Source organism: Hyposmocoma kahamanoa, unplaced genomic scaffold, assembly GCF_003589595.1.
Source record: "Hyposmocoma kahamanoa isolate Upper Pololo Valley unplaced genomic scaffold, ASM358959v1 220, whole genome shotgun sequence".
Lineage (NCBI taxonomy): Eukaryota > Metazoa > Arthropoda > Insecta > Lepidoptera > Cosmopterigidae > Hyposmocoma > Hyposmocoma kahamanoa.
The window spans coordinates 200,936-273,024 of record NW_020653740.1 but is presented as its reverse complement, the minus strand read 5'-3'; the positions used below and the strand labels follow the sequence as shown (position 1 = coordinate 273,024).

The window sequence follows — 72,089 nt, the reverse complement described above, 5'->3', positions numbered from 1 at the left end:
CTTTTTCTAAAGCCACATCCCTTAATGCTGCAGCGTCGCATTTTTATTAATACCTAATTATTCTCACTGTCAATATTTTTGTCCAATTTAATTATAATTCATGCGAATAATTCAATAGTACATTTGGAAAACATTTGTTTTGACATTTGATGTACTTCCCTTTGACAACGGTATCATGTACCTCATGTACTGCGAAATGGACACGGTTGGCATTTAAGATGACGTTACGTATTTTCGATTCCCGTGTTTGACACAGACCACTGTAATGCTATCTCTTTCGGCTTAAGACGGCACGTAATAGTTAAACGAAGACAATAGCATGTTTATGTTTTCGACGTCGAAATGCTTCATATACATATAACGTCTGATTTATATATATCAACGTAACATGTCCTTTAGTTTCCATAGTCTAACACCGCGTTTACACTATAATGTTTCGTCGAAACAATCGACGAAACATTCGTGTCGAGTGGTTGAAACGCGTTCACGCATTCGTGCGATAGGCGATGCGATGCACGTCACGCATGTGTAAACGGTCACTTCGCTATTCGCGTCGTGCATCGCATCGCCACTCGTGCGATCGCCTCGTGAGCGGTGTTTCGAGCACGAGTCAAAGAACACGAGTTTTTTTAAAGGTGTGCTTTTTTTTCATGGCATGTATTATTTTTATTATTTTATTATTTTCGTAAATATTTATACAATGCATTTTCTTTAAAATGTATGCAACAAAAGGTTATTGTAAATTCTCGGACAACACTCAAACAGGGTAATTATCACGGCCTTGCATATTAAACTGGACCGCGCACTAAGTTAATAAAACGAGACAAGTGAGAGACTTCAAAATAGTAATGCGTCTCTTTCATTCATGTTTCAGCCAGCCACATTGTTTTTAACTTTTTAATTTTTACAGAAAATGTATTATGCTTCTTATGCATTACCAACACTACTAATATTATATCATAATTCAAATTAGTATACTTATTTGAAATGCTACTTCATAATAGAAGGTTTCATTGTTGATATATATTTTTTGTATTATTACAGTAAAAGCATATTACCTTTAAGCTAATTTAATTAATACAGTGAATAGCGACATCTCTCGCCAGGACTGGTAGCTGTAAAGGTACTAACTGGGTGATAAATCTGCAATAGATTTCTCATAGATGGCGCTACGACTAAAAAGTCGTTAAAAGACCAAGTACAAAGACACGACGCAAGCACATAGAAAAAATCGTGAGGTCCGTTGATTCGTTCCGTGGCTTAGTTGGTATAGCGTCTAACACGGTATGCAAAATGACGTCGGTTCGAATCCGATCGGATCGAAGGAAATTTTTTCTGAGTGTTTTTTCTGAGTGTTCGATCTTTGTATTAATAATTATAATTTTATTTAACCAAAATTTAAAAAAGTTAATACACTAGACACTACCGATCATGATTTTATTTAGCCTTGGCAACTTGTTACACAAGGACAGACCACTACTTCGAGCTATCTCACGTAACTCGGTTTTTACTTTTGTTTAAAATAAACCTTAACATAACCCAATAAGGTGTAAGTTTGTAATATTGGTATATCGAAGTGCGCGATCCAGTTTATGAAATATATAAACCCGTGGTAATTATATTTGGTGTCAATTTCAATAGTAAAATATAATGACTAAAATCTAATAAATTCCGTAGTTTTAAAAGTGGTTACATAATAATGATAAAATCATAAACATTATTTTAAAAAAAAGCAAATGCTTTGTAATAATTTTTACGAAAATTATATGGATAAATACTTAGAATAATAACGCATAGAATGATAGTTTCATATCAAACGAACTGTCACAAGTGAGGCAAAAATCAAATTCATGTAGGCTAATTTTAGTAGTAGGTTAATTTTCGGTTTTAGTGAATATTTATATAAAAATACAAGTTGAAACGCGTTACTTCCTTGTGGAATGTGATGTTAGTATCTATTTATGTTTGTCTGACGTATTTATACACTCATTTACCGCACATTTCGTCATTTTTAGCTAAAATTCTGGATTTGTTCGCGGTGCAAGTGACCTTGAGCACTGAAGGCCCGCCCGCTCGTGTAGGCCATTTGGGAGCGCTTCAATTTGCCTCACTTAGCGTGTGCGGGGTAGGACACGCATAGAAATATGCGTTATTTTATTATCTAAGGATAAATATTATAAAACACAGAGTGTATTTTTATTACTTGTTGTTTACTTTTTCTGAAATAAAGTAAATGTTAAAAAAAATCCATGACAGTCATGATTACTTACTACATATTTTTGAACACAACACAAAGTAGGTACTTGTTATTACATATATTCGATTGTATATTACATATATTCGAAAATTAACAAACGTTTACATTTCATTGCACGCGACACCTACGTATATACAATGGTATACAAATACTTACATTATCTTCAGTGTCTATTGTGCGTTCGCAGCCATACACTGATCCCAAGAAATTTTCCATGGCGGTATATATACGAACCATATAGGTTCATATATATCTTCCACCCCCATACCCGAAATTATAGATTGTTTTTTCTTACGAAGATACGCACGAAAATTTGCCATTAACTTCTTCGCTTTCAACTCATTGATTGGTAATTTTATAATATTAATACGGTTCCATGCATCGTTAACTTTGTGTTTAATTTTGTGGTTTGGATGTTTTGGGTTTCAAATGAGTTCTTCGGTTTCATACATATAGTTCTAGAAAATACAAGACCCGCGCATTACTCTAATCCATTTTGTACTTACGTATTATCGCTTTGGAAGCTAGCAGTTTATGTATATATAAAGTACTCTGTGGTTTATCTGAAGCGGGACGAATAAGGAAATGGCAGGCTTTTGAAGTTACAACTACAGTCTTTACAAAGATCATTAATTTTATTTTAAGTATATTATGAAGAAAAAAACGAAAAAAGAAATAGCAAAGAAGGAAGCTAGAACTATATTCCTTAACTGAAACCAAATTAGAAAAGACTTTATCCTGAAAATTCCACTAATTACGAATTCAAAGTTTTTGTTCAAAGTGATAGAAGATAATGTGATCTATGTGAAAGTGAGAACATAAATATTGAATACCGCCGCTTAAAAAATTATGTAAAAAAACCGAATAAATGAACTAAGTTATTTTAGAGAAATTGAAAATGAATCTATTAGAACTACAATGGAATATTACTGAGTATCCGATAATTAAATGAAGACATGACTCAAAGGACTTGTATCTAAGTCAAAACCATTAATAAAAAATGGAACTTTTTTTATTGGTTTTCACAGTTCTGGGTACTTTGACCTTTTAAGCCAATCGTCAAAATAATCACTTCCATAATGAAAATATAGCACTAGGGTCATAATCCAGAACTCTACTCAATGCTCAAGTCAGGATTGCACTGGCAACACAAGTACTGGAAATACGACCCTAATGGCAGGGACTTGAGTATGATTTCGAGTGCTTTAAGTCATACTCAAATCCTGACTTGAGCATTGAATAGAGTTCTAGAAAACGGCCCTTAGAAAGTAAAACGAAAACGCTTTAAATTTCGTTCACCGTGTTAGATATAAAGTTACATATTGGTTTAAATAAGTTTTTTCTTGAGAGTAACGATTGAACGTTTTTGGGAATATCACTGTCATCTACACAAAGGTCCTTTATTTCTGCCACAAGTATTAGACGATGAAAATGCTATTGAACACAGGTGAAATTTATATATTGTAAGTCGGTTGTTTCTTCGGTACAATGAGGACATTTATTATTTTGAAGGATTCCCAATCTCTTTAGGGGAGCAGGAATTCTGCAGTGGCCAAATCTCATTATATTGATGGCAGTTATCTGTTTCCGTGAATCTAGATTCGTTTTATTCCACCAAGGTTGGGCGGGCGGGCTCATTTCTATACTGGTGTACCACTTTGCTTTTATTTCAGTCGCTTTCCTCCGATATTCCATCCATAAGGACTTCAGTGACAACATGAACTTGAAGTTTTGAACTGGAAGTCAGTGTAAGGTACTTTCAAACAAGAGGAATGGTCTTCATCTTCTTCATGCAACTCCATTCAAATTCAAATTCAAATTCAAATTCAAAATAATCTTTATTTCATAGATAAGCATTATTACACTTGAAATCGTCACAAACTCTACCGCTCTACCGCTCATTCGTAAGGCAGATTCCCCTGAGAAGAATGAGCAAGAAACTCTAGGGGTTGCTCTTTGTAAATAACGTTTACAATATTTTTTTATTTGAAACATCAGATTGAGACTACCTCCATGAGCTAAACGGGTTACTACCACGGATTTTTGTCATCCAAGTACGCAGAAGTTGTATAATAACCTTTAGTATAAAGTTTTTGTTTCACTATAGTTTTAAACCTCGTGAAAGGCAAATTTTGTATATCAACCGGAATCTTGTTATAGAAGCGTATACATTGCCCCTTAAATGATTGTTTGACTTTGTGAAGACGACTATCAAGAAAAGCTAGTTTATTTTTATTCCTCGTATTAATGTTATGTCTGTCACTATTTTTCATAAAGAAATTACTATTCCTTTTAACATAAATTATATTTTCATAAATGTATTGTGAGGCTAGTGTAAGAATGTTAATTTCCTTAAACTTATCTCTCAAAGATACTTTGGGGCCCAGATTGTAAATTGCCCTAACTGCACGTTTCTGCAGGACAAAGATTCTATTGATATCGGCGGCATTACCCCAAAGCAAAATGCCGTATGTCATTAGACTGTGAAAGTAGCTGAAGTAAACCAATCTAGCGGTTTCGACGTCTGAAAGTTTCCTTATTTTTTTAATCGCGTACACTGCAGAGCTGAGCCGTTTTGACAACTTACTTATATGGGGACCCCATTGCAATTTAGCATCTAACGTTATACCTAGAAATACAACTGTATCCACAAGATTCAATTTTTCGTTTCTAACTACAATGTTTGTAACCGTCTCTCTAACATTGGGTAATGTAAATTTCACACAATTTGTTTTTTTCTAATTAAGAAGTAGGTTATTAACAGCAAACCAATCAACTACTTTAGATATAGCATTGTTCACATCGTCATAGGAACATTGGTGCCTTTTAACTTTAAATAACAAGGAAGTATCATCAGCAAACAATACTATCTCATGTTTTATACCCTCCATAAGGCTAGGTAAATCATTAATATAAACTAAAAACAAAAATGGGCCTAGAATTGAACCTTGAGGGACACCCATGCTAATTACAGGACGATCTCGTACCGTTAACATCGACCCTCTGTACCCTACCACGCAAATACGATTTAAGAAGGTCGAGATCACGTCCCGCCACACCATAATGGCGAAGTTTCCTGACCAGTGTATCATGGTGCACACAATCAAAAGCCTTGGAAAGGTCACAGAATACACCAATAGCATCATGTGAGACTTCCCATGCATCAAATATATGATTAATCAACTCTACACCAGCGTCGGTTGTAGAGCGACCCCGAGTGAAACCAAATTGTTTAGGAGACATTAAATTATTACTATAAAAATGTGCACACATCTGATTTAGAATAATTTTTTCAAATATTTTACTGAGAGTTGGTAGTATTGATATAGGTCTGAAATTGGTGGGGTCAGAAATACTACCAGATTTGAAAAGTGGAATAACTTTACTTTGCTTCATGAGGTCAGGAAAGACACCATCATCAACACATTTATTAAAGACACAGGCTAAGTAAGGCGCAATACAATCAACTATAGAACTAATTACTCTGACTGAAAGACCATCAAGATCAGCAGTATTTTTTATATTTATAGACTTAAAGGCTTTAACAATATCGTTTGGAAATACATGACGGAACCTTAAATTAGTGATACTAACTGCATTATTTTCTTTTAGTAAGGATTCAGCGGCCGTGGGAGATGAATTTAACGAATTAGTAGTCAAAATTGGAATGTCGGTAAAAAAATTTTCAAATATTTTAGCAACTTCTGCGTCTGTGTTTACAATTTTGTCATTAAATCTTAGTTGAAAATCTAAGTTACGAGGTTTGACCCTTCCAGTTTCGCTATTTATAATATTCCAAGTCGTTTTTACTACATTCGCGCTGCTTTTTATTTTATTATAAACATTGCTTTGGCTGCCACACAAACACGTTTAAACATTTTCGAATATTTCCTAACAAAATCATTAAAACTGTTACTAGTGTTATAAGTTCTTTCATCGTAAAGATCATATAGCCTTTGTCTACTTTTGTGTATTCCCACAGTCGCCCATTCACTAAATTTCAATGAATTATTAATAGTCATGATTTTGGACTTAAAAACATTATCACGTTCACTTTTCACTATGTTGAAAACTGAATTATACAATTTATTGGGATCGTTAACGTACGGAATGTCAGTTAGTTTAAGCATTACTATTTTTTATTACCATTAGCTTCTTCATTGCCAGTAATACCAGAATGTGAAGGTACCCACCTTATATGTTATATTTTTACCTCTACTATACATGTCATGTAGCAATTGTTTTATATTATATACTATACATATAACACAAATGATATTTATATTTTTTGTTATTGAGTGCAGCCAATACACTTTGAGAATCAGTAAAGATAATTATATTAACAACTTCGAGAATATTTACATAAAGTAATGCTTGGATAATAGCATAACACTCCGCTGTGAAGATACTACAATAGTTGGTAATCTTGAAGCATTTAGATAATTTAACCTGTGGCTCATAAAATGCCGAAGTTTCAGTATCTTTAGTCTTTGAGCCATCTGTATACAAAGTGTATAGAGACTTGTTTTCAAGAAATTGTAGTAGCTCACGTTGGTTGTCAACGTTTTGAATAAGTAGTGTTGCCATGTTGCCCAATGAGGAAGTAGTTATACTTTAAGTAAAAAGGTTGCTAGATTCCAAGAAATTAATTCTGGGTAAAATTGCCTAAAGTGGCTGAACAAAGACATAATTATGGGATTGCGGTTTTAAATACATTTTTTTTCTTAATTTTACAAAATATAAATCGAAAAAATAATTAATTGAAAAAAAATTATCATCAATATCAATCAAATCATTATCATCTTGTGATAGTGAAGGTTAAGCTTTATTTTCGTTTTTTTCCAATTTTTTACTTTTTTCACTAAAATAGCTAAAAGATTTGACTATCAAATATTTTGTTTTGTACCTAATAATTTCGTAAATCTGAATAAATCTATATAGCTAAAAACTGGCTACAGTGGCAACACTGCGAACAACTGTTTATAATGCATTGGCTCAGTTCATAAGGAACAATGTTATTAAAATTTACATTATTATTTATCCACTTAACATTATTTTCAGCTATTACCATCTCATTTCCATTTCATAATTTCCATCCTTTTTTGTTTAGATTTACCTATAATATAGTACCTACCCTATCTTGTTAATCACCGTACCAAAATTCCGTTTGCTTTTATTTTTATTACGCGATTTCCTTTCCCCGTTTTTAAATTCCTATTAATATCCAAAACCCCACATCAACGTTCCACAACAGCAACAACTGCGACGACAATGATATCCTGAAGTCTCAAGAAGGAAGAAAGTATTGGAAGAATTATCAAAAATTGGCAACTCAATCGAAATTGTATATGGCCAAAGGCTGGACGCCATAGTGCCAGGACATAAGAAAAAAAAGTAACTTCGCGTCGCTACTCGTATCTAATTTCGCGACGCTACTCGTGCCTAACTTCGCGATAGCGAAGTGACCGTTTACACATGCGTGTCGTGCATCGCATCGCCTATCGCACGAATGTGAGAACGCGGCATAGAGAATGGGTAGTCTGCTGTAACATGAGGCCAGTGTTGGGCGTTAATCAATAAATTTCAGTCAGAAATTCAATCAGATTAAAAAATTAACTCAATTGAATTCAACCGCTATTAAATCAATTGCGACGTGTCGTAATTGATTTAATTAGGGGGGTCGATAGGGGGGCCAGTTGGGGGGCCGGTTGGGGGTCGGTTGGGGACCGGTTTGGGGCCAGTTGGGAGGTCGGTTGGGGGTTCGGTTGGGGGGCCGGTTGATGTGCCGGTTGGGGGGCCGGTAGGGGAACCGGTCGGGGGCCGGTTGGGAGGTCGGTTAGGGGTCGGTTAGGGGGTCGGTTAGAGGGTCGGTTAGGGGGTAGGTGAGGGGTGTGTTAGGCGGTAGGTTGGGGGTTGGGTTAAGCGGTGACTGAGGGGGTGGGTTGCGAGAACCGCAATTAACAATTAATTAATTGTTAATTGCGGTTCTCGCAACGAACAATTGATCAATCGTTAATTGCTGTTTCGCAATTGACAATTAATTAATTGTCAATCTTTAATTGCCAGAACAATTAAATTTTGCCCAACACTGCATGAGGCTATGACATGAGGTCTTAGAGAAAGGGTTCCCAAACTTATTTTGTCTATTGCACACTTTGAGAATAAAATATTTTTAGCGCTCCCATTTTTTCACCTACTTAAAAACAACTATAAATTCAAATTAAATTAATTATTGTGAGCGGAGATTAAACATTCATTCTAAACGAGACTTTTACTATAACCCGCAAGAGTTAACTTGAGATCTGAGCGCAGTAGGTAGTACACAACGGCGCTCAGGTCTCAAGTTAACTCTTACGGGCTACACCTGCCAATGAGAATGATTATTGAAACGCAACTTTATAGTATTCAGACAAAGTATCTTTTATTCAAAATAAAACAAACATAATCGATTCTAATATAAAGCTAATGCGAAGGATGAATCTGATGCTGTTTAATAAGTTTGTTGATATCAGGTTCCAATTTACTCCAGAACAGCCGCAAGTCACCACGGTTCGGTAACATGCAAACGATTTCTGTCTTTAGTAAGCAGCGTTGTCACAGCACTAAAACCACGTTCACACAAATATGACGATGGGAATGCTATCAAGAATTGTTGAACGATTGACCACAATCCAGGGTATAATTGTGGGATCGGTTTTTGTAGCCAAAATACTTGGTAGCCATTTTTGAACTTGATTTTTATTTCCTCGTTCGTTGTCCATTCTATAAGTTCTTCTACCAGCTGAGGTGATATCGCTGTGTTGACATTTGAAAACGGATCCAACACCCAGTCTGGTATTTCCAAGTTCAAAATGTCCTGGTATCGTTCGGTGAAGTCAATGGAGGTTTTCCAAATGTTGGTAGTAGGCAAACAAGTCGTCGTTACTGCAGGATACTGATAATTCGGAAAATTGTGAAACTCACGTCTGCCCATATTCTTTTTGTGTAGAAGCAGTTTGGCTGCGAAAGTAGCAACGACATTTTTTTGTTTTAATTAAATTTAGTTCATAGCCTTGCAGTTGGAGGTTATGTCGTTGAACAATTTATACAGGTCTGTCATGTAAGCTATATCATTATTTGATGTAATGAGCTTGTTGCGCAATTATGTATCTTTAGTTTACAAGAACTCTATCACAGACTCAAACAGGTTGTAAAATCGAGTCAGATAATTGCCTCTTGATAGCCAACGAACTTAAGTATGAAACAACAAACGGTTGAAATCTTCGTCATTGGTAACACAAAGCTGATGAAATAATGTATCATTCAAAGAGCTGTTACGGATTTTATTGACTGCTTTGATGACATATTGGAGTGATTGAAATAGTCGTTCACTTAAATTTCTAGCAACCAAATGTTGTGTATGAATAACGCAATGTACAGCAAGGACATCTGGAATTTTACTTTTTAAGTACGCCATGAACCCTTTATGGCACCCTGCCGTAGCCGGAGCGCCATCCGTAGCAACTTATATAATATTTTTTCAAGTGAATCTCTTTCTCATCACAAAACTTTTCCAATGTATTGAATATGGTTTCGCCTTTCGCATCGGTCTCTAAATTTCTAGCAACAATAGTTCTTCACATATTTTCTCATCTTTAATAAACCTCACGTAAGACAGCAACAATGCTTAATTAGTTGATAAAGTGGACTCATCGAGCTGAATTGAGAATTGTCTAGTTCTCAGATGATTGCACAATGATTCTTCAATGTTTTCAGCCATTTCATCAATTCGTCTTTGCACAGAATTATTACTCAAAGGAATTTTTCGGATAATATCTGCGGCCAGTTTATGAAGCACAGTAGTTATTACTTCTTTCATTGCCTGCAAAATTAACTCTTCTCCGATGTTGTGTGGTTTGCCTTTTTGAGCAATTAACAAAGAGATTTCGTACGAAGCTCGAAGTCCGTCGTTATCTTGCTTAGCAGCCGCCGAAAAGAGTTTTGCTACATTTGGCTGAGTATTATGCTTCTTCTCTTGGTCTTGAAAATATGCTACATTCTTATCTGGATACATTTTATTCAAATGATCTTGCAGTCTTGAAGGCTTCATTGCTTCATTCGAAAATGTTTTTAGACATAGAAGACACAAAGGCGGCGATGGGTTTGTGGGATTTTCAATGAATCCGAATTTAATACATTCCGCACAGTATTGCCGTCTCTTCTTTTTTACTTCCGACATTGTCTTGTTTTGAGAAATACGTAAGTAAGTGTTGAACTTAAGTACTGCTTATCTATTATAAAAAAAAAAAATATTACGTTGTTTATATAGAATTGCATAAGCAGCACGCACCGACAAAATAACACAAACATGCATAAACTCATTTATCTCATTCGACGGTCAATCATACTCAACAAGTAAGACCAAGTATTCTATGAACCAGCCGATTGATACAGGATGCACAAATGGGGTTATTTAACAAAAACTTGTTGAAACATGATTGCCCGCGGTCTATTATCTACGAAAAATTATCTATCTAGGAATACTAATAACTATTAAAATGCGAAACTGTGTCTGTTGCCTTTTTATTTGTTTGTTTGTGTCTACTTTCATTTCGAAACTGAGCGACCGATTGACATGATTTTTCTTATTTTTATTCAATAAAACAGGACAGATATATGAACTACACGGAGAGAAATATCGAACCGAGTTAGTTTGAGCAATCTCTTAATTGTTCACAAGTTGTAGTCGCGAGCTCAGGCGGTGTCTGAGTTCTCCTAGATGAAGTTACAAATCTCCCCCTAAGCCTCTATACAACGCCCCCATTTTTTTTCTGGGTCTGGAAGGAAAGGAGCTGCCTTATCTATGGAATAAACGTCCCTATCTACACCAAAAATATCCACGACAAATGGCGGATTTAGTGTTGTACCATAATCATAGATAAGCCAATATCGACATACAAATGTATGGCTTAAATGTTGAAACTGTTGTTACTATGTTTTATGTTTGCAAATTTGTGTAGTTTAGTATAATCAAAGTATGATTAATACAAGGCTATTAATACTAGGCAAGTAATGAGCCATTTTAATCAAAATTAAATATAAAGTTATTTACCAATAAATGTAACGATGGAATTGCATTATCATGTAATCTAGTTACATTCAGGATCGTATTCCAGAACTCTACTCAATGCTCAAGTCAGGACTTGAGCAGACTTGAGTATGATTTCAAGCACTGGAAATACGACCCTAATGGCAAGGACTTGAGTATGATTTTCAGTGCTCACTGCAATACTCAAGTCCTGACTTCAGTATTGAGTAGAGTTCTGGAATACGACTTCATAAGTTCTGTTTAAATTTGAATGGAGCGAACAAACGAAGATGGTATTTGATCCAATGTTTATGTCCGGCAGTCCTATGATTTTCAACCATTATTTCTTTCTAAAATAATAATAATGAAATAATAAAAACCTGGTAGTGAATTGTTTCAATAACAGAATATCGATAATATGTCTGCTTACAAGAACAACACTATCTCCAAATAATCGTTATCAACAATCATCTAAATATACTAACAAACGTGCAATCCAAAGTAACCAAAGCAAAATTGGCAAGACTTATGAATAAACTACTTAAATGAGTCTAATTACATGAGATATTAGGGCTTTTGTATGATTTATAGGCAGAAAAATAACACATGCCATGCTATTTATGCAGTGCCGGTGTAATATAACATTCGGTTGATTTCCGCTTTTTCTACTGCCGCACCCCTTAATGCTGCAGCGACGCATTTTTATCAATACTTAATTGTTCACACTGACAATATTTTTGTCCATTTCATTACAATTCATGCGAATAATTTACTAAACCATTTGGCCAAACAATGGTTTTGACATTTGATGTACTTCCCTTTGACAACCGGATATGGATGTCAAAGGGTACTCACTTCACTTCACTTTTTATTTTTATGGCTCCATCAATATGAGAACTGATGATAAAAAATGATAAAATGAGGACAGTTGGCATTTAAGATGACGTTATGTAGTTTCCATTCCCGCGTTTGACATAAATCAATGTAGTGCTATCTCTTTTGGCTTACGACGACACGCAGTAGTTAAACAAAGACAATAAAATGTTTATGTTTTCACCGTCTAAATGCATCATATACATATAACGTCGGATTTATATGTCAGTATAACATGTCCTTTGGTTTCCATAGTCTAAGCATGAGGTGAGGTGTGGGGTGTGACATTTTTATGACATGAGTTATTGTGACCAGTGTCGCCATATATACAGATTTATCTGTATCGGTACAGATTTTCGGCGTCCGCTACAGATGACAGATTTTACACTATTTTTATACAGATTTTTGGAATTAGGCATAGTCTATGATAAAATAGAAAAAAAATTTAATAAATAGGCTTTTAAAAAACGGATTTTTATTATTGAGTTTAGATTGTCTTGTCATGGCAACATTAACGATAACGGTAGGGGATTTCCGAACATAACTATAAAGGCAAGTTCGGGAAACCCCTTGCAAAATGCATACTGCCTACCCGACCGAATTAAGTAATTGATTGGGCATGGAAAACGGACTATACAATTCGTTCGTCTATTTTAATAGGTTGGATTACAAGTCCTTTTTAAAATATAAATAGATGCACTTGTGACCACTGAACATTTATACGTTTATCTTAACCTTGACGTGTGCTTTTTTAGTGTGTGCAATATGCAAGTGTCGTTCAATAACATACAAGCTCATAGTTACAATATTAGACAATAGCATGCTACAATAATCATGTTAACTAAAAAGTCGCGAAACACGCAGCGTTTTAATCAGACTTGCCTGGACGAGAAGTTTTTTAAGCCTTCGTTAAAAAGAAGTCAAAAGGGCGATGATTACGGATACTGTAAAGTTCTGTTTAACAGATCTTGCTATTGGAGGTGGTGGTAAAAATGATCTTATACGCATATGAAAACCGCCAAACACTTTGCAGTACTGATATTACAGATAACGTTAAGAGAGGTGAGATTCTATTAGCATCTTTTGTTGCTGAACACAACTTATCCATGAATGTTATGGATTACCTATTATATTTTTTTTTTTTTATTATATTATTATACACCTTCCTGAATTAATAAAAACGATATGTAAAGATTCCTCCATCGCAAAAGAAATTGCTTGTAGTCGGACCAAAACAACTGCGATTATAAAATCAGTGACTGGTGCACCAGAAAAAGAAAACGTAATATCTGACTTGAAAACCATCAAATTCTCACTTTTGATTGATGAAAGTGCGGATATGGGGAAGTGTGAAACTGTTATGTGCAGTCGTTAGATATCATAAAAATAAAAAAGTAAGCGATGCGCTTCTGGGACTAGTACCCGTTCAAGATGCTACTGGCGAAAAACTTTATGAGCATCTAGTCAAATTATTTACGGGTAATAATATTCCCTATAAAGATTATGATTGGATTTGCCGCTGATGGGGCAAATGCCATATTCGGACAGCATAACTCTGTAGTAAGTAGATTACTTTTAGATATAGGTACCCAATCTATATGTCATGAAATGCATTTGTCACTCGTTTGCGTTATGTGCATCGTACGCTTGCGCAAAGCTACCAAGGGAACCTGAAGGCCTGGTGAGTGACGTCTTCAATTATATTAGTACGAGTCCAAAACGGTCAGGAGTATTAAGAGAACTACAAGAGTTTCTTACAATCAAGCCCCATAAACTTTTACATCCGTGCCAGACAAGATGGCTCTCACTGCGTTCTGCAGTAATGCGTGTTTTGGAACAATATGAAGCATTAAAATTATTTTTTACTGATACCGCCTTTACAGACCGTCTGAACTCAGCGGACTCTATTTTACCGATGCTCAACATCCATATAACAAACTGTATTTGCAATTTATGAAATTTGTCTTGGATTATTTTACCAAATTGAATAAAACGATGCAGTCAGAAAAACCGCAAATACATTCGTTACAAGAAAATTTAAGCAATACTTATAAAACTCTTCTGGATTGTTACATGGATTCTATTTGGATATTGGATATTAGTTCATACTTGTCACGAACAGAAATCCAAAACATACAGCCTGATAATCCACGACACTACAAACCAATCGAAGAACTTAATCTTGATATAAATGTTGCCACGTCTTTATCCGCTCCAAACTTGAATCCCAGTGATATAAAATTGTTCAAATTACGATGTCTCGGTTTTTTTTATAGAAGGAGCTAAAATTAAGGCCCGTTACAATTTTGGCAATGAAATCACAAAAAGGTTAGATTTTCTTAATCCCATTACTATTAAATGCCGAATAATCGCATTGGGTCAAGTTGCACAAGGTTTTCCTAACGTAATTCGACATGAAAATTTACAGACATTAGATAATGAGTGGCGTCATTTAAGAATGAACGATAATCTCTTGGAGTCCATTGAAGAAGATCCTGAAATTTTTTGGCAACAAGTTTTTGGTGCACAAGACTGTGACGGAAATTTGCTTTATCCAACTCTGAAACAACTAGTTATCGCTTTAATAAGCCTTCCTCACTCCAGTACCACTGTTGAAAGAATATTTTCCTCAACAAATTTAATTAAAACTAAATTCGCAATCATTTAGGCACTGAGACAACAGAGGGACTATTATTAACAAAACAATTATTAAATAATGAGCCATGCTACAAGCTAAATGTAGATAACAATTTAATAAGAAAAATTAATAAAAATATGTATAAAAATAAATAAATATATATCTGTAATCTGCATCTATAAATATGTATCTGTCATTTTTTCTATTAAAAAAACAATTTATTTTAATAAACTGACATAAACTTATTGGGTTTATTATTTCCTGTTTACAGATTTCATACAAATTTTGGCTTATTGATCTTATACAGGTTTTTAGACTTTGCGTTACAGATTTTTTGGTTTACCATATGGCAACACTGGTTGTGACATTGTGATTGTGATTCGCTCTGGGCCTTTTGGAAGGAAAAGTGTCGTTTTTATTTTGACTTTCAATTATTTTGTGAAATCTAGTTTAAAGTGGAATAGGATAGTGTTATATTGTGCCTTAATCGAAGATTAAAACGCGAAATTATACGAATCTCGAACTAAAATACCCGTATCGGCCCGTCCTAAGGAATCCCGAGTCAATCCAACCACGCCGCCTCAAATTGCCTATTCTCTTTGTGGTGGCCATATTTACAGAAATATAATTAAACGTTTATGTTTTCGGCTGAAGGACTTTGTTTCCATGGCCAGCAATAATTTAAAAAAAAAACATTGTAATTGTGAGGATTCGCTCTAGACCTTTTGGAGGGAAAAGTTTCGTTTTTATTTTGATTTTCAATTATTTTGTGAAATCTAGTTTAAAGTGGAATAGGATAGTGCTATTGTGCCTTAATCGAAGATTAAAACGCGAAATTATACGAATCTCGAACTAGAATACCCGTATCGGCCCGTTTTAAGGAATCCCGAGTCAATCCAAGCACGCCGCCTCAAATTGCCTTCCTCTTTGTGGCGGCCATATTTACAGAAACATAATTAAACTTCATGTTTAGGCTTATGGCTTTGCCAGAGCCTTAAAAAATTTAAAAAAAAATTGTGATTGTGACAAACTAACCAAGCAAGTGGTACAAACGAGTTGCTTCGTATATCGACAACTCAACACTGTACTTCTCAAAACCTAACCAACAATATTTTAATATACTAAAGATAGATTCCCTTTTTTCTATGTATACTGAAACGTATTATAGGTAAAGTTTTACAATTTTTTCTTACGTAAGTGTGCCCCAACTAAATTTTTAAAATATAACTTGTACAACAAGAGTATTGCTTAAGTATAATAGGTATTGTTTTCTTTCAGTGAAATGCAGAAATTCTTCTCACTGACAAGGACTTTATCCACGATTAGTGCAGCCTTTTCGGCCAGAAATTTACTTGCACCTGCATTAACTACAAAACTGATACCACCGATGTTTAGTACATTTCAGAATAATGATAGTAAAAAGATGATATTATTACCTACAATTCCTATGATAAACTCAACATGCGGATTTAAAATTCGAGGTCGGGTAACTAGGCGGTGTAAAGATTGTTATTTTGTAGTGAGGGATGGGAGAATGCATGTAATCTGCTCAAAACATCCTCGTCATAAACAGAAAGCGATGTGGAAGAAACCTCATAATACCTGGATCTTGACACATGCCAGCCAAAGCCCAGTGAGGCAATGGTGATCCAATTAATGCAATTGTTACCTATGTAGATTATGTCTTCGTTATTTTATAGTATATAATAAAAGTTCATGTGACAATTTTTCATTTGTTATTTTATACACTTTTGTCCAAATAACTTATGTTAACTGCACTAACTGTTTTATAAATAATATAATATATAATGCACACACTCAACATAGCATTAAGGAAACCCTGTGTCGCAGGTGCTATGGACACACACATAGACAAACGCAAATTACACCCAAACCCATGAGATAAATAAATGTAGGCCATACAAATATTTCTCCTGGCCTGGGAATCGAACCTGTGACCTCTGAGTGGCAGCCCGACATGGTAACCGATAGGCCACGGAGGCAGTTAAATATAATATAGGTAGTTACTTAGAATATTGAATACGCTTTTTTAACCTTTCTTAATTTTTTCATACTATTTTTGTATCTTTAGATTTTATTACAATCAAAGCACAGTGAGCAAACCTTCCTTGACATTCACTCAAAATCAGCAATCTACTATTAACAGAATCAAAATAGGCACCTTGACGTCGATTTGGGGACACCAGCCCGTTACACCAAGTACTTGGCTGTTAATCAATATGCACAGATTTTAAAACCACCAAAAAATACAATTCTAAAAGCCGAAATTTTGAATTTCAATCTGTAGTGACAGATAAAGCAGGATAAATATATATATTATGAGGCCGACATAAGCGCCCGGACATTTCAGTCCTTTTCAAAACAAATTGAAAAAATCTGTGAAAAAATTCAATTGTAAAATTTTCACAGCGTGCACTGTAAAATATAAAATTAAAAAACACTGTTCCTCTTCAGTGTAGAATTGACAATCCACCTGATATTAAATAAATAAGACAGTATATAAGCATAATACAACTTTATTATAGTATAATATACATAATTTTGTATTGTATAAAAGGATATAATATAAAATCAACATTAAATGACAGTGTAACCCCTACAGTCATGTGTTTTGAACTGTTGAAACATTTTCCTCTTCATCTTGTAACTCCATAGAACTGTAACAACAGAAAATAAATTCACAAACCCTTTCATCACATCCATCACTCAGCCTAAATAGGTATATAATTTAATACCTTTCATACCATCATTACACAATACATTTCAAATTTGAAACTATGTATTATAAACTGAAACTGAAAACATTTAGAGCGGCTTTAAGCAGCTTGTCTGCAGCAATTCAGTCGCTAATCATCTACCTTTACACACACTTAATACTTTAAACAGTGATACAATCGGGAAACAAACGCAATCACCTGTTTTAATGTGTCAACATAAGCGGCTGCTTGGATGCTTATAAATCGCAAGTGGCGCAACGCAATTGGTTGTTTCAATCGTTTGTGTCGCTCTACTGCTGTACTCATCATGCATAACTGCTCTTATTTATATTGTAAATTATAATTTAGGAAATCATTCACCTTATTGTGCGAACTAATTGCTCCAAATGATGTTGTTGGTTTGTTGTAATCTCAGGTCCTTCATCTGCATTATGGCTATTAGCATCGTGCATTATTTGTGTCACATCTGTATCACTTTGTTCAATATTTGATGGACTTCGGTCATGATCAGCCTTTACTTGTTCTTTACTCGGGCTTGTGATTTTAATACCAGCGATTCCTAGAATTTATTTTAAAATATTCATTTCACATTTTTTATTTGAGTAAACTTCTGATGTTATTTGTTTTAGGCCCATTTAGTTAAGTCAAAAAATAGATGTGTATACATGGAAAAATTCTAATTAATAATTAAACCTTTAGGACATGTCAGATAAATTAACTCTTACGTTGCGGAAGTTAATTAGCCATCCATAAGAACCGGAAATAGGTCTGTCTCGGATCCGCGGTAACCGCAAATTAAGAGTTAAGAGAGGCACTTATAGCTATACAAGCACTTATTAGGAAAATACACAATTGCATTACCCTTTGCAGGTAGTGTGGGCGTGTCCCTCTTGACATGGCGACGTTTAGTATGATTTCTACTATGCACCTGCACCATATTCTGGAAATCTATACAGTACAAAGCTCCAGCCAGCAGCAACTTGCATGCTGTCTCACCAGAATTGAAGGCAGCCTCTAACTCACTATTACTGCGCTCATCATATTTCCACCAACCTGTACAATTTAAGATGTGACTTAATTCCTAAAATGTTATTGTGTAATAGACACACCTTTTAAAGGAGCATCAAGTTATGAATTACGGTAGAACACAAAAATTCATTTAGGTAGTAGATTTGTTTTTAATTAAATCGTTATCAATATTTCTTATTTTATTTCAAAACTCATAATAGGTTTTATATACACTATAACTTTGCAGATTTAGGGTGCCTTCAAATTAGATGCTTAGAGAAGCACTGCATTGGCTACAAATGTATAATTTGAAGCGGCCCTAGAGATATGTTGCTTACCATTTCGACCCTCATAATACCACTGGTACCCTCCATTCGGTTCTATATTTATCTGTTCAGGAGATATCTTCTCCAATACAACAGGATGGTCTAAGTAGTCCGGAGGAATCTCTGCTCTGCACATTGCACATTTTTTGCTTTGAATTGCTACTCCCTGAATTATGGAAGAAGCATATGTTCTTTAAGAATTACTAAATAAACTACTCATGTAAATGGATATAATATATACAGATTCATATCAAAATTATATACTTAAAGAATTTCTTAATGCAATAATATCAACTGGAGCTCTTAGGGCTTGTCCAGCTTTGCAATACAACATAAATTCCTACAATCACTAGGATTAATCAATCCGATAGCAATGTTTAATTTATTATTATTAACTCACAATCATTGCCAGCAGACTGTCCCAAGTCCTAAGAATAAAACATTTAAAAAGATTTTTTTATTAGCAAACACAAATACTTGCTTTACACAAATATTTTACTATAAAATAAATCTTTACCTTTACACATAAAAAACAAAATATGTGGCCACATGGCAGTTGAGTGGGGTAGTGACATTTCTGAAGACACACAGCACAGTCTCTCTCTGCACCTAAAAAAACACAACTATGCAAGCCTCAAGCTCATTCACTACAATAAATGATCTTAAAACATAGATTGAAATTCTAAATGCCTAATTCAATATTTTTTAAAGGAGGCCTATAATAAACAACAGCTGATAATGCTGATTACAATATTGAAAGACCTAAATGAGAAAAACAAGGCATAACATAAATACACAGCTACTATAAATGGAGTGTAGTGTCGACCTTAGTCATTTTATTAGACATTCAAACATATTTATTTCTTAAGTGCATTACAGACTTTGAGTGCATTAGAGACAGGCGTTCATTGCCAATTCTTTAAGAGTGTCACTTATGGAAAACGAATAAAGCCGACAGTGTACTCACGTTCAACGCTTTCACTGCTCATGTTCGTGTAATTAACAGAAAAAGACACGACACTTTCGACGAATAGTTTAATGTTCGCGATACAGTACTCATCGATTGACCCAATTTAAGTTGTTACCACACTTGTATAATAATTATTGTAACGAAAAATTACAGATAATATTAATTATTTGTTTTACAAGAACTCCAAGAAGAAAGTTTATTATTATGATCAACTTCATTTGATTCTAATTCAGTCAAAACAAAGTCAAACGATTTTTACGAGAAATTCTCTTTTTGTTTTGACATTTCACACTGGGGTCAGTGTTACCATTACAATTTGGGTTGAGCTATCGGTTTTTGGGGAATTTATCGCTTCCCTAACGAACAATAAAACGGCCTCGTGAACTTCGTGAATGGCGATATAATTATGTTTCGTGGTCTTTACAAAATCTTTATATCAAACCCGGACAAACAATTTGCAATCGCTGACATGACCATTTACGTACCTGTAAACTATCAAATATTTCCAGCAAGTTTGACACTCTCCTTGGCGACTCTCGTCCAAAGAGACTGCCACAGCCAGCCGGTGATAATAGGCGGCGTCTAAAGGATGATAACTAGTGGTGCGGATTCTTTTCGCTCCGCAGAAATCCATGAGTCGCCGAAATAGCGCCGATTCAAATTGACGCCCCTAATCGGTGGTGACGATGCTAGAAACACCGAAACGGGCAATCCATCCTGACACTAGTTTATCGGAAACTTCTTCTGCAGTTATCGTCACCATCGGCCAAGCCTCCGGCCACCGTGTATAACGGTCTATGGCGGTCAAACAATAACTGAAACCGTTAGAACATGGAAGTGGGCCGATGATGTCGATGTGCAGATGACGGAATCGACTGATAGGTTAATCAAATCGACCAACATGTGATTTAACATGTCGCGATACCTTGCTTCTCTGGCACTAAATACAGCAACGTGCCCACTCGCGACAATCTTTGTTGATGTTAGGCCATACGTAGCGACTTGCTACCAAGCGTAAAGATGCCCGAGCACCAGGGTGGCTGAGGTTATGGCAACGGTCGAAAGCAACTTGACGGAACGGCGAAGTGAGATAAGGTCGATGGCGACCGGTTGAGGTATCACATATTAGAGTGATGTTGGTGCCCGGGATCACAACCTGTTCCAATTTCAAGGCCGATCCTTCTTGCATTTTCGCCAACTCTATGTCAGACATTTGAGACTGAGCTAGTGCGGCGAAACCGTCTTCGAGTGAAATCGCCTCGATGCGGGATAAAGTGTCCGCGACGACGTTATCTTCACCCCTAACATATTGAATGTCAGTTGAAAATTGACTAATAAAAGATAGCTGGTTCAGTTGCGATGGAGGTAATTTTTCACGACGTTGTACGAAGGCGTACAGCAGTGGCTTATGGCCAGTATATATAGTCACGTGTAGCGCTTCGAGAATGTGGCGAAAATGTTGTACGCTTTCGTACACCGCCAGCAATTCCCGATAATAAGCAGGCCACTGAGCTTGCCGAGAAGTCAATTTCCTGCTGAGGAAAGCGAGGGGATTCCAGGCACCGTCCACCTGTTGCTGAAGGCAAGCACCAACATGGACACTTGATGCATCGGTAAATAATCCAAGGGGTGCATCCATGATCGGGTGTTGCAATAACGTGGCACTAGATAGGCTGGCTTTACAGGCTTCGAAATGCTCAAGAAGCTCCGGCGTACATGAGAATGGTTTAGTGCCTTTACCATTGGTAGAGACGACAGCGTCAATTAAGGGAGCCTGAAATTTAGCAGCCTGAGGAATAAAACGTCTATAAAAATTTAACATGCCCAGAAAACGGCGCATACCCTGTACGGTTTTGGGAGGAGGAAAATCCAGTAGGATTTGGATTCGTTCTTGCGGAGGGCGAGTGCCATCGGGAGTTACAATGTAACCCAAAAATCGGGCGTCTCTTACTCCAAAATTGCACTTGGAAGGGTTCAAAACAACACCATAATCATGAAGGCGTTGGAAAAGAGTCCGCAGGTCCTTGTGGAGAGCCTCGTCCTTAGAGAAGATGAGGATATCGTCCACATAAGGAAAACAGAAATCCAAACCCCGTGTGACCTCATCGATGAACCTTTGAAAGGTTTGACTCGCATTCCTCAAACCGAAGGTCATGAATGGGAATTCGAAGAGGCCAAATGGACTGGTAATAGCTGTCTTGGGAATGTCCTCTTGTACCACAGGAATTTGATGATAAGCCTTTACCAGGTCAAGGGTGCTGAAAACGGTGGCTCCGCTGAGGCTGTTAGCAAAGTCATGAATATGCCTCACATGGTAACGATCCGGAATGGTCCTGGCATTCAGACTGCGATAATCGCCGCAAGGGCGCCAGGTGCTGTCATTTTTCAAGGTCAAGTGCAACGGAGACGAGCACTGGCTATCTGAAGGCCTTCAGTACCGGAGCGCACCATCTCTTTAATTTCTTTTTTAGCGTCTGCCAGTTTTTAAGGGGCCAAACGACGGGGCCGGCAAGAAACTGGTGGGCCATCTGTGGTTTTGATGTAATGCAGAGTGTTGTGCTTGACGACTCTCGGAAGACCAGGCGGTTTGGTGATTTCTGGGAAGTCTAAAAGGAGGCGTGCAAATTCATTGTCAGAAACCACAGCCTTAACACTGAGTTGACTTGTTACAGATGGAGGCAGGAACATAAAGCCTGGTAGAACCATCTCGTAACAGTTTGTTGCGGCAGCCCGGGAGTAGATTGAAATAGGCTAGAAAATCGGAGCCAATGATTGCTGTCTCGACGTCTTCAATAGTGAAATTCCATCTGAATTCGCGACTGAGACCAAGATTTAATGAAAATGTGCGACTGCCATATGTTTTTATATTGGTGCCATTGGCGGCACTAAGAGTATAATCGGAAACTTTGCATTGAGTCGACAGAAGTTTCCGAGGGAAACAGGAAAGGTCGGAACCGGTGTGAAGCAAGAATTTAAATTTGGTTACCTTGTCAGTGACAAACAGACGGCGACCAGTGAATTGGCTGCAGTCAGCTGTCGCCATGACCGCTGACTGCTCCCTTGGTTTTCCAGAATTGGATCTGACCAGGAGCACGGCCGGACACATTTGACAGCTTTGCCCTGGTACCGATGGTGGTACCAGCACAAGCCGTGAGGCATAGCGGACCTTGGTCTAGGGCAAGATCGGCGAGAACTGGATCTTGATCGCAAATGGCGTGTAGACAAAGCCGTCACTTGCTCGCTGAGTGCCTGCAATTCAGCAATGATGGAGACCAAATCATTGTTAAAAGGTGCGGGGCGATCACCATATGCCGCTGGAGCGGGTGATAGATAACGTAGACCACTGGTAGATAACGTAGAACGTACGTTCGCACGTAACTGCTCACAAGTCGCAGTCACCCAAATGTCAGAGCCGATCCTCCATGGAAACTCCAGCGAGCGTTAGAAAGGAGTATGAGGCCTTCTAAAGCCTCCCTATTTTCCAGATAGGTACCAGAGCTATAGGCACGCTCACTTCCCGTTGCGCATTGCACAACGGGCGGTTGTCACCGCTAAGCAGTGGACTCTGTGTCCACTACCAAATCTCCTCATTGGTGGCGGACCTGTAAGGCACGCTCACTTCCCGACGCCGAAAAAGTAACGTCTCTCCAATTCCCAATAACCTAAGCGGCTGGAGGGACCGGAGGATATCTAGCTTATCCTCTACTAGCTCTCCGGGCTAGTGCCTGCGACAATGTCCAGACACAGCTTCCAACTTAAAGGGCAACTCACGTGCCCCACGCGTCTCCTCGCTTCAGGCCCTCAACTAGATCGTTACTAAGACGCGCTAGCTGCTCACGAGACAGCACACATGTGCACACCCAACCGGAGCAGATAAACATGTCCGTCTCTGCAGCTAACCACAAACCCCAGCGAGTCCATACCCAAGTCCGTCCGTCCTCCAGAGACCGGAGAACCAGCCCAGACCAGTCGTTTTTCAGAGGGTTCCGAATTCTCCACAATCACTTCTATCATCCAGTCTTGGTCGATCTTCTAACAGTACCCGTTCAAGTACCTGTGATGCTCACCAAAGTCGTGGTCGATGATCATCTATTCGAAGCCATACTTCTGTTCGGGAACCATCACGATTAGAATTAGATTAGAACAAAAATTATCTCAGGAACTAAAAGAGGTTACTAAAGTTGTAATTGTACTCGACTTTTCAAACTTTTGACACAACTTTTCAAACAATGCCATGTTTACCCAACATGTCGTTTTCAAGGTATTTGGCAGTGTTCATTCCGAATATGGCACTTACTTCTAAATCCAATATGGCGGGCACAACTTTTCGAATAATAATAGCAAGTTGGGTATTGTTTTCGAAATATTTGGGGATGCTCATTACGAATATAGCATTTATTTCTAAATCCAAGATGGCGGACACGACTTTTCGAACAAATGCAATATGGGTATTATTTTCGACGTATTTTGGGGGTGTTCATAACGAATACAGCACTTATTTCTAAATCCACGATGGCGGACATGATTTTTCGAATAATGGCAAGTTGGGTATTGTTTTCGAGATATTTGGAGGTGCTTATTAGGAATATAGCCATGACGCAGATCACTAGGGTAAATTAAACATCAAATCTCTATTTGATTTGACACATACTACAATCTACAATAAAAATAAAACAGCCTATAAAGATTATTTCACTGAACATTTATTTCCCATTTTATTTATTATATTATTTTTTTACAAATTGTTTGAATTACATAAAAGTAATATGGAATGAAATGCCAAAGAAAACGCTATGTATAAGGTTGTAGTATCTTAACTAATTGAATTTATTAAGTGGTAAAAGCAATGTGTTTACTTGTCTCTTACTTTGATAAGGTCATCAAGGTCTAATGCTACACAAATTTCCTTAGAATCGGTGCGAGGATTCCTATCCAGGATCTCAGTGATGGGATAGTAGTTATCTCGGTTGTCCACATTCCATCCAGAGTACTGAAAAGAAATAGTACAACCTTGAGAATTTGTTAACATATTTTGATGGCAACTTGAATCTGTATCACAAGCATTAAAATTAAATATTGTACATATATTTTTATTCTTTACTTCGAATTGTAAATGAACATTTCACATGTATATGTAAAATAATGTAAATGTAAAATGAGTGATATCTTACCACACAGGTGCATTTGTGTAAAATTTTTCCATTTGACTCCATGGGAATGAATTTCTGTAGCAGGGCCTTTCCATCAATTTTCCACAAATTCAGTTCATCCAACTTTGAAATCACTGTGTCTCCATCCCATTTCACATCAGATTTCAGCAATACAAAGTTCCCGGACTGAAGAGATCATAAAATATTTACAATGTATAAAATGTACAAAGCATAACAAGCTATTTTATAAAGCTTCATTTGACTGGTGCATTAGATGAGCAATAGCTATAACAATAGATAGCAAGTTGCAAACTGCAAGAAGTGTGGTGTAATATGTTTTTACAGTACAGCGCTGTTTTAAACACCAAGCTTCAATGACATTAGAGTTTTACAGAAGTAGGCAATATAATATAAAAGATAAACAGTTTAACCCGGTAATATATCTTTCAAGCTTATATCATAACTGTTAAGGTAAACTATTGTATATTTTATTGATTTGTTATGCTGGTAACAATAGTCTAATACTGACATGTATTTTTAAGAGAAATATATACTATTGCAGAAAATATCTTGTCTATTAAAAATAAAAAAATTATAAAAAAACTGTAAAAGCTAAATAGCTTCAAAATTTGGATTTTTGAAAATTGTACTGTAAATTGATAACTATAATGTCAAAGCGATGTGAATATATTAAAAAATGACCATCAAAACATTCATAACAAAATATAGTTATTATACCTTCCACATTCTTACTTTTATACTCAAAATAAAATTAAGTAGGTATTACAAATGTAAACTTACATGGAAGTGCTTTGGTACATCCTTGGACTGACTTGAGTCAGATTTATTGCCGTCGGATCCATTTTTTTCATCATCAGAACCTTCCTCTTCGTCGAGGTCACCCTCCTCGTCCTCTGCCTCCTCGTCATCCTCTCCCTCACCCTCGCTATCCTCTGAGGATTCTTCCTTGCGTTTCTTTTTATTAGAGTTGTTCATGGCAGCCTTTGATGTGCGCTTGCGCCCACCGCTGCCGCGGACCGGCTGTTCATTCTAGGTTTAAATAAAATCACAAAATTAAAGTAGATATCCATAAAATACAAAAAATATGCGAGAAAAGGCATAATAGTAAAAGACAAGAAATAATCGCCATTGTTTTAAGTCAACCTAACCTAAACATACCAAATAACGCTTTCACAATAGCGTCACGCGCTAAAGAAGTGAAATATATGTACAAATCGTTGTATGATAGGTGCATGGGGCTGTTAATTTACTGCTTAGATATAATAACAGACTGCTCAAAGTGAACACATTACCGAATCGGCATCCGGCGTCCAATCTTCCCCTGAATCTTGAAATTCTTCAGGTTCCCCAGCGGGTTCAGATCCCTCGGAGTCTTCATCTTTCTTAAGAGACTTACGTTTGCGCATATTTGAAGGTTTAATTTAAACACTGAAATATAAAATACACCACACACGCCGCTCAAAAACAATGATTTCCACCAAAACTTGAGAAGCAAGCAAACGAACGCTTCTCGAAGCAAAGCAAGACAATTTAGGGTTGCGCGCGAGCTTTTGAATCGATTACAAATAATACTCGACTCAAATACAATATACTACAAATTAGGTATTAATATAATAAAATAAGCAGTTTTGCACTTTTTGAAAAACTAAATTATTTAGTATTTATTTAGTAGGTTTAAGGCCTCATCATCCGACTATCAAAATAGAATATTGAAAACTTGACTTAAAGTGTGAGCAATACAAATTATTTTGAAATCTATAACGAATGGATGGCGCGCCCTGCTCCAACCTCCACCTTGTGATTCAATTATTTTTAACCGACTTCAAAAAAAAGAAGGAGGAGGTTCTCAATTCGACAGTAGTTTTTTTTATGTATGTACTTTACGCTATAACTCCGGACTTATAAACCGATTTTGATGATTCCTTTATTGTTGGAAAGAGGGTACCTCAGATGTGGTCGCATTTAAATTTGAAGAAAATATTCCACCTCTAAGGGAGGCAAACTAGGGGATGAATGACTTTTGAGGTCGGTGTTTTTAGTAACCTGTATTGTTTTGTCATAACAACTTTAAATCTGTTATACGCTTTGGAAACTGAGTTCAGTTCATAAGTTTGACTATCCGTTTTTGTAAAAAAGTCATAAATAAAGTCATAAAATAAGTATAAACATGAGACATGTAAGTTCATGAAGCTATTAATAAATTCACGTGATAAATTCTTTTTACAGCATCATAATATATTATTATTATCATAATATATATTTTAGCAGCAGTAGAGCTCCATGTGAAAGAGTTTCTTTAATAAATACTACCTACCCATTTCTGCCGCCAAGCAGTAATGCGAGGAATGCTTGGTTTTGAAGGGTAAGGGTTCTGGTAAAATTACATGCACATAAGACTTGTCAACTTATGTCTCAGGGTGACAGGCGCAGTGGCAAAGTATGTACTTCAGATCTTTGTGATTTAAAGCTCTGAGCAGTACGGTGACTGTTATGGATAGGAGTATCGTTGAACACCAGGCGCACGACTTGTTCGTCCCATCAATTAGTATCACAAAAAATAGCATAATTATGATGGACAAAAAGGCTGCTTGTTAATGTTACAAACATTGACTAATTAAATTCTTCTGCTGATTTGTTTCAGTCACAAATTCAGCTAAGAATAAAAATTTTCTTGAAACTAATAATCAGAAATTTACATTACTTGGATGAAAAATAAACTGTAAAATATTTCCGCGTTAAAAATGGATGCCAAAAACAGTCGTCACGCTAATGAAATTAAGTTGACATGATGACGCTATTCGGAATAATGAGATTCGGAAGAAATTAATTTTTATTTGTGATAGCTTACCACAAATAATATTAATCGATATATTGCAGACAACACTAGATAGCTTCTATTTGAAGAGTTGCCATTTAAAATGAATTGCGTTCCTTTTGAGTCTTGACGTTTTTGCTCTCTTTTACTCACACGGCCTAACCCATAACTCTATCAAAATCTATTTACCGTGCAGATTGCCATATGAAAATTGATGAAAAAAATCAATCATCATTGGTTGTTTGCTTTTGTGGCTATGTAGTGGGGCAACTAAAAGCGTCGTTGTCATTGTCATATCAGCTGATTGCGTCATTGCATTTATAGACATTAGACAATAACGCAAAAACAAAAAACAAGTCGCAATATCGAATTTGGCTGTATTGTGATCACTTCGCAAATTCCAGTGTGAATAAAGATTCAAAATGAAATTCCAATATAAGGAAGAGCATTCATTTGAAAAAAGGAAGACTGAAGGTGAGAAAATACGCAGGAAGTATCCCGATCGCGTCCCTGTCATTGTGGAGAAAGCACCCAAGGCTCGGCTCGGAGACCTCGACAAGAAGAAGTATCTAGTGCCATCGGATCTGACTGTCGGGCAGTTCTACTTCTTGATCAGGAAGCGCATTCACCTGCGGCCTGAGGACGCGTTGTTCTTCTTTGTCAACAACGTCATTCCTCCCACCTCGGCCACCATGGGCTCGCTTTACCAGGAGCACCATGACGAAGACTTCTTTCTATATATAGCATTCTCTGATGAAAACGTCTATGGATTTTTCTAATTTCTTATTAAATTTCACTATTTCATTACCATGTGTAGACCGGACCATATGGTGAATCTTAGTTTTAAGGCTTAGCTTTTAATTAAAGAATTGATGTTATTATGTTATATAAAGATAATGATTATAATTTTATTTGCAAATTCCAACCTTGTGTAAACAAGGTAATAGTTTAAACACATTAATGGGTAAAATCTTGCATTGTTTAAATTTTCTTTGTTTGGGTTAGGAATCCGTATTACTGTATCAACACAATAAACACTAAATAAATAAAAAAGTTGGTTTTATTGTAGTTTTGCATGCAGTAACTTAGTATCATGGACAAAATGAAGTTTCGTCCATTTTTCATCACAAAATCTTATCTATCACACACTGAATAAAATAATGTTAAGAATTACCTACCATCGCGTCATAATACTACAACAAAAGACAGATTATGTCTGGATGAGTGGAACATAGATTATTAGGTTACAAGCCATGGTAAAATGTTGAGGTCCTCAACTAAGACTGAAATGCTATTAAACAGGATTGAAACAAAATAGCTATAAACTGTATGGCATTTGTATTGAAGGTCCTACCTTATCAGACAGCTAACTGTAACAAACGCATAAAATTCTTGTTGAAACACTTACACCATCATCATACTTACATAATATGCGTAAATAATACAATTTAGATTTTGCTTTACATATTAACGACTAGAAATACACTTTTTTTTACATTATGATATCGTAATTGAGAGAGACGGCAATTGTAGTCTCTCAAATTACCCATGGCGTGTTCTAACAGATCGCAATACATTTGTAAAAGTGATCAGAATTACTTTCCACTATTTTATATATTTTTGTGACGTCGTTTGTGTCCTCAAAATAATTAGCCCTCTTATTATGTTGATCTAATGTTTTCTAGTTAGTGGGAACTATTTCTAAAGCAAAAACCTACCTAATACTTCACAATCATAAATCCATATTCCTCTATGGACGACCTGAAACCGCCATGTATTAAAAATTACTAATACAATATGTACTTGTAATTCCGTTCAACCGTGACGCGTTGCATGTTGCAACCAAATCGTCGTTATGATGTGTATACATACATATACTAATATAATATAAAACAGCTTTTCTTTTGACTGCAGTAGCCTGCATTTTCCGAATTTTATATCATACACCAATTTTTGTTGCATTATAAGACTGTTCTCTTGACAGTCATCTCCTCAAGTCACAAATCAATCGAAGTAAAGGGCATATATAAAATGTATACGATCTCATAATGATGATCCCTGTTATTTAATCTAATTTGAAATTGATGTTTATTTTTAAATTCCCGTTTGTTGTCAGATTTCAGTGTCCATCAGTGTAGATCACTGCTTGTGTGAGCCCGTAGTAGACTTGATATTTTCACTAGTGATATATATGTACATTGTACATGGCCCATAGTCAGTAAATAACAGCGTAAGTATATAAATAAAAAATTGAATTCCTATGAAATACCTTTATTTAAATTCTACACAGGATAGTTAATTATGGAAATGTTGTGCTTAAATCTAACATATCATAGGCAACACTTAATTACTATTTTGATACTTATTAATACAATGAACAATGAAAAACGTTCAAGAAAAATGTTTTTAGCTTAATAAAAATTCCGCAACAGTTGGCACGAAATGTAAACGGAAATATTTTAGAAGCACACCAGATACAAAATGGTGACATTTTCAATTGCAAATAATTAAGTTCTTCATGTCAATTCTTAATCGTATTCATGTCAATCATTAAATTTCTTTTATTCATTTAATCGCCACATTCTTTTCTACGAGCAATCACCATTTGTAATAACCACAGGAGAATTTAAGAAATAAAAAGGTTTTTTTTCACATGCCAAGAGTGATGAGCTCATTGTAACAATAATTAGTCCGTATCATGAGTGTATTATAATAATTTTAATTAGGTAATCATAAAAAATACTAAATAGATATAAGGATGTTGCGTAACGGTACTCTATTGATTTACTAAAACCTCATATAATGGGACCTTCTTGCGGGTCGTCCTCTCGACCGCATCCCCCGTCCACGTGTACCACTTTCGCTGTCTGTAAGAAGTCAATAGTACTGATTATTACACATATTTTTCCGTGCACATATAATTATAACCTAAGCATTTTGTAATTTACTGACAATTTATGGACCAGTTCCAAAATAAATGATGATTATTATTATAACGTATTCGTGATTGAACAGAAAGTCCTTTTACAAGCCAACAAAAAATTAAATATTAATGTAGAAGGTGAAAAACAAAGGTCAGATCAGGACTCGTAGATGACTTCAATATTTTAATATTAAACGTACACACCCAGCACATCAAGCTACACATTGACGTATCTTGTTCCGTTGCAATGGAGGCGATTTTCGAACAAAAATGTGTAGTCTGATGTGCCGTTGTCCGTACATAAAAAAACTCGTTAAATTGTAATATAGAATTTAACAATATTCATCTGAATTTATTCTTACTGGTGTTGAATTTTTTCGCAAAATTTTATGGACATTAATTTTATGTACAATAATAAAGAAAAAACTAGGCGATCATCGAGATACTTTTGATGTCGACTGCGCGTAAATTATTTGAACATAGTTTCGTAAAAAGACAATTTAAGATTTTGTCGTGGTTTGTATTATAGGTAAAACGTAAACAAATGTAGTTCTTATTTTTATAGTAAAGGCTTGTTAAAGCCAGTTACAGAACAAACAGGCATATTAAGTATCGAAATCGTTAGAAGTACAATGCAGCCAGGGTCAGAGATAATGGATATGTAATTTCGAACATATTACATTGCACGTCACGAACGCATACTATGTTTATGCCGATTCGTATGCGATAAATATACCTACTGATTTTGTTAACAAACCCAGTTTTTATCCCAAAATTAGTAACATTTTTTTCAATATGTTCTTATATCAAATACTACTGCTGCTTTACAAAAGTGTTTATTCATAAAACAGAAAAAAAAACAACTCCACGATCATCGCATTTTTTGATATGCCAAAATTGTTATTAAATACCTTTGAGTACGTGGACACAACGATACGCTTCAATATAAAATAAAGAATGTTCATAAACTGAGTCTCTGGGTTTTGTGGTTAACTGCAGAGACGAACACGTTCGTCTGCCCCGGTAGTATGTGGCCGGGGCGTGCGTCTCGTGCGCAGCTAGCGTGTCTTAGTAGCGGTCTAATTGAGGGTCTAACGCAAGGAGACGCGCGGGGCACGTGAGTTGCCCTGTAAGTGGGTGTCTATGACCGCAGGTCGCATTGTCGCAGGACTCTCGGACTGGCATCTCCGTCACCAGGCGGGAAAGCTTGTAGAGGATAAGCTAGATGTCTTCCGGTTCCTCCAGCCGCTTAGGTTATTGAGAACTGGAGACGTCGTTTTTCGGCGTCGGTAAGTGGTGTACGGTTCGTAATATATAACAACAAATGACATATTTTTAGTCGACATAACGCTCGACATATGTATGTAATTAATTTATGGTATACAGACATTTGACATATTATTGCATGATATAAAGCTCACTGGGTATATAATAGACGGTTGATATAACAACTTTCAATCTAATATATCGATGGCATAATGTTCATTTTATACAAACACTTCAGATATAACATTCACTGAATATAATGTATTATTAACATAACACCAGTGGTGTTTAGGTGCAAGGGTGAATGAACCGAATTTGTTTGCATTTCCTAGTTGGTTCGACCTCCTCCTGTGGTTTTAGGTTAGGTTAGTATATGCAATTAAATACTCTGCTTATAATTTTAATAAATATAAAGCTACGCAAAAAGAATTATATTTTTCGATTGTACATTTAATGAAATAAAAAACTTGTTATCAACATAATATAGGGCGCTTCAACAAATCGTAAAACGAAATATTGTGTTATATTATTTAATGCATTATACTGATAGTACTTATACCATTTGTTCATTATGCAAACTAATCATTATATCTAATGTTTATTATACTGAAAACTTTTTATACACATTGAAATTATGCCTTTTGCTGTTATACCTTTTATTGATTATATACAGTGAGTGATTATTCCCTTAGAAATTATATCAAATGTTGTTATACTCAGTGAAATTAGATTATTTGTTGTTATATCTTCCATTACACACCGTGGTAAGTGAGCGTGCCTTACAGCTCCGCCACCAATGAGGAGATTTGGTAGTGGACTCAGGGTCGTATTCCAGAACTCTACTCAATACTCAAGTCAGGATTTGAGTATTGCAGTGAGCACTGAAAATCATACTCAAGTCCTTGTCATTAGGGTCGTATTTCCAGTGCTTGAAATCATACTCAAGTCTGCTCAAGTCCTGACTTGAGCATTGAGTAGAGTTCTGGAATACGACCCTCAGAGTCGACGGCTTGGCGGTGGCAACCGCTAGTTGTGCAATGCGCAACGGGAAGTGAGCGTGCTTACAGCTCCGGTACCTATCTGGAAAATAGGAGGGTATTGTGCGTGCACCCGGGGCAGCTTACTCGAGCCACTAGCCTCGGATAACCGGATGAAGACAAGTGACAACCCTGTACACTGGCTGATCTGGGGTCAGAACCTGAACTTATAAGGTTATAGTGCCCTTCCCGCATAACCAAGAGATAGGAAGGGGCACTATAATAAATATAAGAATAAAAAATATAAACATGACTTATGTAGAAAGATATGAGTGTTCTTTTGTGAATACAAGTTTTTTTTGGACCGGTCTCGTAATGACAATATCTTCAAAATGACCTGATCAGCATAAGGACTAGATCGCAAAACGACCGTCTCTGCAGAAAGACTATAACTTACAATGACTAGGTAGCAATGCGACTTGATACGAGACGAAATGACCCTATCGTTAAATGGACCACATGCAGCAAAATAACTAGATTTTGTTATTGTTTTTTCATAGTACAGTTCGGTTAAACATTTAGTGTCATCATAAAAAAAATGGAACAAAATTTTTATAATTTGAATTTTTATTTGTCTATGCTACCACGGCCAACCTTGCCAATTAAAAATTATTGTAAAATAAAATTACAATCCTCTTATTCATAATATCAACAGTATGTTTTCTAACTGAAATCGCATATGGAATATTCATTCGAATATTCATATCGCAGCACTAGCCTACATTAATCTACATTCACTAAAAAAAGAAGCCGAGTTCCTGCGTTTGAAAATAAATAGAAACTTTAGCCACGCGAACAGTAAGAAGACTCACATTACATTTCTCAAAAATATTTCTACTATTAAGTACAATTTAAAGTATAAAATGGAACCAATTTTATAACTTCTTATTTTCATTCGTATTTTTTGAACAACAAATTTTTAACTAAACTCTACCTTGTCGTTTTACCATGTCGTCTATTTATCGATATGATCCTTTCGATATCTAGTCGTTTTGCTACCAAGTCATTATAAGTTATAGTCTTTCTGCAGAGGCGGTCGTTTTGCGATCTAGTCCTTATGCTGATCTGGGACTTTACCATGAACTCTTATTGCGATTCCACATTGAACCTAAACAAGTAGTCCGTTTCGCTTATTCGACCGTGACGTCAAAAAACGATCATGTCAACAGCATTTACGCCAACGCCAAACCAAACCCTAAATTGAGCTCTCCTTTGAAATCTATTACGTTCATTCATTTTTTGTACCACGACATGCTATTTGACATTAGTTAATCCAATGTTGGTTCACTGTAATGTCATAAAATTCGGATCAAAGAAAGTTACTCATTGCCAACTTAAATTGAGACGTTTTGCTATTTTATCAAATAATTTTCATTTATTTTGAGGATTTATCTATTTTTTTGAGAAATTATATAATTGTTTATCAGTGAAAACGTGTTGTAAGTTGTTGATAAAAGGTAAATACTCATTAGATTATAATAAATACTATGTAACTAACCATAACAATAATAAGTATAAATGTACATAATTAAGTAAATTATTGTACTTTCAGATGTGCGACAACGAATTATTAGAATTCCTGGAGTCAGACAAACTCGAAAACAAATTTTAATTGTCGCCAAAAACGGCGCCATGTAAGGATTCAATCCAACTCTTTTGAATTGGATGATTTTATTAAAAAATACCTACAGATTATCCAAGGAATTGATATTAACGACCAACAGGAGTCATCAGTGTTTATTCAATGGCACAAAAACAGTGTCTGCAGGAATAAGTGAAATCACAGCATGTCTCAGTCATACAGAAATAAGAACAAAAAAGTTTCCCAAACAATCTTGAGGAAAAAAATAAGATAAGATCTAGGTGAGTATTTTTTATATTTAACCTGTTTTTAAATGCATTTGACCTCGTGTTGTTATTCAAAATATTCAATTTCAGATGTGATCCTGTTATGAATATCACTAATACAGGTGCAAGCTATGGTGGAGCCATACATAGAAATGGATGTAAACCCAATTAAACTTAATCTGGAAAATCTATACGAGAGTATGTGGCTGCTTGGCACAAATTTATAAAGGTTTCAATTGAAGGAAGAGAAGATCGACATAGCATACACCATGATCATGATGTGCGAGTAAATAAAGAAATGTTAGAGTGCGGAGAGCTACACTGTGGTCTATCTATGGATCGTGAGAAATGGAGGAGGATACATTGACACAAGTATGGGGTATAGGATATATTTTGTAAGGAAAGAATAAAGCTGCCTGCATAGTAATACTGGGGCATTTTATGTCTTTGTTTTATGTCTTTAGGTATGTATGAAACAAAACAAATACAATAATACCAAAATAAATATTTCAAATATTTATTACACCATACCTATACCTACATATTATATTTATAATCAATCACATCAAATTAATAGCATAATAACTAATAAGAAATAACTTGCATTCTGTCTCTTACACGCATCTGTATTTATTTCTAATTATTTAAACTTGTTTCATAACATGACTCACAAGCATACATATCTTATACTTATATTATTTTAAATACACTATTTTATTTTACAGCTAATTTCATTAGGTACATCACAAAAGATCCTGTTCCGTTCCAAACTGATATGGACTTTTAAGGCGCTGGTATGGGTGAACCTACTTGTTGATAAAACACATATTACATCACTTCCTTGGACTGGTCATATTCCAAATATACTTATGACTTAACTCAAATTCATGACAAATTATAACAACCGATCTGAAACAATAAAAAAAGTACATTAATAAAAGTACAACTATGTATTAGTGATTTATATTTATAAATTGTTTGCATAATTGTTTCAGGCGATTCTAGTTATGAATGGGCACACCGGATGATGAGACCATTATTTCGTACTGAGAAAACGAAGAACAAAATCATTTTATACATAATATATACTGGGCAAATTTTAGGTCAGAAAACACCATAATTTACTTCTTAAAATTACATTGAAATGATATTCTTAATGGATTCTTCATGAACTTTTTTTGTGTTTCAGTGTTTTTGGAAGCTCCAGAAGAAGAGGAGAATATATATGATGAAGATGCATCTCAACAATCTCTCGATCTCAACTTGAAACCACTCCGAATGCAAGAATTTTCTATTGAAAAAAAGAAATAATTTAATAAATAAGTATTTTAATTACAGATGTTCATTATTTCAGTAAACACCTATTCAAAACCCTATCTATGAGCAATTACAAACATCTTCAGTATGTCTGCAATTGCTCATAGTATAGGTATAGATAACCATAGTCTGCAAATTTCAAAGCTCACTTACCTATCCCATATTTCCTCCTTTCCGCTCTATTAGAAGTCCCTGTAAGTTTGAAAATCAAAATAATATATACCACAAGAACTAGGTTTCATTCGGGTCTACTTTTGGATTAAAATCCTGAAACAGGTACTCACATGCTTCCATAATTTTAGTGTTTAGGATCATGGTTTTCTAATTTAGAAGTGAGGGCAATCCATACTTTTTCCAATTGTTGGGCCCTGTGAGTCTGCCGCCATGTAATCCACTAAAACCCTTAATTGAGCAGCTGTACTCCGAACACTGAAAATATGAATATGTTATGTACTTATACGTAAATGTGATAAGATAACAAATCCCAGATCCATTCAACGTAAACAATAATCTAAAAGTGTGGTATATTGATACTTACCTACGTTGTTCTTTTAAGTCTTTGGCAAACTTCACCACAGAGGACATTAATAAACTTTATTGATCTTCTAGCACAAGCTAATAAAATATGTCTTCTAGTTTGAAAAATACTTATCAGTTTTGTTTATCTTTTGATAAACTTTTTTTTAAATAAATTTTCACCCATATATTTGGGTAGGTAAAGGTTTCACCATACAGCATCTTCATATAAATTCTATTCTTCCTAAAAGGCGACAAGCGCGTGTTCTTTATTTATTTCACTTAGTAATGACATTATATAAGTTTATTTTTTATGTTTTACAGAAGTACCTATAAAAATATCCTTAAAAAAACATGTCTTTGGCTAAAAACACACGTATCTAAAGAAAGCTCATTTATATTTAAAAATTTCACAATACAAAATGGTAGCGGACCAGAGACAAATATCGGTCATTTATTCGCGGGTTAGCGGTTTGTAAGCGAATCAGTTTTAACTAGGTCATGGTACGAATTTTAACGAAATTTAACTGCTCCGTTATTGATTCGTTTCAGTTAAGTTCATGGTATGAGCCCTGGTTATTTTGAAAATATAGTCGTTGATACCGACCCGTTTTTTTTTATATGTGATTGCAGTTAAAGCACATAATGCAAAAAAGAGTTCAAGTACACATGTACATAAAAAAAAAGAAAATTTAAATCTTCCAACCTTCTAAAACTTATATATAGGTCAATATGTTGTCATAAGACACATGAATTAAACCAGCATGTACCAATAGTAGGTACACGCAACTCCAGTAATTTGGCTATAGGTCTTTCAGCCCCGTAATAATCGCGCGCTATTGACTGTCTCAATCAGATCTAATTTAAATAGCCAATAGCACGCGCTTATTTCAATTTGATCGCGCGTGTCGCGACTATCATGCGTAGCCATGCTACTGGGGCTGATCTACACACGACAAAAGACATAGTCATACAAAAATTTAATAAATAAAAAATTGCACTATAGCCATGTCCTGCCCAGGCCTATCTTATAGCTTAATTCTAGCAAAAACGAAATGATGACTTGAATATTCTCATGGGTCTTCCAGTGCATAAAATGTAAATTCCATTTGTACGATTCACAAGTACCCACTTTCTCTATACATATACAATAGTGTCTACAAATGTATATTATGATGTAAGGACTTCTGATACAGGACCCCAATCTATGAATACGAACTTTTTAAATATTAGATCCATAATTAACATATATTTAATTACGTTATGCATATGGCGCATTTTCTAGAATGTCGTGCACGCCGACACGCAAGGCACTAGCAAACAAAGTCGTTTAAAAAAACGAAATGCGTCGCGTAAACATAGAACGCGGCGTATTTCGTTTCTTTTTACAGCAACTTTTGGTTTTGCAAGTAGTAATTTGTGAGTAGACGTACCGGCAGCACGCATCCAGCGTTGGTGCGGCGAATGCGGCGGGGGGTGGTGCTGGCGGCGCTGGGGCGCGGGGGGCGCACTGGCCTCCGCCTCGCGACCCTCCTCAGCGATCTGCACACGTTCGCCACGCTTGTAACAACAAACGCTTTAAAATTCGTCGCCAAGCATACGTAATAATACGCCACATATATTTCTTTCGACTGTAATCACACGTTTTCAAATTGGTTAGTATTGTTTTACCTGATGCGGAGAGGACGGCTCACTGCCCTGCGAGCTAACAGCGGCAGCTTCTTCTTCCACTCGTGATTCTTCCCATTCGCGTGTTTCTGATGTCTCACCACCTTCAAATTTATTTTATTTGAGATTTTCTTAATTATGGGACGACTGAGTGCGTCGTGGCACGATAGCAGAACTGAAGTCCTCTGCTAGATTTATTGTCCCTGGACATAAATCGATACCTCGCACGTAAGTTGTTGTAAGTCAAAATAAACATTTTTTGTTCTTCAACTTAAATTTAACCTTTTTTATAGGTTCCATGTTTGAAAGTAAACATAACACTAAGTGATTTCTTTACTTTTAAATACGGAACCTATAATATGCATAAAAAGTATACCTATATTTGACTTATAAAAGTAAAAAATGGTATTTTGACTTACAACAACTTATGTGGGAGATATCGAAATATTTTTTATGTCGGTCAACAAAACCAAAGTTTAATTTCTCATCGGTTATAACAGTGACTTGATTCACCAAGGGTGCATAGGCGAACTCACGCGAGTCGGAGTGAAGCGCGGGGTGTGGATGCGGCGGGGGTAATGCTGCGGTGAGGTCGGCGTGCGTGTCGTGGTGCGAGGCAGCACCGGCGCCTGCGCCGCCTGCCTCCACGAAGGTAAACCGCGCTCCGCTCGTGCCACTGGCACCTCCTGCGCCTAGGGGCGACACAACTGCCTCGCCGAACCTGTATCGCATAATATAATATTGTGTATTACGTCACTCGATTTCTGAAAGTATTCATTAGTCCAAGCTAAGAAGATTGACTGTGAAGCGTCGTCACTCCTCACTCGGAAGTAAATTTGTAAATTGGATAACGATCTTTTATTCGCAAGTTACCAAACATAAAATCTCCTTGACAAACGCTCATTTAGCCAACAGGCAAAATTGTTGACTGTACTTAAATATAGTGAGATTGTCGTGGAACAATCAAATTAAATAAAAAAACAGGGCGTGTAGGCTAACAAACTGTTTGGTATTCTTGATAAGTTGAAGAATTCTAAAGAACTAATTTTAGCCGTGTGTAGACGCCTTAAGGCTGAATATTATGTTAATTTGAGAAACTGGCAGACCATTGTTATTCATATTAATAGCAATCAGTAATGCATGCTACTCTAGTGACTACAGTGTTTTTATGACGGGAACATTATGTGGAAACCTGAAACTATATCAGATACACTGTATTTAGAACTATGTTAAAAAGAGGAGACATATCTTTAAAGTTTTTCATTTTAATTCAATACAGATACAGAATATCAAATCCAGCTCTTCTTGTTAAAATGTATATGAATAAAAATTGATCTCGATACTAGGAGCCCAACTATTAACTGTTAACTGCCTCCGTGGCCGAACGGTTACCATGCCGGACTGCCACGCAGAGGTCTCAGGTTCGATTCCTGGGCCGGGAGAAAAATTTGTATGGCCTACACTTATTTCTCTCGTGAATTTGGGTGTCATTTGTGGTTGTCTATGTGTGTGTCTATGGCACCCGCGACACAGGGTTTCCCTAGTGCGGGGCTATGTTGAGTATGTGCGTTATTATTATTATTATTATTATTATTAACTATCAAAATAAGAATAAAGAAGGCAAAAAAGTAATTAGTAATCATTAGAACGTAGTACAGTCAAGAGCACGTCACATCTTTCACAAACTATCGATAAAATTATCGACAACAAATACATAACTATTTTAAACAGTTATGAAAACTGGCAACCCCACAAATGTCATTTTACTCCGTTTTCAAAAAAGACGGACTATAGTAATAGTAAATGGCGCGTAACTACTCTAATCCAAATTTTACAGGGGAGGGGTTTAATGTTATTACTTTGTTATTTCAATGGTTACGACTTTCATTTTTGCACAGTAAACATAAATTTATATCGTCTACGGGCTTATAACAATAGATTACCGTAACTCCCTAATTTGGGTGCCACGACATTTACGCGGATTTGATTTGGCCACTAAATTACCAAAATAAAAACTGAATCCTAGTTGCGCGTTAATTGCACTATCTCCAACGATATGTTATGTTACTATTATGTATTTAATTGCCTCAGAAGAATACACAATTGAACAGTAGATAATATATAAAACCGACACTACAACAGGTGAGTTATAAGTATGACGCCCTTGTTTGTGTATCAGTGTGTTTGTGGCATTGTAGCTCCCCAACGGATGGACTGCTCTCAAAGCATTTTTTTAATGATAATTGATATACAAAAATTTATTAAGTTTTTGATTTAATTTCGATATGTCCAATAAACACTACGCAAAGTTTATTTTTTAATCATTCTCCGTTACTTTTGTAAACAGCCATGTTTATTTACTAATAACATGCTCCCCGAATTTTCTGAAATTTATAATTACAATTTATGATACTTAATGTACATAATCTTTTATTATTAATTTTTATGTAAAACTCACGCTTCTTATCACAAAAAAAGATTTATTCGTACAGTCACGAGCACGTCAAGCTTGACACTTTGCACTTTGGACTGTTCTTATCGTAAGCGGCACAGTTGGATTTAAATCTTAAATGTCAAGCTTGACGTGCTCTTGACCCTGTACCTAAGACAGTGTCTCTGTGTCTACCATGGTTTTGGCATGGATTTGGCACAGTCCCAGAAAAAAGAACACTATTTACCCATCATTGCGTCGTGGAACGTAGAGAGTAGGTGTAGAAGGAACTATGCTGTCGTCACCGTCGTCGCCGCCATTGCCGCCCAACGAGAGCGCACCGCTCGCTATTCCACACCACATATAGATTATTGTTATAGATACTAACATTTAATACTTTTACTTGCCAAATATAATAAAGGATGTAATGGAAAAGGTATAAAATATTTACAATTATAAATAGACAGAAATAGACCAACATAATTTTTTTTGCTCGTAAATATTACTGAGGTTGTACGCGTGAGACGCAATATTTCATTAATGGAGAGGTTTTAGGTTTCAGGAGCCCGGCAGCGGTTGTTGTATTATAGAAAATTTAGAATATCCTCTGATACCCCATTTCGCGATGCGAATGATTGCAAGGCAAAAATCCGTACCCAAAGGAATTGTACAATTAGATACTAGAGTGATTTCAAAAAGATGTGGGACACAGGGAAACAGTTTATTTTTATGCTGGCCGTAATTTGCGGCTTTTGAACACATCATAGAGGGTTTGTGATATGTGTATAGATAAAAATAGTATTGTGTGGATGGATACTCACGCTCGGTGCCGCTGCTGATGGTCTCAATCTGCGCGCCAGGAGCGGGCGTGGGTTCGGAATCGGCCTCGCCACCCGGCCCTGAACCGCTGTCGCCCAACTCGCTCTCTTCACCCTCCTCGCCTGCCTCGGGAGATTGTGCTGGCGAATCCTTCGAACAAAAATTACTTCCCTTAGATCAGTTTTTCTTAAACCAGGTATTAGCATATTATGATACAAGTACAGCTCCGTGTGAGAATTCGTCTGGGGAAGTACTGCCATATTACCTATTTCTGCCGCCAAGCAGTAAAGTGAGCATTACAGCATTTCGGTTTTTGAAGCATAAGGTTTGAAGGTTCAGGTTGTTAAAAAAGTAGTCCAACCCCCGCCAGTTGTCCATGCCTACACGTCCTACAGAGCGTAGGGTTGTCATATTATTATTATAATTGTACCAACACATTACCTACAGGTTGCAAAATATGATGTCGTTTCACACCGAGCGAACATAGTAGAATAGAACAAGTAGGGCAACTCCATACCATATAACAGCGCGGTTTGTATGTGTGCGCAACTGTCGCGCGCTGAATACATACGCACCCGCATAAAGGCGCATTGAGACTACCAGGGGGCTTACCACAACCTCTTAAAACAATATTACTTTAACCTTACATTGACTTTTCGTACCATGACGCGCTTAAAGTAAACTTAAAACAATGTTAAGTCTATGATGTTTTATTGGCAGCTTTGTTCATTCATTCACTCAGTTTGTACTATGACGCGACTTTAACATTAAAGTAATATTGTTCTTATGTCAAATTTAGCAATCTTCAAATAGTTACACGGATGTATTGGAAACACCGTTACTTTCGAATTTATTGTCTAAATATTGATTTGTAATGATTAATAGGTAATTTGAACTTATTTATTTATATGTATCTCTTCAATACTTTGTTTTTTTTTGTTTAATAGTACATGGGAAATAATTTCTCGTCAAATAAAAACACGAGATGTTTATTTCGTAAAATTATGACAGCGACATCTATATGCTCCTTGGCGACACTAACAGTTGACACTAGACTATAATTCCGAATTCACAACATGACAATTAAGACTCCGCTTATTTTGTTTATTTTTCGTCATGAGAATGCGGAAAAATAATTGGAAAAAACGTAATTTTAATAGATTTCATTATTACTTACTTTTCTTTTTTTGACAGTTAAAATTCTCTAATTGTAAATAATATTACAGTCCGCGAGGCCTAAGCTGAGCTTTGCATTTGTGTGAGTGCACATAGATAGTGTAGGTGGGACGTCGGCCTAGAGAGCGACGCGTCCTTTTCTAGGTTTAAATCGGTTTAAACTGCTTTTTGTCAATTGGCCTGAGGCGCGGTGCATCCCTCGCGCGACGCAACTCCGCCGCGCACCTTTCACACTTCACCTCTTGTACTGGTAGCAGCGTGACGTGTTTAATTCTTAATATTTTGTTTTTGTATTCGATTTATTAGTGAAATGGCTGCCAACACAAATAAACGAATTATACGAAAACCTTTAAATAGCCAAGTAAAGGAAATTTTGTGTAATTTAAATAGTTATTTTAAAGACATGAACGACAAAGACATGTCAAGTGTCACTACATCAGCCCAATTGGTAGCGACATCGACGGGAATTCCGCTGTCCACTGTCAAAAGAGTTTTATTGGAAGGTAAACGTCTTTTGGAAGACGGAAGCAAATTTAAATCTCCGAAAAAGACCAGATGCAGGGAAAATATCATTATCATTGACGATTTTGATAAAGCGGTAATCCGAAGAACTATTCACAACTTTCACATTACTGATAAAGAGGTGCCAACTATGAAACGAATACATGAAAAGTTGAAGAGAGAAATAAACTATCCAGGTTCAATTTGGTCATTGCGTAAAGAAGTGTCTCTTTTAGGATTTAAATGGAAAAGAACAGAAGATAATAGAAAAATTCTAATGGAAAAACATGAGATACGTTATCTACGTATACATTTTTTGATTAAAATTTCCGAATATCGTATTCAGGGCCGGCCAGTCGTTTATACCGACGAAACATACATAGACACGACTCACACTTCTTCAAAATCTTATTCAGATGGCAGCACTTCTGGTTTGAAGAAACCAATTTCTAAAGGAAATCGTTTAATAATAGTTCATGCCGGCGGAGAGGACGGTTTCATACCAAATGCACTGCTGATGTTCAAAGCAAATCAAAAAAGTGGTGATTACCATGATAATATGAATGCAGCAAACTACACGAAATGGTTACAAACGCAATTAATTCCAAATTTAAAGCCCAATAGCGTTGTGGTGGTAGACAATGCATCTTACCACAATTCGTTAGAAAATCCCGCTCCCAACTCAAATAGTCGTAAACAAGATATGATTGACTGGCTCAAGTATCGCAATATCGATCACTCTACATCGATGCTTAAACCACAACTCTATCAATTGATACTGCAAAACAAACAAAGATTTATTGAATATAAAATTGACACTTTACTTAGAGAACATGGTCACAGCGTCATTCGTCTACCACCCTACCACCCGGATTTCAACCCAATTGAAAATATATGGGCAATGATAAAAGGATACGTGGCTAAAAAAAACGTGTCAATGAATATGGATACAATTATGAGGTTAGCGAAAGAAAAAGTTGACACTATCACTGTACAAGAATGGAAAAATGTATGTGACCACGCAATAAAAGAAGAAAAAAAGTTTCATGGTCACGATGCCGTTCTTGACGATATAACGGAACGATTCATTATTAACACAAACGATACATCAGAGGAGAGTGAAAATGAAGACGAGAGTGATAAAGAAAATGATGAAAATGCAATGTCCGGTGCAGAAGAATTGTTATAATTTTTTTTTATATTTGAATTTTATTTATTGATCTCTGACTTCTCGGTCACACTTACATATGTACACATGCTCATCGGTCATACATATACATAGCTGGCCTTTATTTTAACAATTTATGCTATTTAGTTTTAATTTCCCACTTATGTTAAAAACCTACCTAATACTAAAATTTATTTTTAAAAGTTTTTTGTCTGACTCTACTTTTGGTGATCACTCACACAAATGCAAAGCTCAGCTTAGACCTCGCGAACTGTAAGTACTTTAACATTATAACTACGATAGGATGATTCGGAACATCTAAAAAGAAAGAAATGGCATTATACAGTTCATATAGCGTTATTTCTTTCCTATTTTTAGTAAGGAATAGACAATATTTGGAACTCATTCGTTCTTCCAGTCACTTTAGCAATAATACATTACTTGGTTAATAGGTTTGTCGTGGTACGAATACGAGTAGTATTATAATAAGCTTACTATAAGCTTACATTGTCACATAATAAGATTGTTTTTTGAAAGGTAATGGTAGGCCCCCAGAGTTGTGGAACTTTAAAACACCCTTAAGTTATTTATCCAAATGGGTGCATCCGTGCACGGGTGCGCGCACATATAAGCCGCTCTGCGACGTTAATACGGAGTTATCGTACTTGTTCTTATTCTATTATGGAGCGAACCTTCAATTCTATAATGAACGGCGCGTACGACCCGCGCTGTGGAACGCGAGTGCCGCGCGAGTTTATGCAAATGTGTGCGTCGGTACACAGCGCACGGCGGGTGTTCACACTACAAGCCGCGTTGCTATATTTACATGGAGCTACACTACTTGCCTTATTGTACTAATGTCATATTTATGGTGCCCCTTGCGTCAAGGAATTTGAACAACTTTTCCGAAAATGTTTAAAACAATCATAATGGATATATACTGCCAAGAAAAATATTATGTTATTTAAAAAAAGCGTCTCAAGTCCCTAAAACTTTGTTCAAATGTAATCAAAAATAAATTACCGCACGATCGGCACTGCATGTCAACTCAGAACGCGTGACGTCATTCGTAGGTAAACAAATTTGGTAATGTGCACTTGCCACTTGCGTGAATTTTATGTATGGATTGTTTATGTACTCAATCCAAAAGAACAATGGCAAACTCCCATATAATTTTTTGTTGACATTATTTGTATGCTTATGAAAAATATGTGAAAATATAGAGTTGAAATTACTGAACAAATTTTGTTTTGGGTTTACTATTCTGAGAAGTCTGGAATTAAAGATATTCCAGTTTGAAGTTTTGGAGGTTATGTGTTACGTAATTGAATAAAATATATTCGCTGTATTATTATTTCAAAATAAACGACAGAAGCTTTAAATATAGTTAATAGAAGCTGAATGGTGCCGCGTGGGTTTGTAACGTGACGAAAGTGTAGCGGATATTATTTTTTATACTGGTATGATCAAAAGGCATCAAGAATACTGAGTCAATTAATACATACCACCAATGATATTATACTTGCAAACAACGCTCACTGCATACCACAGACTATTGCACTGACATCTCGGACACCTATTATTTTTTTGTGAAACGTGCCATCTATCCCTGAGATTTCGGGTACTTTTTTGTCAGGTTTACGCGTGGAATTTTGGCGAAGGAATTATCTACTTTATTTTTTGTAACGAAGTAGTTAATCTCTTATTACAAATCGGTCAAATCAGTGCATTTGATATTACGTGAACTAAGTTAATGTGGACCATATCCATATGTAGTAGGGTTTCTGATTTCTCGACATATTTTTTTTGTCGAGTTTCGGGATTCCCGAGCTCAATTTCGTGGGTTTCTCGAGTTGTTCGAGAATTATTTTAAAACCTTAACAAATCAGCTTAATCAACTATAAATACAAATAAAAACAAACACAATTCATTTAGCCATTACAATCAACTTAACAAAACAAATCACATTACAAACAAATCAACATTACAAACTATGTCTTTTATGAAAAAAAAAAAACTTCAACAAAATCATGTTGAGTCTACTTTTATTCCTGTCCCATTCTAATGAAGTATGCTTTAAAAAAAAACAGTGCAACATAGCTTCATTCGAAAGCCTGTTTCGTATTTTTGTGACCATATTTCCCGAGATTGAGAATGCTCTTTCGCTTCCCGTGGATGTTGGCTTTACTGTCATCAGCACCTTATATAAATTTTCCAGGTTTGGTGTTCGTTTTCGTGTTAATTCAAATAGTTGAAAGTTTTTTTTTTTAATAAACTTCTTGTTACTTGGTGTTAGTCTGTGCTAGTACTGCCCATGGAAGTTGCAGCCTCTTTGGCTTTCTGTAGTTTAATCTTTAAAACTTGCTGACACAACAAAGATGTATAAGTCAATTTTTCAGTAATTTAAAAAAGTAATTTGATTTCTCGAATTCTCGAGGATATTTTTCTCGTCTCGAGGTATGGCCAGATTTCCCGGGATTTCTCGTGTCGAGAAATCTCGAGCGTAAACCCTAATACGTAGGTACTGAAATTCCTTTTAGGTTTGTCCCAGAAGGACTTACACTGGCCAGATCAGTGATGTCCTCGAAAAGGCTGGGAAGTGACAGGAATAAACGAAGTTGTCGCCCTTGTCTCAGCTCATGTATTGTAAATAGCGGGCTAAAAACATCTGATTAAAATTTAGCACGCAGGGGATCTCTCTACTTAGGAGTCCTTAATCATAATAAGGTGTCAACCATAGATTTAGTATATCCATAGATTGGCCCTGAAGTATTGGAGACGAGACCAAAACAAATAGTGCAAGTGCAAGATAAATAGTGTTGCGCCATCCACTGATTTAACTTTAATATCGATTAACATATTACACCGGCATTTCACTTCGTCGTATTCACCAAAATGTCTTATCGCAAAACGCCAGGACGTAAATTAATTAATTAATTAATGATTCAATACAAAATTAAGAAAGCTACTATCAGATAAGTAATAGAACGAAAAAACCGACCAAGTGCGAGTTGAACTCGCGCGGAGTGGTTTCCGTACAGACTTAATATTGTAGTTGAAGAATATGTTCTCCAAAAGATTCCAACAGCCAATATAGGTTTATTCGCATAATAGTGAGAGATTTAATGACAATTTCTGTATTTTTTTCAAAACTTTAGGCTCAGCAGTTTCGAAGATAAAGGGGAGAATGATCAATTTTCGTCTATTTTCTTAAACAACTTAAAAATATTTATATTTCAAAATTACAAAAAATATATACTTGAGAACTTTCCCACCCAATAGTGACTGCAAATTCAAAATTAATTTATTTACATTACACGTTTTGGTTACACAAATGCATATGTGTACCAAATTTCAAAATAATCGGTCCAGAGTTTGGAGTAAATTGGCTGTGACAGATGGACACACAAGTAATCCTATATGAGAATTGTATTTCGGAACAGAACAGAACTCTAACAACAACAAATCCAACAAATCGCCGATTTGTTGTTGACGAAAGTATTACTACACAAAAATCCATTAATTGTAAGACATACCGGCATGAATAATGTGGGTACAGAACCAGAACGTAGCTTTACTCTTTGCTTGCCTCTAAAGGATTTTTTTTTTCCTTTAAGTGTTTACTGCATATTTTTGAAAACTTTTTGGGAACCCAGTCTTCTCTCTTTAGCATTATAAGCCATTTCTGTCGTACTTCAATGTTTTGAGGAAATCTGAATCAACAACAATAATTAACATAAAAAAATGGGTGCCTCAACTACGTTATTAAAAGAAATTTTCGTTTTAATGTAGACAGAAAATAATGCACTAATGCAATATTAATTAAATATAAAGAATAAAACCAGAAATTTCTGATTCAATAATATTAAGTATGAAGATGATATCGGCTGTGTGCAAACCACGCCTTTGCCTTTCTTTTTTTCAGTTAATGACATCTCGATAACATATTATCGATTGCGTCAATCTTTATGATAGTGGGGTTATGAATTTCAGATTCGCTCTGGACAAAAGGTCCAGAGCGAATCTGAAATTCGTCCCTTTTGGACGGAAAAGTGTCGTTTTTATTTTGACTTTCAATTATTTTGTGAAATCTAGTTTAAAGTGGAATAGGATAGTGCTATTGTGCCTTAATCGAAGATTAAAACGCGTAATTATACGAATCTCGAACTAAAATACCCATATCGGCCCGTTTTAAGGAATCCCGAGTCAACCCAAGCACGCCGCCTAAAATTGCCTATCCTCTTTGTGGCGGCCATATTTACAGAAACATAATTAAACTTCATGTTTAGGCTGATGGCTTTTCCAAAGCCTTAATAAAAAAATGTAAAAAATTATGAATTTCAGAAATTCACGTATTTGATATATTTTTTAATTGAATTTGTACACATTTGGGCTATTAATGCACTTGAATGGTATCATTTTACGGACATATTTATGTCAAAAACATTTGTGGTAGTGCTTTTAGACAGCTAAAAATTTAAATAGTACTTACATGTGAAATATACAATTCTGCGAGTTTTCCTTTTTAGATGAGTTACATCCGGGCTCTGAACACGTTACCATGACTAATAAACGTCTGATTAACACTATTTCACATTGTAAAACCAATTATTTTTCATAAATAAACGAAATTTGCTTCGTTGCCAACTGACCCTAGGTTCATATAAGCTCATAGCGTATAATGAAGTGGTCTCGTCTACCCATCTCGCTCTAACATACGTGTATACTAACGCTCTTTCACTTGCATTGCCAATCTATGGGTATACCTATGTACTAAATCTATGGTGTCAACATTCTCTTTCCGCCATACAAGCCCGTTTATGTTCTTTGAAACGAAAGTCAAAAAGCAACGACGACTCAGGTCTAGCTTCATGGGAGAACGAAGTATCCACATACCGCTGGTCGGGTTCGCTATGCGCCGCAAGCCAAACGCGTTCCCATTGCAGGTAAAGGTTCAAGTCAAATGTCGTAACTTAATTGTACCTGTCGCGCTGCGTTTTCTGAGTCATCACCTTCTTCCTCCTCTTCGCCACCCTCCACCTCCTGCTCTTCCTCTATATCGTCGTCGTCGTCTTCACCTTCCTGTTACAACCGGACAATACATGAAAATTTAAAGATACTATTATCATCTTAAAAGTTTATTATAATTATTAATACAAAAATCGAACACTTAGAAAAAATTCCTTCGATCCGACTGTATTCGAACCAACGTCTTCCAGCAAACCGTGCACAGACGCTATGCCAACAAAGACACAGAATGAACTGATCAAACATCGTGACATCCAATATACTTAAAAATTACAATTCTTACACTCTAGTCAGCTACAGGTAGCTGTAAAGGTTGGACCTGGCTGAGTGAACAAATAGATTTGTCACAGATGGCGCTACGGCCAAAAAGTTGTTAAAAACCAAAAACAAAGATATGCATATTTTGCAGGAAAACATTATCTGCTCCACTACAACTGTTGAAGTTCGATATAGTCAACGGTCAACCAAGACTATTATAACTCCTCCCAGGCAATCCAGAAGAACGGTAGTTATTTCTGATAAAATAGGCGTAGGACTAGGCCACCACCTAAGTAACCACTTAAAACAAAGGGTAGTCAACTATTGCTACCCAGGAGCTACTTTTAGTCAAATTATTACACTGTTAAGTGGTTGCAACTTTGATAAATATACAACAGTGATTCTTATAATAGGTGATAGTAATAACATTAATAAAAAAGAAGTAAATAGTAGCATTGACGTGTTCTTGAGAATTCATGAGAAGTGTGGGTGTAAATTCATACTAAGTGCATTCCCTTACTGCTGTAACCTTTTTTTTTTTTTTACTGCTGTAACCTAGGCATCGCTCGTAATAAGTATATACATAACATAAATTCGCACATTCATAGTTTGACTTGCCGTCATAGTGACGTTATATTTTGTTTTGATATTAATAAATTCGTAAGGAACTTCAAACTTTTTGAGGATAACTTACTTTTACCCATAAGGTATCTGTGACATATAGCTAGTTCGCTATCTTTTAATATTAAGGACGCTGTTATAGAAAATATAACACAGTCCCACGACAATGCTCCTACTTTAAGTAGCAACAGTATACTTTTTACTAACCATAATTTAAACTAGAAAACACGACAACAGAAAAGTCTAATCGTTTAAATGTAATACATCAAAATATTCAAGGCTTTTCTAGCAAAACATTAGAAATAAGTCTTTTTTGCACGATATTTCCGTTGACGTGTTTTGAGTTACAGAACACTGGCTGAAAGACTACGAAGCAATTAACAACATAGAAAATTATGTAGTAGTCAGTACGTTCATAAGAAAGAGCTTAAGTGGAGGCGGATCCATGATTATTATTACACGTAACTTAACATTTCAAGAGCGTAAGGATATCACAGATCTTTCTACTGAACGAACTATTGAGATTTCATGTGTGGAATTGGATCAGTTTGTCGTCTTATGTGTATCCTGGCCCCCCTCTGCTAATTTTAACGAGTTTGAATTAATTATGGAAAACAGTTTAAAGCGGATTTTTCCAACCAAAAAAAACGTAGTAATATGTGGAGATTTAATTTGTGGAGATTGGAAAACTGTTCTACTTCTGTAAGACTCATTAATTAATTTAAAAGTTTTAACTTGATTAATCTTTTCTTAGAACCAACTCCCATCACTGCCTCCTCTTCTACTTGTATTGATAACATCTTTTGTAACACAAACGCAGTGTCTAAATCAATAATAGATTGCTTAAGATCAGACCATAGTGGCCAATTGGCTTCTTTTAATTGTAAAATTAGCAAGAAGGTAGATCAATTTCTCTGCAGACCGATTACCACAGAACGAATCATTAGATTTCAAAATAATATCGGCAATAGTTTAAATTCCCTACCCCATATGCCGGAGGTTCCAAATACTTTATATAGCACGATATTTGGTTTAATTAAAAATTAATTTGATAATATATTTAAATCGAAAACATTAACTTTCCATAGATACTAAATTCAACGACTGTGCAACAGTAAGTATTCATAAGAGTAGGTCTCGTTTGTATGAGCTATATGCTATGAAAACTTATAATACTAATTCCAATTTCATAGAATATGTTAGAATTTAGAAGTGCAAATAATCTTGTATTACGTCCGCCTAGAACAAACTATGGCAAAAGGAACATTACATACGAAAGTGCAAAAATTTACAACGAATTGCCTAAAATTATAAAGGAAACTAAAAAAACGTATAAATTCAAAAAAATACTTAAGGCCTATTTATTCGCCCAGAGAAACAAATCAACTTATACAACATACGTAACAACATATAAATTATTATGTATCCCAAATCTGTACTCGAAATGATTGTCACATCTAGTTATTGTCGATCTGTGTAACTCGTTTCAACCTTGTTGGTTCTGCGGCGCACTGGTTTGGCCTTATGTTTTTCGAATATACCCACACTAGCGAAGGTAAACAAAACATTAATATTGTCGTTAAAGTTATTTTTCTTTTTTTTTATGTTCTTTAGTAGTACATAACCTAAGTTTTTATTTAATTATTATTATTTGTGTGTAAGGAAATAAGCACGCTCGCATAAGCAATAATATGTATACTTATTATTAGTTAGTTTCTTAAGTTCTCATTTAAGTGAATTGTAATTCTTATGAGAATAAATTTCTTAAACCAGAATTTATTCAAAAATATTTAAAAAAGTATGTGTAGCTGCTAAAGTTAAGTTTCACAGCGAAAAAATTAGACAATCGATAAATAAATCTAAAACTACTTGAAGCATAATAAATAAAGAGTCAGGCAACGTTAAACAACACGATAGAGATATAGTTTTAGAATTAGACAGTAAACTTATAAAATGTAAAAATAAAGTAGCCCAAGCTTTTGAATCGTTCTTTTCGGAAATTGCTGTGAAAACTACAGAATCATTAAATTCCTCCCCTTCACTTGCTATTATCTCCTAAAGGAAAATGTTAACGTTTGTGGCAGTTTATTTAATTTCCGTCATGTTAATCCACAAAACACCATAAAAGCTTTTAAATCAATACATGTTAAAAAAACTAAAGATCTCTGGGGCATATCAACTAAAGTTATAGACTCAGTTATTGATCTAATTTCCCCACATTTAGCTGTAGCTTTCAATAGGTGCGTTGACGAAGGTGTTTTTCCCGATTTAATGAAATACCGCAAGGTTATTCCCTTATTCAAAAGCGGTAGGAAAGTTGATCCTAGCAACTATAGGCCCATTTAAATTTTACTAGCTATAAGTAAAATATTCGAAAAGGTTATGCTGACTCAATTACTGTCCTATTTCGGTAGGAATAATATTTTTCATAGTGAACAATACGGGTTTACTAGTGGTAGATCGACTAGCGATGCGGGGGTAGCGTCACTAAAACACACCTTTGATGCTTGGGAAAGCTCCCAGAACGCTATTGGTATTTTCTGTAACCTCTCAAAGGCATTTGATTGCGTTGATAATATTACTCTTATTAGGAAGCTGGAACATTACGGTGTAAATGGCAAGGCGTCGAAACTTGTCTCGTCATATCTCAACGGTAGAATTCAGAAAGTAGACATAAATGGTGTGACTTCTTTGGGTTCTCCCATTGACTTACAAATGGTTCTCCGGTAAAAATGGGTGATCCGCAGGGCTCAATACTTGGGCCTTTCTTATTTCTGATTTATATTTCTGATTTATATTAATGATCTGCCATTCTTTGTTAATGACCATTGCGAAATAGTGTTGTTTGCTGATGACACATCCTTGATTTTTAAGACAGACAGACATGACATTAACTATGACCATATTAATGATACCCTCTCTAAGGTAGTTTATTGGTTTAATGATAACAATTTATTGCTTAATGCCAAGGAGATAAAATGTGTTAAATTTGAATTACCTAACGTAAAATCGACTATTCTAAGCATAGAAATAAACGGAGAAAAGTTAGACTTTGTTAATAAAGCAGTCTTCTTGGGAGTGACCTTAGATAGTAAACTTCAATGGTTTCCACATGTATCTTCCCTGGCCAGCAGATTAAGCTCCGCTGCATACGCAGTCCGCAGAATACGTGAGCTTACCGATGTTAGTACTGCTAGACTAGTTTATTTTAGTTACTTCCATAGTATAATGTCCTACGGGATTCTCATGTGGGGTAAAGCGGCAGATATTCAAACCATATTTGTATTGCAAAAACGAGCGATTCGTTCTGTGTACCGTCTAGGCTCTCGGGTTTCTCTCAGAGATTAGTTTAAGGAGACTGGTATCATGACTGTGGCATCACAGTACATTTACTCAAATATTTTATATGCCCGTAAAAATATACATAATTTCAATAACAAAGAAGATATCCATAATATTAAGCTAAGTCCAAACTCATAGTCAATACCATACCATACTCATCACTCAAAACCATACTCATACCACGATTTCGTTTAACCAAGGTAAAAAAACTCTTTTATGGGGAACTGTATACGTTTTTATAATAAGATTCCGGAGCATATATTAAGTTTATCATTTCCTAAGTTTAAAAACTACATTAAAAATCTTTTGATCGAAAAATCATATTACAAAATTGAAGACTACGTGTTAGATAAAGATGTATGGAAAGACGACATGGCTCCAGAATCCACACAAATTTGATTCAAAGTGTATTCCATAGCATTTAAGTTTGTTTGAAAAGAGCAACCCCTAAAGTTTCTTGCTCGTTCTTCTCAGGGAGGTCAGCGTAGTGAACGAGCAGTAGCTTAAATGTGAAGTTTTCAAGTGTAAATTTATTTTACCTATGGAATAAATAATCTTTGACTTTGATTTTGACTATGCAACAAGCACAGAAAATTTAGTAAGGTCCGCTAATTCGTTCCGTGTCACGGTTTGCTGGAACACGTTGGTTCGAATCCAGCCCGATCCAAGGAATTTTTTCTTAAGTGTTCGACCTTTGTATTAATAATTGTAACAAACTAGTAATTTCACAAAAATAATTGAATATCGTGTGGTCAAACATCGCAACATTCAATAAACTTAAAAATTACAACTTTAAGTTTATTTAAAACAATTTTGAAGTAGTTGAAAAGATAAAAATATTGGGCAATATAAATAAAGGCGAATAGTAAACATACAACGCGAAATGTTCAACGTTTTTCGAATGAACGTACCCTGTACATAGTGCCGCTGCAGCGCTCGTCGTCCTCCTCTGAATCCACGACGATTACGCCCTCGTCGTCCTGATCACAACGCGACGACGTCGGCACCTGATATTCCACTTCTACGGAACGCTCGAAGCCCTACAATACAATTAATTATTGTTACTTTACATATTAACACGCATAAAGTCGAGTCATTTATCAAAGATATACCTGCAACACGTCAAAAAAGTTATCTAATAGGAAAAATCTTTGCTGGTATGAGTAAAGTGACAATGTTTCTCCTAATAATTGTGTCGATCCGTCGCTACTCCCATAGCGTTCAAGTTAATCGTTAACGATTAGTCTGAAACGATGGATCGTGAAGAAATCGTCCAGAATATGGGAGTCTTAAGAGATACTTAGGAACAAATTGGCTTAAAGTACCTGAACGCGAGTTCGCTTAGCGGCAAGCGGGCGTGGCTGCAGGCGGCGTTTGGCGGGTCTTGCTTCAGGCGGCGCGTGGGAAGTGCTAACGCCGGGCACGGCCGGTGCGGCGTGGGATGTGCTGACGCCGGACGGTGGGTGAGACGTGCTCACGCCGCCAGATGCCGCGGCACCTGTTCCCGACGTCGCTGCACCGCTACCTGATACTGCAATGGACCAACATAATTCAATTTTCTAGAGCAGTGTGTGTTACTACTGATCTAGTCGAGATCGTCAATCGTCGTGTCCCTATCTACTGACCCGAGAGATAGGGTTTTCCGGAGACTACTGGCTCGACGGCAAGACCAGGGTACGGCGGACGTTCGCGCCAAGCCCTCCGCCAGTTATACGTCTTCACGGGCGTCTCTGGCGAACCCGGACTTGGGTATGGACTCGCCGGGGTTTGTGGTTAGCTGCAGGGACGAACACGTTCGTTTACCCCGGTAGCATGTGACCGGGGCGTTCGTCCCGCGCGCAGCTAGCGCGTCTTAGTAGCCATCTAGTTGAGGGCCTGAGGCGAGGAGACGCGCGGGGCACGTGAGTTGCCTTTAAGTTGGCGGCTATGTCCGAGCATTGTCGCAGGACACTGCCACTTGGCATCTCCGGCACTAGCCCGAAGAGCTAGTAGAGAAGAGCGGTCCCTTCGGCTGCGTAGGAACTTGGGAACTGGAGGGACACCGTTCATTCGGCGTCGGGAAGTGAGCGTGTCTTACAGCTCCGCCACAAATGAGGAGATTTGGTAGTCGGCTTAGAGCCGGCGACTCAGCGGTGGCAATCGTTAGTCGTGCGGAGCGCGACGGGAAGTGAGCGTGCCTACAGCTTCGGTACTTATCTGGAAAATAGGGGGGGTGCTGTACGTGCACCCGGGGCGGCTCACCTAAGGCACTAGCCTTACAGATAACCGGATGAAGGACCTGACTTAGATGGTCCCTGTGCAAACCGCTTGCACAGGCCATAGTGCCCTTCCCGCATAACCAAGAGGTTGATAGGGAGGAGCACTATAAACAAAACTTATGTAGAAAGATATGGGACTGATCTAGTCGCGAGCTAGACATTCTCCGGTCCCGGTCGTATTTGGGAGCTGGAAAGACGCTTTGACGTCGGGAAGTGAGCGTGCCTACAGCTCCACCCCAAAGAGGAGATTTGGTAGTAGACTTTAGGAAGGCAACAGGGAGGGTACCGTACGTGCACCCGGGGCAGCTCACTCAAGGCACACCTTTTGAGAACCGAAGTGTGTGCAAATTGATTGATCTGGGGTCAGGACCTGACAGAAGGTCCCTGTGTGGGCTTGCTTGCACAAGTTATAGTGCCTTTCCTGTATAACCAAGAGGTTGACAGGGAGGTTCACTATAAACAAAACTTATGTCGAAAGATATAGGACTGATCTAGTCGAGTGAGTTGCAGTTGAATATTTTACGAGACGATTTTCAGGCATGTTTAAGTCGTCGCATTCCAAAATAAATAGATATTACAAATGGACATAGTTATGCAAAACAAGAACCAACCCACACCTCGAGTGAAATTGAGTTATGTATTTCACAAAAGATTCTGGCAATCAATAAAAATCCTTCATAAATTTTTAATAGCTAAAAAGAACCATGCTGCTTAACTTCATATAATGTATTTTTTTAAATATGCTAAATGGATCCATGTCACATGTACTGAAGTACTGTAGATCTTTAGCGTTTTCATTACGAAAACCAGAATATGGTTCTCGTTGACTAAATAGAAAGATACATGTTTTCTATTTATTGCTATATAATAGTTTCCCTATATCATTCTCAATGCTACACGTAACTCACGTTGTTTGTCTCAAATAACTTACCTATTTATTTCTTCACACTGTTTTTACAAAAACGCAATTATCTCGAAAGTGACATTTTGTGGGTTGGTTCTAGTTTGAGTAACTATATCCAAGTGTAATAAAAACTAACCCAAGTAGTAGATAAACTATTAAGAAAAAGTGGCTACTAACTACGAGGGGCATTCAATGTATTCTCGGTATAGGTATGAAGGAAAAGGCAGAAAATATTGAATAAAATTTATTTTTCAACATAGTTCTCTTTAACGTCAATACACTTCTTTGATCTCTAAAAATATTTTTCTTCTTTGTCCGAAAAACGTGTTTAATCTGCTACCATTCAGCTCTTTATCGTCGGAAAAACACTTTCTTTTTTTGAGATTGGGAACAGAAAGTAATCACGGAGGGTCAGGTCTAAGCTGTAAGGTGAATAGTTCACTTCTTCAAAGTCACAGGCTCGCACAGCAGCCTTGCAACACGCCCTGTGTGGAGCGGCGCGTTGTCGTCAATTTTCCAAACCATTTCTTTTTGATAGTTTCCTTCAGATTACGAGGAGTGTTTGCGTAAGATGCGGCAGTAATACTGTGATCTATTTTTGTGTGCTCAATGGGCAAAAATCCCCTTGAATCCCAAAAAACTGTGGCCATGAGTTTTCCGGCTGATGGAGTTGGAGATTTTTGGTGGCTCTGCTTCTTTTTTATGCACGGACTCCTGCTTGCTCTCAGGACTATAGTGATGAATCCACGTTTCATCTCCGGTAACGATCCGGTCCAAAATACTTGGCGAATTTTCACCACAGAGCTTCAAAAATTATCTACATCACTCGACACGCACTTGTTTCTGCGGAGCAGTGAGCATTCGCGGCACCTATCTTGCTTTTAACAGGAGATGGTCGTGAAAGATAGTATAAATGGTGCCCACAGATAACTTAGTTGTTTCTGCTAACATTTTGACTTTTATATGATCTCCAAATACAAGTTTCTCGATCATTTTCACGTTTTCTTCAGTTTTCTCTACCTCGTTTAAATTCAGTTGATTACTTTTGAACAGTGGATAATGAAGCCAGACAATCTTGATAACCAGCCACAATCTCTTTGTGAATGATTTTTTGACTTCTTTCTTGTTTTGTAAGGAATCTTTTCACAGCCCGATGCTTGGTTTTTCTCAACACTGTTGCGTCAGTCATTCTCGTCGTCTTTCACCAAGGATATTTCAAATGCTAGTGATGATAATTGAATTAAATTTTGTATTTATACCCTCAGAGAGGGTTATTAGCTAATGAGATAATTTAACTACCTTCATCATTAGTAAATCACCCCGATACCGAGAATACATTGAACGCCCCTCATATGTTACCTGACTGATAACCTATTGATTGAAGTCTTTAAGGTTACTTGTTATACTAAAAAAATTAAATAGTATTTTTAAATTAGTCTAGAGTTAGAATTAGAGTCAGACAGAGTTGTGTGTATCTGAAACAGCTGATTGTTCACGTCTGGTCATAAGATCTTACCTGGCAGAGGCGCCTGTGGTGGCGCGGGGGTGGCGCCACTGGTAACGCTGGGGGAAGGTGCAGAGCTTGCTGCTGCCACACCGGTGCCGCTACCTGAGCTCGGGCCGCCGCTCGGTTGCTCGATGCGTGGCATCACTAGCGCAACCGCCTGGAACGATAAATTAAGTTATATTGTCGTTAATTAACATGCTTATGTTAACTTGTTTAAAAATTGAATTTTATTATGATTGTATGGAATTATATTATAATGTTAACTTCGCGGTTACCTGTTTTTGATCCTGTGAGTGTGAGGACGGTTGAGCAGTGCTATCGCTCGAACCAGAACTGCCCATACCGGCTTCACTAGTATCCATATCCTGCACAACAATGTTCAATTGCTTTACCAGAATCAATGCTAAAATGTATAAAACGAAGCATCAACTATTTATTAACGGACTTTTAATTACCATGCGACTTAAATATTATGACTTGGTGACAATATAAACTACGTGTTTTTTTAGTTTCATACACTACTAAAATACAGACATTAGAGGTCACAAAAGTATATGATCCCTTTACAGAGTTCCATGGTCTAACTGACTGTGACAAATATACGCCATTTGGATCATGAAAAGTAATTTAAATTCGTATGTGTAATAGTCGCGAAAACCTTAGAACTCGAACTAACCTGTGTAGACTCCGGAGGCGCGGTGGATGCGGCGAGCGCGGCACGCGGCAACGGTCGCGAGGATGACGCGGGCATGTATTCAGTCGTGTGTGCGTCGTGAGGCGCTGTGGGGCCAACCTGCGCCATCGGGCGAATCGACGCCAGTGGGGTCTCGCCGCCGCGACGGCTCGGAGTCACGCTCTGTTGTGCTACACCTATTGTACCACGCAAACTTTGTTAGGTTTACCTCGAAGCGTAATTATTGCTTTAGAATGATAATTTATCAATATCGAACACATTTACGATACATAACGAATTTCCACACTAACCTGCCATAGGTTTGATGTTGGCAGTAGGAGGATCCGTGGTAGTTTTTTCGGTAGTCGTTTGTTGCTTTGATGCTGAAGTCTGGCTTGCTAACTGCCTCTGCAGCATATTTACTTTTTGCAACAAAGCTTCAACTTCTCTAGTGCGTTCAGCTTGGGCCTCGCTCAATTCTTTGTCAAGGCGTGTTAGGCGTCCTTCATATTGCGATTTAATTAATGCCAATCTGACATCTTGTTCGTCGCGAGTGCTCTGCTCTACTGTTTCTATTTTAGTACGGGATTCGTCCAGTTCCCGAGTTAGTGCGTTGTTTCTCTCGGTCAACTGACATATTTTAGTTTTGGCTTGTTTCAGCACTTGTTTCGTCTTTTCTTCTCTGTCCTCTTTGTCTGTCCTAAGGGTTTCAAGTTCTTGTCTTAGCTTCTCGTTATTAGCTTTCTCGGTTTCCAACTGAGATTGAAGTTCAATGAGTTGAGCTTCCACTTTCTTACTACTTTCTGCCAGCGCGGAGCTCGCGGCAGCTGCTTCTCCCTCGTTCTTTTTCTTTTCATCTTCAACCGTTTTTACTAATTCCTCATATTGCCCTTTATATTTTTTAGCAATCTTTCTTATCTGCATTTCTTTATTTCTAATATCTGTTAAAGATGCGTCTTTACCCGACAATTCCTCTGTCAATTTAGTGTGCACTTCTTGAGCGGTAGAAAGCTCAGTCTTAATTTTAGTCAACTCCTCTATTACACGGGTCATGTCGTCTTTGAGAACTTGTAATTCTTCATTCAATTTCTTGTTCTCTTCCGCAAGAGTGTTATGTTGTCGTGATAATACAGTGTATTGTTCTTCCAGTTTGGTTTTTTCCAGTTTAATGGATCCTAACTCTTCGTTCAGTTTTCTGACGTTTTCTTTTTCAGCCGTTAACATTTTAGCCAGGGCATCCCTTTCGTTTTGGAGACGTTTCCAGTCTTCAGGGCTCGTTTTGTTCGCACGCTCGACTAGTGCGTTTACTCTGGTACGCCACCTTGCGCAATCAGCCTTCAAAGATGTATTTTCTGATTGTAAAGTGTCGTTTTTAGCTGTGATGTCTCCAATCTTTTCTTGCAAAGGTCCAAGTTGTTCTTCTAGAGCTTTAGTGGTAGCTGTAAGTTCTTCAACCCTCGCGGCCAAGCTGTCACGTTCTTCTCTCAAAATCCTGTTGCTATCAGTCAATGCATTCAATGTTTCCACTTTCCTCAAAATGTCAGACTGCCTGCTGACAGTTACAATGCTCACCTCAGCCCTTTCCCTTTCAGCTGCAAGACTTAATTTAGCATCATCTAGTTGTTTTTCGGTTATCTCTAATTGAGACTTGAGTCTCATTGTTTCAGCTTGTAGTATGTCAAACTTGGCCATAGCAATATCCTTTTCCTTCCTCAAGAATTTAATAACTTGGAACAGTTGATCTGAGGATTTCCCTTCATCTTCACCAATGGAGACATTCATTGCAGATTCATTGGCAGAATCGTTCATACTCTCGTTCCTAGACCTAGATGCATGAGAAACTGACAATTGAGTACCAAGAGCTTGAATTTGGTCATGTAATAATGCATTTTGTTTGTTCAAGTCTTGGAATCTCTGCGATAATTGTTCATTTTCTTGAATGAATAGCTTTTGCCTTTCAGCCCAAGACGCTTTTTCTGACTCTATTTGTTCAATAGCATTATTCTTAAAAGCAACTAATTCGTTTATTTGATTCTGAGCCCTTGATAATTCCTCTTTGACCTGCGACAAAGCTTGAATGTCGGCAGAATGTAATATCATTTCATGACTATACTTTTCCTCTGCGTTATGAGCAGCCTCAGATAACTTGGAAATTTCACGCCGTGCACTATCAAGTTCTGATTGGCAACCTTCTAAATTAGTCAATGTGTCCTTTAATTGTTCTTTGACATTGGCTAACTCATTTTTAAGAGAAATATTACTAGTGGAATGTTCACCACTACCTTGAAGCGACAACTCTGCTTCTAATTCAGAACATGTATCTTCAAGTTTCTGTAGATTCTGAGAATATTCCGCCAGCTTAGCTTCTGTTTCTGTCTTGTATTTCTCATATTCACTATTTAATGTCTTTAGTTCTTTTTCTGAACTTTCAGCGATATCGCAATATTGCTTTATATGTTCTTTGGCCACGGTTAATTGTTCTTGAAGAGATTTGATTTCTCCATCTCTATCCGTTAATTTATTCTCGAGTTCCCTAATTCTCTTAATAGTGTCAAATGAGCCATCGGTGTTAGGCGAAAGGGCTACTTTCAGTTTCTTGGCCAGTTCTTCATTCGATTTACTCTTTTCGGCTAAATCTTGTCTTAGTTGTATAATTTCTTTTCTCATTGAATCTGCTGCATCCTTCTCCTCCTGCATACGAGATTTTGCTGTTTCTGTTTGACGTTCAAGGTGTGCTGCGAGTTCCCTAAACCGGTCCTGTTCTTCTTGAAGTCTTCTCCTCAAAGCTGAGCACTCTCTGGTGGCTTCATCTAGCCTTGATTCTATTTTGGCACGATTTTCAACTTCTACTCGTTCAAGGCTAGCTTTTATAAGTTCCAAGTTCTTTAATAGCAAAGACTGACCTTGTCTTTCACGATTGACCATTTCCTTTTCAGTTTGAAGACGAACTTCTGTATCCTTAAGCAACTTGCATTCTAATTTCAAATTTTCAACTTGTATTTCTGCAGCAGCAAGTTTACTCTGAGCGTTTAGTGCTTCATCTCTCAAATGTTGTAAAGATACCTCATGTTTCGCAATAGTGGCGTTATATGCCTTATTTTTATCTTCTAGAGAAGCTATTTGTTTTTTGTACGTATTTATATTAGTCTGCAATATTTTAAGTCGCTCATTATTGTACTCTGACGTGGAAGCACATTTGCTATTGGCCGCTGTAAGTTTTGCTATATCCTGTCTCATGTTGTCAATTTGTTCAAACAACATTCTTTCATTGGTCACCTTTTCTTCTTTGTAAGTTTTGTATTCCTCTTTAAGAAGTTCTAAATGCTTTTCAGTTTCCTTCCATTTTATTTCAAACACAGATGGATCGGTATTTCCTACAGGTTTAGATGGCTTTTCAGGCGATGCTTCCATTGCAAATGAGTCGCCTTTTTCTAAATCTGCTCCCTCTAATACGAAAGATGACAACTCATGACGCTTACCTTTCATAAGATCATGATATAATTTCTTGAACATGTCGCGTTGTCTAATAAGACCATTCACCATTTTCGTTTGACGGTCTTGAGCTTCTGTCAATTCTGAAACGCGATTTTTCAATGATTCTATCTTATTTTGCATTTCACCGCTTTCGAATTGTTCTTTGTTTCGCTCAAGCTCTTCGTGCTTCTCAGTGAGTTCCCGAATCATACGCAATAATTTTTGGTTATTCGCTTGCAACTCTTGTATATCACTGAAAGTGACCAACGTCTTTGATATAATTCGTGACGAGCTAAGATCAGAAGAATTTGTAGCGTTAGAAGCAGTTTGAGATGAGTCGTGGTCTCCGTTCGGTAAAAGCCCCCCTCGACTATGTTCTATTTCCTTTAACAAGAAACACACCTGTCTTCCCAAATCAGCTAATTCACCTTTCAGTCTGCTGAGCTCTCGACTATAGTGATTGGCAATTTTCGAAGATTCGCTGTAGTCGTCACGAAGTCTGCTGCATTCAATTACCAATGAATCTATCTGCTGAGTTAAAGCTGCGTTACTTTCGAGAGCTTCTTCGTACTCTGCTTTTTGTTTTTGTAAAAGTGGCGCTTTTTCCTCCAGCTCTTGGACTATTGTGTTGATTGTCGCATTGAGACGTCTGTTTTCTTCCTTCTCTTGGGAAAGTTCATCGGTTACTTTCACTAATTGGGAATATATTTGAGTTAACGACATTCCAGACTTGAGGAGTTTGCTTGCTGTGGCTGCAGAAGGAGCCAGATCACTTAATGCCATATCCAAATTATGAGCATTGGCCGCTTTAAGTAAATCATTGGCATGTTCTAATTCACTTTTCAAAGATGATATAACTTCTTTTTTCTTTTCTATTGATTCTTCGTGATCTATCTCAGCCTGTTTGTATTTTGTTTCTAATTCGCCATATTTTTCTGTGGCCTCATTTAGCAATTTCTGCAACTCTGTAATACCGTCAGTCAACTCCATAGTTTTGGCTTCGGCGTCATCGTGCATGGCTTTGAATAAATCAGCCAGTTTAGTTTTTGCATCAAGTTCTTTTTTATAATTCTCAGTCATTTTATTTTCGATTTCTCTTTGTTCTGCAAGACGCTGTGTGAGGTTTTCTGCACGATTATTCAAATTTTTCTTAACCTCATTTAGTTGGTTAATAGTTTCATTTGCTGCATTTAATTCTTCTATCTTTTCAGCTAACTGCGTCTCCAAATTAACAAGTCTGCTGGTGTTATTTAACCTTACAGTTTGCAGTTCAGACGTCAACCTATTTACTTCTTCCGTGAGGCCAGCAATTTGAGAGTTTAGCAAGGTCCTTTCTTGTTCAATTCTCTTTTCGCGATATTGAAGAGACAATTCTTTGCTTTGGATTTCATCATTCAAAGCAAGCGCCTCACATTTAGCATCTATAGCGGCACGAAGTTGTTGAGACAAGGCAGCTTCACTAGCCGTTAGTCTTTCGATTTCGGAATCACGTCTCTGAAGGATACGAGTCAAGTCATTTCTTTCATCAACAGCAGCGTCTCTTGCACTTTTGAGTGAAATATTTTCATTTTCTAGCTGGAAAATTTTATTGCGTGCTTTCTCAAGTTCCACGTTTAAGTTTTCCAACTGTTTGGTTAATTCCGCAACGGATTCATCGGCAGTGCGCAATTTAAAAGATGATTCTTCATACTTGGCTGTTAGTTCGACAATGGTCGCTTCTAAGGTTGCGACTTTCTCGTCTGTAACATTAAAAAAAATCACCTTTAATGTCATCATAAAATCTAAGGTCCTATTTTAACCAGCAAATTGTTTTATTGTTAATGCAAACGCGCGATTGCGTCATTAATAATTTCAGTACAGAGTACTAAAAAACCGACCTCAAAAGTTCGTGGAATTGCATATATATTTGCCAAGTTCTATTAAATCGGTTACCGGAAAGTGCACGAAACCGGATTAATCCCCTAGTTTGCCACTAGGCGATGAATCCGGTTAAACCGATGCATACGCACGTTCGAATCGATGCAGACACGCGTATGCATCGCGACGAAATTTCCAATACTATATAAAAATGTCTGCTTGTTATACACACGTTTATGTAAAGACGAAAAGATTTGAAAATTAGATTTCTTGCTCACTGTTGCGTGACACGCGGTTACTTAAATGTTTCATGTTTTAAATATACTATAAAGTACATAAGCCATAATACTGTTCTAAGCACTATTATTTTTCATGCCCCAACACGTTTAATTGCCGAATAATTTAAATCAGGCTATGTTTGTTATAAATTATATTGAAATTAAATTTCAAAGGTGTGATGGAAGTAGTAAAAATATGTAATTATAAAACTGTTATGAATTAAATTATTAAAAAAATGTACTCGATGGTGTTCTCGTTTCACAATTATAAGAAGTACTTGAAATGTTAAATATGAAATATTTGTATGGTCTGTTTGGATGCAATTTGTGGCTGTCTATGAGTGTGTCCGTGGCACCCGCGACACAGGGTTTTCCTGAACGTTTATTGAAAATTAAATATAAACGCACCTAAAATGTCAATGTATTTTGGACAGATACTTATATGAATAAGTTAACCAAGATATTTGAAATCGCGTGTCCAACTTTATCATTACTTAGTTAAGAATTACATTCACTACATATTTATCGGCAATACAAATTGAAAATTCGAGAACCCTTGTGTCATTATATTGATGTAATAAATCTGTAGTATATATATATTACTCTGCACTAAATAAATGAACAAAACAATAACTGAATGAATCTCAGACATAAGTTTTTTTACTTACCTCGTTTCATCTTTCGGAAAATAAATGAAACTCTTCTCTTTATCCCGTTTTGATGATGATAAACAGCCGTACAGAGCACAACTGCCGGCCATTATAAATAGTAACGTATAAAAGATATTATACAGGGTGGCCGGAATAGTGACGTCCAAAAAAAAATTAGATGTCTCACATTGACCCCTCAATCCCATGTATGTTCCGCGATTTTTCGTAGTTTTCGAATTATGATCTTTTTAATAGATTTTTTGAAATTTTCAACCGGATAGGCTCTAATTTTGTTTTTCAATGTGTACAAGAATTTTTCGGGTTTTTTTTTAACTCAATCTTTATGAACCTTACCGCACAAAATAATCGGCTTCGTAACATCAATGGAAGCTACGAAAGTTTTGACTCAAAGTGGAAAATTCGCGTTCGAGAGAGTCAGACTTGAATTTTCAAATGTAACCTAAAAATATAAACCGGCAATTCCATAGTTCCTGGGTAATTTAAAATGTCCAGATCTTAGCTTTCCTACAGTTATTATTTTATTATCTTTATACACTTTCTACCATAATTAGCCTTAGGAAAGATAAAATAGGCAATAATTCATTTTTTTAATTACATTACTATCATAGAAATTTTCAACTTCAGTACCTTTGAAGGCTGATTTCAGCAAATAAAGGCCTATTAAGTACTACTTGTTTGTATTAATATGGAAGTTTAGAGTTTAGCGCAGTTTTTAAAGTTACCCAGGAACTATGAAATTGCCGGATTACATTGTAAATTTAAAGTTGAAAATTGAAATCTGACTCTCCCGAACGCGATTTTTCCAATTTGAGTCATAACTTTCATAGCTTCCATTGATGTTACGAAGCCGATTATTTTGTGCGTTATAGTACAATTCATAAAGGTTGAGTTACAAGAAAAACCGGAAAAATTGTTGTACAAATTGACGAAAAAAAAATTTAGAGCCGATCCGGTTGAAAATTCCAAAAAATCCATTAAAACAATCGTAACTCGAAAACTACGAAAAATCGCGGAACATACATGGGGGTGATTCGGACACCCATCAATATGAGGCACCTAAATTTTTTTTGGACGTCACTATCCCGGCCTCCCTATATATTAACGTACAAGTTTCGTAATTATTCAATGAAAACTATATCCCAATATGAAAGCCGTACTAGCGCGAAAACGGTTTGCCGATAGCCGTATTGTCGTTCAGTCAATGTGATCGTCAATGTGCGCGTAAAGGGTTTGCCGATAGCCTTATTGTCGTTCAGTCAATGTGATCGTCAATGTGCGGGGTGTGGTGCGGTATCAAAAGCTAGGGAGGGACGGAGAGCGTCCATTCTCGTTACTTGTTTTCTCTGCTGTTACAACTGTGTGTAATGATCGGTATAACGACAAACGTTATATTTTCACTTGGTCCAACACTATTTCATTTCAAAGGATATAATTACTAATGGGCCAATGGGATATAATTAATAAATAATATAAGGACAAAATATTTTATTTAATTGTGTATAAATAATAAACCATCACCATAATAAACTTTACCTGTGAATTGAATGAAACAGCCTTCAAAATATATCAGCTGAAATCGAACCCCCAAAAAACTAATTTTAAAATTTACATAGACTAACTATTCGTAAATCAGACTCTACCGACGCCGTCCGGATCGCTGGACACAACAAAAATAAAAACACAGGTTAGAGAACTAACATACAACATTATTATAACTCCGCCTGCCCACTGACTGCCTGAACTCTGCGGCAAAGAAAAGTAAGGAGACACTTAGACAATAGAACAATGAACACAGATCCACATTGTTGAACTGGTAGAATTACTACTGGTTACCCAGTAACAATTCGGGTGTTTGTGACCCGAATTTCATTGATATTTTTTTCATGAAATTAAAGTAGTTGTCTAAATTTGGATACATTCGTATTAAATAAGGGTTCTCTGGACATATAGTACAATAAAAATAATATCAATAATTGTGTAAATAAATATTTTATTGGCGTTCTCAATAAAACATGCAAAATCAACCACGAAAACATAACTTTGATATTTCTTTTCTCCTCTGTGGTCGAACGGTTACCATGCTGGACTGTGACTGCTGGACAACGCAGAGGTCCCAGGATCGATTCCTGGGCCAGGAGAAATATTTGTATGGCCTACATTTATTTATCTCGTGAGTTTGGGTGTAATTTGAGGTTGTCTATGTGTGTCTCCATGGCACCCGCGACTCAGGGTTTCCTTGGGGCGGGGCTTTGTTGAGTGTGTATGTTATGTTATGTTGTTGAGTGTTTCATTTTATTAAAGTATTCTGAATAATAATAGGAACTAATAAAATAAAAGAGTTAATCAGTGCTAAAAAAGTGAACTAAAACAAAGATATAAATTTCAACACTGTGTGATGTAGACCTACCAGTGAAAGCTCCTCGTCTATAATCAAATAAATAAATAAATAATACTCTTACATACTAAAAGAGAGATCACTCTGACTTATTAGAAATCAGTCTTCTACTTCCTCAATAAGAAATATGGAACTGCTGCAACTATTGCAGTACCATACATTTTATCTGGGTGTAGAGGTAGCATATGTAAATCTAGCATGCATGACATGTATGAGATGTTTTCCTTATCCTTTTTGAATGAATATTACTTGATATCTCTTGGGTATAGTGGTATATATTGCCGAAATTTGCGTCGTCCTCTAAAACCACCAGCATCTCTTCCATAGTGCAGTTTTTACCCCGAGAATACATTTTTGGGATTGTTCGACAAATGCTTTGGAAAGTTCACGTAATGGTGCCAAATGATCAAATTGTCTGTCAGCACGCAATAGGCAACAGAAATAAGATGAATTAACTATAAACACCAAATAAACCTATGAATGTCAACCACAAAAATACCACACCAGCTCTGACACTGGGTCATATTTACCCGTTTTGACTTAACACACGTGTTACTTGGCTGCACAGACGGCGTCACACTTAGTGCACAAGCAAGTCGGTTAGAGGAGGGTTATACAACTAACTATACAAGTAACAGGACATACGTCCAGCTACTCGAATGTTGAAATCGTGCAATCACATAAAACAAAAATATGCCCATTGTAAATTGCCTCAGGTTAATATGACCTAACATCATTGGCGCAAGGTTAACCGAGTTCCAAAAAGGAGGTTCTGAATTTTACTGCATTTTTTTGTACACGTATGTTGTGTGAGTAATCTGGCATTTATGAACCGATTTTGATGATTCTTTTTTTGTTGGAAAGAGGGTACCTCAATATTGGTCCCATTTAAATTTGAAAAAAAATATTCCATCTCTAAGGGTAGCAATCTAGGAGATAAATTCGGTTTCGCGCATTTTCCGTAACTGATTGTTAAGTTTTTAGTTTCAGTTTGTATGTACATATAAGCAAATTTGGAAGTCTGTTCCTTTTTTTTTAATAAAAATAAAAAGTTTCTTAATCAAGGCTGTTAGTTTTAAGTAAAGAGCATTTTTTCGATAGTTGTATTAGTTTGTCAAACACGGAATATTTCGAGGTCAACCTCCCGAAGTAATGACATAAAATCCCGTAATAAAATAAAAAATTAAGTGCATGTAGAGTAGGGAGTTGTGTCCCGCAAGCTCCGGCTTTAGTGCGGAACAGAGTCCCACAAGCTCCTGCTTCCCTCTATTTCTCAAATTTACATAATACTCCAAATTAATTCTAGGTACTTATTCCAAAGTTCTTGCCTAAAATTAAAATGGGGTAATTTAAAATTATATCTATTTATTTTTAATAATGGGAATGGTGTATTGGTAAACATTACATATTGGTAAACAGAATTAGGTTATTTGCGTAAGTTACTTCAACAACTAGCGCTTAATTTATTGGTTATATTTGTCTACCTCCACTGTATAACAAAACAAAAAATTACGAAGGCATCCAAACCACGTATAGAACAATGTAAACTTGCATAATGATACAAATCTAACCATCTATGCGAGATCAAATGTGGTTTGTGTAATAGCTGTAAAATAGACAGAATTCGAGCTAAAGCTTTGTATGCGTTGCAGGAAACACCGGGTACTTACCGATTTGAGACTTGCAAGTTTCATGAAGAGCCTTGGAGGTCAAATACTCTCCAAATTTCTGATCTATATAATTATTTATTTTAACCGCGATCGGGTTGGGTATATTCGCGATTTCTGTTTGTGATAAAACATTTTGCAAATGATTTTCTCCACCGGCTTCAACGCTTCCACCTTCCATCTTTATTTTGCACCCATAGACAAAAGTACGTTTTCTAATTCTTTGATGTCATCGTTTGTTTGTTTTTTTTTTTTATTTATTAAGGCTTTCGCAAAGCAATCAGCCTAAACATGAAGTTTAATTGTTTCTGTAAATATGGCCGCCACAAAGAGGATAGGCAATTTGAGGTGGCATGCTTGGATCACGGATTGACTCCGGGATTCCTTAGAACGGACCGATACGGGTATTTTAGTTCGAGATTCGTATAATTTCGCGTTTTAATTTTCGATTAAGGTACAACTAAGGCACTATCCTATTCCACTTTAATCCAGATTTCACAAAATAATTGAAAGTCAAAATAAAAACGACACTTTTCCCTCCAAAACGCCCAGAGTGAATCCCTCATCGTTTTCATTTATTTTTTAATTATAGTTTTTTTTTTAATTATAAATTAGCACTTTAAATAGCGCGCTATAAGAATTTAGCATTTAGAGATCCATCTCTAGTTTATGTTAACAAATGATGACAACAAAGAATTTTTTTTTGGCCTTTCGTGGTCAGCGTTGAAGCCAATGACAAGATAAATTAACTTCATTTAAAAACAGGGAAACCTTTTCGTATGTTAAGGAATTTTGGAAACGGATTTAGGGTAAAACGGATCGGGAGAGGAATTTCATGTTAGGAAATTTGTACAACAGACAATAAATAATAATAATAATAATATTATATTAATGATATAGGAACTGTCTAAATTTTTATATTGTTTTCTACAATAAAGTTACATAAATACTTATAAATATGTGAATCATTACATGATAACAGTACCGAAATGGACGTAGGAAGAGGTGTACCTGATTGGATAAGGTTTTGGAAGAGTACGGAATAATCATATTTAGGGCAGTTTGAAAATATGTGGTCCAAATCTCCAACTTGGCCACATTCGCATAAATCACTATTAACGATGTTCAATTTCGCAAGGTGTGCAGGAGTACAAACATGACCCAACCGCATACGAATCAAAACAGATGTAGTCAATCTATTAAATTTAAGTGACGAAAACCATGGTTTTACAGGAATAGAAGGTTGAATGTAAGCATAAGATTTACCTTTTAATTTACTGCTTTCAGACCACATCACACCCCAATCATGTCTAAGGAAATGTATAGGAAGGGTTGCCAAATCGTGATTATAATTTTTATAGTACGCCGTGTCCCCGTCAACAGCAGCATCAGTTGCGAGCTGATCAGCACGATCATTTCCATGAATACCGGAATTACTCGGTATCCAGGAGAAAACTACAGACAAGCCTTTCGAAGAGCAAGCTAACAACAAATTTCTAATTTCGAGTATTATTGGGCAAAGCATTCGCGTTTTAAAAGGAAATCTAGACAGTGCCTGAAGAGCACTCATAGAGTCGGAAAAAATTACAGTATTTGTTAGCTTAGCTAAGAGAACGTACTCGACTGATTTGTATAAACCGAAACACTCTCCAGTAAAAACAGAAGTTTCTGGAGGCAATTTAATTTTTTGAACAATGTTATATTGTTGATGATACACACCAACGCCAACAACACTGTCGCTGCCATGCTTAGAAGCATCACTAAAAATGCAGTGCCATGATTGGAAGTCCCTGTCTCTAATGAAATTGAAAGTATGGGAGTTTTCAATAAAATTCTTATTGATACCTAAAGACAAACGGATGTCCAGAGATAAAACTAAAGCTTCGTATTTAGTAGAGAAAAGAGGCAAACAAAGGGAGTGATGAATTGGAGTTTGCAAAGACAAACACTTACGGAAACTAATAACCAGACAAGGAAGAGTCTTATGAGTCCAATAAGGAGATGTTGATGCGTCAGTTGAGAGGCATCGAAGTCGTAACAAAAGAGGATGTTTTGTAAATTGCACGCAACGGAGCAGATATTTATCGGATAAGTATTGACGTCTCAATTAAAGAGGAGGTTCCACACACTCCACTTGCAACGCATTGATGGGACTCGACTTCATTGCTCCCAGAATAATTCTTAAAGCTTTAGATTGTACTGAACGAGAGAAAGTACACCTTTCAATTCGTTTAGAGAAAAGGAAGAATTAAGGACAGGGTGGTCTCCGGAGGAAAAAGAAGGAATAGAGCAAGTCATTAAATTAGGTGCTGAAGCTGGAGCCAACTTATCCAAAAATTGATTTGCTAATTCAGATGGAAAATTGGGAGTCGATGAAGAATTAAATGCGCTTCGAAACCTTCTAATTTTTTCCCAGACAAAGACGGGACTAACGTCATGAGATATAGATTCACAGAACTTCTTCCATCCATCAAATTTCTTTTTTTTTAAAAGCTTACGGGTGTTACGTGCGACTTGTGAATAAATTTCAAAATTTTCAGAAGTCATGTACTGACCATAAATTCTTTCAGCTTTCTTCCTTCTCTTGATAGCCTCAGTGCATTCACAATCCCACCAAGGAGGC

At 36.5% G+C, this 72,089-nt stretch overlaps 4 protein-coding genes, 1 long non-coding RNA gene and 1 pseudogene across 8 annotated transcripts; 2 read left to right on the top strand and 4 right to left on the bottom strand.

Annotated features, from left to right (window-relative positions):
* The first annotated feature begins 13,347 nt into the window (after positions 1-13,347).
* LOC113227993 lies at positions 13,348-14,673 on the top strand (annotated as a pseudogene).
* A 2,707-nt stretch (positions 14,674-17,380) lies between these two features.
* LOC113227988 (E3 ubiquitin-protein ligase rnf146) lies at positions 17,381-22,676 on the bottom strand. 3 transcript variants are annotated; one of them, XM_026461102.1, is made up of 6 exons: positions 19,875-20,196; positions 19,425-19,516; positions 18,920-19,073; positions 18,435-18,626; positions 17,934-18,132; positions 17,383-17,513 (listed from the first exon to the last, which is right to left on the bottom strand). In XM_026461102.1, the coding sequence occupies exons 1-6, from the start codon at positions 19,894-19,896 to the stop codon at positions 17,459-17,461; spliced, it is 714 nt and encodes a 237-aa protein (XP_026316887.1). In that variant the 5' UTR covers positions 19,897-20,196; the 3' UTR covers positions 17,383-17,458. The 3 variants fall into 3 exon arrangements, 2 of the variants coding, with proteins under 2 accessions (XP_026316888.1, XP_026316887.1); XM_026461103.1 differs by lacking the exons at positions 18,920-19,073; positions 19,875-20,196 and adding an exon at positions 20,363-21,992 and having other exon boundaries at positions 17,381-17,513; XR_003310250.1 differs by lacking the exons at positions 17,383-17,513; positions 17,934-18,132; positions 18,920-19,073; positions 19,875-20,196 and adding an exon at positions 20,363-22,676 and having other exon boundaries at positions 18,497-18,626.
* Positions 22,677-24,595: 1,919 nt separating this feature from the next.
* Positions 24,596-26,482, bottom strand: LOC113227996 (protein bfr2). The gene is made up of 4 exons (XM_026461111.1): positions 26,341-26,482; positions 25,829-26,077; positions 25,049-25,213; positions 24,596-24,867 (listed from the first exon to the last, which is right to left on the bottom strand). Exons 1-4 carry the CDS (start codon positions 26,452-26,454, stop codon positions 24,730-24,732), a joined length of 666 nt encoding a protein of 221 aa, XP_026316896.1. The 5' UTR covers positions 26,455-26,482; the 3' UTR covers positions 24,596-24,729.
* A 1,762-nt stretch (positions 26,483-28,244) lies between these two features.
* On the top strand, positions 28,245-28,684 carry LOC113227943 (gamma-aminobutyric acid receptor-associated protein). Its single transcript, XM_026461053.1, has one exon. The coding sequence runs from the start codon at positions 28,286-28,288 to the stop codon at positions 28,640-28,642; it is 357 nt and encodes a 118-aa protein (XP_026316838.1). The 5' UTR covers positions 28,245-28,285; the 3' UTR covers positions 28,643-28,684.
* Positions 28,685-30,177: 1,493 nt separating this feature from the next.
* On the bottom strand, positions 30,178-69,647 carry LOC113228032 (nucleoprotein TPR). Of its 2 annotated transcripts, none has more exons than XM_026461172.1 (14): positions 69,470-69,647; positions 59,436-64,337; positions 59,128-59,321; positions 58,727-58,816; positions 58,461-58,608; positions 55,108-55,313; positions 54,694-54,822; positions 49,517-49,615; positions 41,691-41,838; positions 41,117-41,216; positions 38,975-39,159; positions 38,442-38,542; positions 38,204-38,312; positions 30,178-30,730 (listed from the first exon to the last, which is right to left on the bottom strand). In XM_026461172.1, exons 1-14 carry the CDS (start codon positions 69,645-69,647, stop codon positions 30,651-30,653), a joined length of 6,669 nt encoding a protein of 2,222 aa, XP_026316957.1. In that variant the 3' UTR covers positions 30,178-30,650. The 2 variants fall into 2 exon arrangements, with proteins under 2 accessions (XP_026316957.1, XP_026316956.1); XM_026461171.1 differs by having other exon boundaries at positions 30,179-30,730; positions 38,204-38,330.
* LOC113228033 lies at positions 35,559-36,673 on the bottom strand. The gene is made up of 3 exons (XR_003310258.1): positions 36,539-36,673; positions 36,408-36,446; positions 35,559-35,846 (listed from the first exon to the last, which is right to left on the bottom strand). It is a non-coding gene; the product is annotated as an uncharacterized LOC113228033 (long non-coding RNA).
* Positions 69,648-72,089: the final 2,442 nt, after the last annotated feature.

Bases quoted from the DNA above. Each gene is read 5' to 3' on its own strand.
- LOC113227988 (XM_026461102.1), bottom strand. From the start codon at position 19,896: ATGAGCAGTGAAAGCGTTGAAC. The intron at 19,517-19,874 runs GTGAGTACACTG...GTGTTTTTTTAG, and splicing joins GAGCAGTGAAAGCGTTGAAC to GTGCAGAGAGAGACTGTGCT. The intron at 18,133-18,434 runs GTAATGCAATTG...AATAAATTCTAG, and splicing joins GCCCACACTACCTGCAAAGG to GAATCGCTGGTATTAAAATC.
- LOC113227996 (XM_026461111.1), bottom strand. From the start codon at position 26,454: ATGCGCAAACGTAAGTCTCTTAAGAAAGATGAAGACTCCGAGGGATCT. The intron at 26,078-26,340 runs GTAATGTGTTCA...ATTTAAACCTAG, and splicing joins GGACGCCGGATGCCGATTCG to AATGAACAGCCGGTCCGCGG. The intron at 24,868-25,048 runs GTAAGATATCAC...ATTTCTTTTCAG, and splicing joins TACACAAATGCACCTGTGTG to TACTCTGGATGGAATGTGGA.
- LOC113227943 (XM_026461053.1), top strand. From the start codon at position 28,286: ATGAAATTCCAATATAAGGAAGAGCATTCATTTGAAAAAAGGAAGACT.
- LOC113228032 (XM_026461171.1), bottom strand. From the start codon at position 69,647: ATGGAAGGTGGAAGCGTTGAAGCCGGTGGAGAAAATCATTTGCAAAAT. The intron at 41,217-41,690 runs GTGAGTATCCAT...GGTGTGGAATAG, and splicing joins CATCAGCAGCGGCACCGAGC to CGAGCGGTGCGCTCTCGTTG. The intron at 39,160-41,116 runs GTAAATAGTGTT...TATGCGATACAG, and splicing joins GTTCCACGACGCAATGATGG to GTTCGGCGAGGCAGTTGTGT.